Here is a 58,607-nt window from a genome sequence, read left to right as displayed (position 1 = left end):
TTACCCCTTTCATGTAGTCAAAATAAACCTCACATAATGAAAATCTAAGTAATTACATGTATGATTTGCTTACATGCATCAGTTTCATAATAAAGCTTTGCCGTTAAAAAAACCCCAAAACAACCAACAAATAAAAAACCAAGTGTAATCAAACCCTTCAATTTGCAATCATCAAAAGCAGAGCTGTGTTTAAACACGTTACTCAGAGTGTGAAAGTAAAGCTGATCAGCATTCAGGCACAACATTTCTGATCAGGAAGGAAAATAAATTAACACCAGCGATGTGCATGAGCAGGCTTTCAGCAGATCTGTAGTATTTCTCTGCAGCAGAGCAGCTGTGGGAGGATGATCCGTGTACGTGCACGCGGGTAACGCGCTCGTGTGAGGCATCAATCTGCAAGCAGCTGCACATTTACCAGATTTCAAGAGGTATTTTATCAGGTCTCTAGTTTTTGTCACATTTGCGTAGCTTGAAGCTAAATTAATTTTTGAGAGTGCATAATGGACTTTGGATTTATTTGGCTTTTGGATGAAGTTGTTTAAAAAACACAAAAGAACTTCTCTATGCTTCACTAATCCGCTTAAACACCGAGGCTGATGTTTGAGACGTTAGTTTACGAAGAGAAAGCTGACTGTGAGAAAGTTACTGCACCGAAACATCTAAATATTTTAGTTGACGCCTGCTAGCCGCTGACCTGCTACCGGGCCGAGGAGCAGAGATCACAGAGTTGGTCGGCTGTGAAGCATCAACAGATCGCCTAGTGAATCTGTGAGTGTACCAGCTACTGTGACCTGCCTGTAGAAACACTTTAGCCACATCTTGAGTGTTTCTGTGTGTGTGTGTGTGTGTCGGGGGGCTGCAGATGATGCTGAAATGTGACAGAAAGAAGAGGAAGATGAAAGCAGCAGCACATGCTGGTTAATGACAGATATCTCACATCTGATCAGAACTGTACAACAACCCAAAAACAAAATCTGTACAAATGTACAACACTTAGGATGACAATAACAAGAACACTCATTGTAAAACATCCAGGGTCACAGTGGATCTCTAACGTGCTCTTCCAACCTGGATCAGAGACCTTAATAAGTGCAATAATCCACAGCAAACGTGAGGCCGTGAAGTCGTCTCCTCCGCCAGCACCGCAGCCACAGTGAAGATAAAGGGCAGCTAGTTAGTGATCATTAATATGTTCATTTCTCTAATCACTTGCCTTTATTATAGCAACATGAACATGAAACAACTTGAACTTTAAACATCAAAAGACAAAGAAAATCCCTTTCCCCCCTGTTGTGCTGCCTTGAGCTGCAGTTCAGATGAGGCATTGCGTCATGCCAAGATTGAAGAGGAACAAAAAAGAATATAATTTTAGACAATGCCGTTTAAAATAAAAATCATCTGGAGAAGTTTATGAAAATGTTTTTACTAAAAAGCAGCTAAAAGCTTAATTTTATTGTATTTTTTCATCTCGGAGGTGCAAAAAATGCAGTGTTTTTTCAGCATCCGGTTCCAGTCATGACTCTAAAATAAGCTTACAGAAATCCTAATTGTCTGTTTAAACCATAAATGAACCTCTGAGGAGTTTAATTCCCCAAACCTGCAGAACTGCAGACAAAACACTGGAGAACAAAAGGCTTTACAGGTCCACAACCTCTCTTTTAAACACCCATTAAAGATCTGCAGGAATCTACCCATGGTACACTGCAGAAACACAACGGACAGTCAGACCTGGTTCATGTTTGTTACCGCGACATAATCGGGTGTGACAGCTCGTCTGCAGTTACCTCCAAGTGTCTGATTATCAATGACTTGGGTAGAACTCTATATTGATTTCAAAGGCTCAAATTATACTCAGTTGCATATTCATAAGTCCACACTGCCTCCGAGCTAAAATGTTAATTACAAGAGTGAAGCTCACGTGTAATTCAAAGGACTTCGGCAAGAGGTTTTCCAGCACTGTGATGCAACACACCCTTTGTTTTAGCCCCCTTTCCTGCACATCTATGATTACAGGGTGAACATCTTGCTAATTTAAGGTGTAAAATCTGTTTTTTGCTCACACCGAGTCTTCAGTTAAACCTCAAACCGCTCACTGTTCATCAATTTATAACAACAGTTAAATACTGTAAAGAAAAGACATTTATCCTGATGATTTAAAGGCAGGGTAAGTGATTTCCCGATGGTTTAACATCTGTTGACATTTGGAAGTAAACATCAGAACAACACGGAGTGCTCAGGACAGAAAACACCCCTCATTGTGAATGCGTTGGGGCATTTCCTCCTCCCCCCGACATCAAGTGCACAAGAACAGAGCGTTCCCCCGTCGGCGGCTGGAGCAGCGTTTGTTTAGGTCTTGTGAGGTCAGACTATCCCTACACTGTTCCCAGAGCCAGAGCGTGTGTGAGGATCTGTTCTATTTTATGTTATTTATTTTTAAAGGGCATATTCACTGAATGAGACAAAACGTGATCTGGGTAAGAAGAATCACTTAGCCTGCCTTTAAGTCTGAACGTTTGAATGATGCAGTTACTCAGGATAAATCTAAGACTTAGGCTCAAGAAACTTAAAGAATGGTGAGAAATAGACTTTTTTTCTTATTAAGAGTGAAACCTCTAACTTCTAATCCTTTAGACATGATAAAGGGTAGTCAGAAAAACTAAAAAAAATTAAATAATGTGCCGTTTTGTTTAAAGGGTTTGCCACTAAAATTGTGCTTTCTAAAGTTCAGAACTTCCAGCAGTTTTCTGAGCAATCATGTTTTCTTTACCTGCTGCTCATTGGGAAACTATCTATAGTAAAAGGAATGAAACTGGCTGTAGAGAAGCTGCAGCTGAACCAGACGACATGTACTCTGTGAGCGTTACCGAACCCTAAATCTCTGCAGCCCTTTTTCAGTTCCTGATTCGGTGACAGATCACATGACTGTCACCACTCGCGGCGTCATGTGATCACCAGACTATGCAGATCATAGGAAGGAAAGTTCTGGTGGCGCGAGAAAGGAAGGAAGGAAAGTAGGAAGGAAGGAAGGACGGCAGCGTTAGCTCGCAGAGGGGCAGAGTTCAGAGGAGGTGCGTTTGCTTTATGACTCAGTGCGGTCATCTGACCTCAGAGCAGCACAGGGAGGAGTAACCGCCAGGAAGACGACATGCAGATTTCCTGACTTTCAGTCCAGGAAACCTCCGGAGCTGCTGAACATGAAGAAGCTGCACAGACTGCAAACACAGACTGAGCTCTGATGCTTTTTGATTATTGCATTTCATTAAAATTAGTCATTCACTTAAAGTAAACTCTACACAAACAGAACATCTCTCTACTCTCTACGTGTCATTTATCTCATGTTCACAATTAGTTTTTTCAAACCAACAAGAAATTAGAAAGTTAAACAGTTCAGTCTGTCACACACTTCTCAGGTCACAGTCTGCATGGACTCTCTACGAAGGAAAAAAAAACAAAAAACAAAGAGTTCATCTGGAAGAAAACTCTAAACCTTGGCCTTATTTGACATGTTGCCGTCAACGATGTCCCGACTCACAATCCATCTTGTTGCCACTTTTTTTTCCCCTTTTGTTTCCACTGAGCTCCACCCATGAGGTGATACTGGATCCCGGTTCCAGGAATCCTCAGGAGGGTGTAAAGCAGGAACTTGGTTGCAACACAGACACAGATGTGTTCAGACAAGCACTGCGAGAAACGAGTCCCACGTTCAGGTGATACTCACACCGAGGAGAAATGGTTTGCTGCTTCGTTACTTACTTGTTTGAGTAACCTGAGATTCGATTGCAAGATACCTGTTAATCTACATTTCTCAGTAAAAGTAAAATATTTTTCAAGTAATAAGCTTTTTCTTTTTTTTTTATATTTAGTCAGTGAAACTGCATGGATAATCACCTTGGCAGGAGAAAGGCAAACATTGCGCTTTATTTTTGTCCTCGCGTGTGCTGCCTCAGCTCCTGTCTGACCAAAACTCCCTTCTATTCTTGTTCTGGTTTGTAAAAGGCAGAAACTCAAACCAAATCCAAACCAGATTCTTGGATTTAGCAGCTAAATCTGCCTCCTTGACAATCCCTGGCTGGTCAGAGTGTTTTCAAATCCTCTTTTCCAAACCTAAACCTAACTTTCCCTTTGTGCCATCGGATTAGTATTTTCCCTTCATCTTCCGTTTGCTGCTGACACACAAATCACATGACAACAGTTGGTGTTATGTGCTTCAGGGTCAACCTGTCATGAAGTCTGGTTATTTATTTATTTCTGCAGCCTGGTTTCATGAACTGACGACCTCTTCCTCTGTGAAGGCTGCTCAGTTTTCTAGAAGGCACTACGTGACATACAGGCAGCGGGCAGAGTTAATTTTTTGTGATAGCGGATGAGGACACTCACAAAAGTGTGTTAAAGAGAGTCAGCTTTAGTTGATTTGTCAGAAGCAACTATATTAAGTAATCTAGAAAATAATCTCTGGGTTTAGCATAATATCTACATTGTTATGACTAACAAAAAGGTTTTTGCATATTAATGAGGACACGTTTACAAAAATAGGGCAGAAAAATGCCCACATCTGTAACAAAAAAAAGCCCTGTTTGGTATTTGAAGGATTGAGGTGGATCTTTTTCCCTGCACACTGCCAACAATCACTTTGTTTTAGTTCATAGACCAGGAAAAAAAAAAAAAAAACGGGGGGAAAAAATTAAAAAAATTAACCTTGAGTGCAGACAGGAAATGTAGCACCTTTGTTTGCTGTAGTGACTAAATGCATCTTAACTAGGAGGCATTATCGAAGGAGGGGGCGAGATAAAGAGTCAGACTTAATCCCAGACTCCTCGTGATCACCCCGCTAAATCCACATTTTACTGATTAACAACTGCGTTCAGTAAAGTATTTGACTCTCCTGGATTGGGACAAAGGGAACTATACATTGAGGTTTAAGAAAAAGTCTTGAATTCTGAAGCAAATTAATGAATTAATCCTCGGAAGCGTTAACTCTTCTCACGGTGGATCATGATTAGATCAGGGGGGAAATAGAAGCGAATAAGAGAACATAGTGTAATAAGAGCGCGAGAGTAGAGTAAGATGTGGCTGGTTGTCAGGAGTGCGTTCCTCAGTCACTGCTGTCGTCTTCGTCCTCATCGTCTGACAGGTTGCTGTTAAACTTTGACCCCAGCCGGGTGATGGAGTCTGAGCGCGGCGCCAGGCTTCCCGACGTCAGCTGCACGTAGCAGTACTCGCAGACCCGCACGGGTTTGGACGACTGGCTGGGCAGGAGGTACTTCTTATCCGAGCACGGCCCGCAGACCACGTAGCCGCACTTCCTGCAGTGGTGGCGGCGGCTGACCGGCGTGAACTTTACCTTCTGGCAGCGCATGCAAACGGACGCCTCAGAGTCCGGTACCCAGACCGCCGCGTGCTCGCCCGTCGGAGACTTGCCGCTTTTCTGCAGCAGGTCTCTGACGCACTTCCCGATGTGGTTCATCCACTCGGACTTCTCCGTGGCAGTGGCGGCGTAGACGGCGAAGGACTTGGTGGGCGTCTTGATGAGCCAGCCGTTGCGCAGCTCGCCCTCGTCCGGCACCGTGTCGATGGTGACGCTCTCCAGGGGGATGATGTGCTGCTTGTTGTACTTCTTCTTCTGGATGACGATGTTGCCGTAGACCAGAATGTCGTTGAAGAGGAAAAACTGCCGTGCTTTGGGCTTCTTGCGACAGAGCTTGGTGAGGACCCCCTCTCCGATCAGAACGCGGCCTGGTATGACGAGCGGCTGGCCCGCAGCTCCGAAGCAGCTTTCCACCATAGCGATCCGCTTGGAGTTGGCCTCGCTGTTAGCAAGCCGGTCCACCATCTTCACCTCACCTGTTTAAGGATGAAAAGAGAAGAACAAACTTTTACCAACAGGTTTACTGACTCGGTGACTGATTTTTAGCAATGACTAGACGTCCAACCAACTACAACCAATTTATGTACTAGTGATGCACCGATTGTTCGGTAACCGAAATTGTTCGGCCGAAAATGGCAAAAAAACACTTTCGGTGTTCGGTGGAATAAGTGGGAAAAAAAACGAACAATTAATAACGGCGTTGTAATATAAATAGGCTGGCCGCTCCGTAACTGTTGCGCACCACATAAATCGTTGGCCAACCAAAAACTAACCACATAACACTCCCGTAATGGTTGCGCACCATCAAATTTATTTGATTTATGCAATGGTGAAAAAATTGGCAAAATAAATGAAAAACTGCGAAGAACCATGTTCGGTATTGTTCGGTATTCGGCCAAGTGTTTATTATTATTTTCGGTTTCGGTTTCGGCCACAAATTTTCATTTCGGTGCATCACTATTATGTACTTTATGCACTGATGTAAAAATACTGCAATTCAAGCTCATACAGATCCTTTTTTTCTTTGTCAACCACCTGTGCATTCATACTGCAGATGCAATTGTGTTTTCAAAATAAGTTATACCACTTCCACTTCCACAAATATCCAAAAATTGTTTTTTAACAGAGATGGGGATTATAATTTGAGGGGGAGAACAATTTAAAACATCTTTGTGTCTGCACAACACTCAAAAAATTTACCATTTCCATATGTGGAGTGAAGTTGTGGAACAGTTTGGTTGCGGAGCTCAAGCAATGTCCAAGCATGAGCCAGTTCAAACAGCGGTACAAAAATATGGTTTTCACAGGGTACAGGGAGGATGAAGGGCTTTGACAATCACCAGGTGTTTCCACACATCATTTACTCACTTGTTTACTTACATTATTTATTTTCTTTGTTTGTAAATGTGTACATATGTAATGTAAATATGTAATATGATACTGAAATCAACTGAGGATAGTCATTTCAGAGAAGGGGTAGGATTAAATAAGCATATGCTTCTTTCTACTCCTTTTCGGACATGGTAACATTGTTTTGTTTATTTATCTATATTTTTTTGTTGTTTTGACTATTTTGACTTATGTGTTATTTTATGTTTTCCCATGTTCGGAATAAAGCTTTCATTCATTCATTCACTGTTGGCACCACTGCTCTTTATGTCTTTCACTCACAGTCATTTGTATCACCTGTAAAGATTCTACACCTAGCAAGAATGAAGACCATTGACATTCATCCAATTCTTTTTTTCTAAATACCCCCCCCCCCCCAAAAAAGAAAAAACAAAACAGCAATGGTTTCAATTGGTAAAAGTGGATAAATTAATTGATAAATCCATTAAGACCTCCAGTATAAACCTCACTTGACTGATTATTGATGGAAGAACTAATGGGACTAATTTTAACCATTTTCTTATATAATCAGCAGAGTACACTAAGACGACTATCTGGCAGGTCTATCTGTAGGCAGTGGTGTTGATGTTGTGGAAACGTGTGATCCTGCTCCTTGTGTTGATTAAATTGCCCAGCTACAACAGAGGATGTTGACAAAAAGGCAAAAGTTAGTAATAACAGCTATGAACTTCTAAGAAGGGGTTTCATCTCCTTATCTTTCCAACTGGTAACTTATGGATGTCTACATTCAGATAGGAAAATCCAAAACAAAAAAAACAAAACAAAACAACAAAACCCTGTGTCTACTTTAGGGTTGTATTGACAGAGCTTGTAGCTTACTTAGCATCAGACAGTAGTATTGATAAGCTCCAACCTTATCAATTCTGCTCTGGGTGTTGGAGAATCTTTCTTCCTAAGAAGAAGTGTGCTGGATAAGTTCATGTTCACAAACACAAACAGATCTAGCTGATCCAAGTAGCGACTTATGAAGAAGAAAAAAAAAACAAAACTAAATGCAAACTGGTTGCAACAATTGCAGAGAAGGAAACAAGAAATTTCACTGGAACATTGGGCAAAATACCCACAGATGTGGGTTAATGCACTTAGCTACAAAAGTGTTTACAGTCACTCAGCCCAAGTCAAAGTGCCTATTACATCTTCACAGTAGAGATGCACCGATTGATTGACCACTGATCGGGATCGGGCCGATAATGCCCCTCGGCAGGGCTCCAGACTAACTTTTTCACAGGTAGCACTGGTGCCATCTAGCTTTTCATTTAGTAGCACCAAACCAAATTAGGTAGCACCATATTTTTCACTGCTAACATTAGTTACATTATTAAGCATTAATTAACTGTTTACAGATTAACAATCATTATGTATAGGAAACACATATAGCCTACAGTTAGGCTAATTCATGTGATGAGTTAGTTAATAAATTAAAAGTTGGATAATATAATTTATATACATGCTTAGTAATGTTAATGTACTAACTAGTGTTAGGCTAATTAAGGTGACTTTATGGTAAAGTGCATTTTTGCAGCAATATCGCTGCAGAACCAAGAAAATGCTACATTTAGTCTGGGCTACCTCACCCATCAGACAATCTAGCAACAAAAATAAATATAACCATTAATATATAGGACTGTCTCAGAAAATTAGAATATTGTGATAAAGTTCTTTATTTTCTGTAATGCAAAAATGTCATACATTCTGGATTCATTAAAAATCAACTGAAATATTGCAAGCCTTTTATTATTTTAATATTGCTGATCATGCTTACAGCTTAAGAAAACTCAAATATCCTATCTCAAAAAAATTTGAATATTCTGGGAATCTTAATCTTAAACTGTACACCATAATCAGCAATATTAAAATAATAAAAGGCTTGCAATATTTCAGTTGATTTGTAATGAATCCAGAATGTATGACATTTTTGTTTTTTTAATTGCATTACAGAAAATAAAAGAACTTTATCACAATATTCTAATTTTCTGAGACAGTCCTGTAAACTTGCTGGCGTGGTTGTGCTTGAATCATTTCTGAATATCCATGGTTACTTTGTGTTAACGGAGCAGCAGAGAGCAGCGTCTTGCTGCTGCAGGAAACTGCGCGCTGGAAGCAAATGAGTGACGGACACTGGCTGATTTATGGTACCGCGTTACACCAACGCAGATCTTACGGCGTAGGAGCGTGGGGGACGGTGCGGGGACGGTGCGTACCTTGCGCGTCGCCGCGTACCCAACGCCGTAGATTTAACGCGGAACCATAAATGAGGCTTAACGCGGGCGCATTTATCCGTTTTCTTTTCGTCTTTTCAACTGAGCAAACACATAAACTGAGGGTGCAATGCTGATGCACCCTCGTAGAACCGGGCCTGGGCCTGTCCCTCGTATCTTAACCACGGGAACCGTGCCATTGTTGTTGAAAGCTGTACTTTTTTTTCTTCTCCCCACTCTCCCCCGGGTCTTTCGCCAACCTGTCACTCTCTTCCTCAGAAGAAGAAGAATCCGATTCTTGTCGTTCCCTCTGCTAACCATTCTCCTCCTCCTCCACCAGCCTCTGGCACATCTTTCCTCTTAAAATAATCGACTATAGACCGCTTCATACTGCGCTTTGTTTACCTTTTTGAGCGCGCTGCGTGTACGCAGACCGTACCAGGTGCAGTCAGACAGAGAGAAAGGAGAAATAGGACTCGCAGGAATGAGCCAGAAAGTAAGATTGTATTATCAACCACTCCATTAATGCACTAACACAGCCGAGTGAGAAAAAAAAAAAAAAATATATATATATATTTTTTTTTTTTTTTTTTTTTCCACTAGTCCTCTTGCAAGTAGCACCGGAGCGACCTCATTAAATTTTAACTCGCACCTTAATAAATTAGGTCGCATATGCGACCTAATAGGTCGCACTCTGGAGCCCTGCCCCTCGGTTTTGATCGGAGATCGGAAAATAATAGTTCAGAGCGGGCCGATCTGATGACGTTTACAACAACAAACGCCGCCCCCCCGCGCGTACGTTCCCACATCTCAGACCGAGATGTCCTAAGGGGGCGTGACCGTCTCAACAAAACATCAACACTCGCTTCGCCGGTATGGTAGTTTTACAATGTCCGAAAAGGACAACAAATTTACAGTTTCCAAAGTGTGTCCAAAGGAGATACCACGAGGAGGAATGTTACAAAAGAATTTCAACACAACGAAGCTGATAAGACATTTGAAAGTTTTTCACACGAAAGAGTATATTGAGTTTCCAAAGTTGGCTGCAGCTAAGGCCGAGAAAGAAAAGGAGGTGCAGCCACACCGCTAACTCCGCTGAACGTAACAGAGACTTATAAACGACAGCAAGAAAAATAAAGAACTACATCGAAAAAGGTAATGAATTCATGTGTTTTGCTCATCAGCCGTTTCTGTTGTAGAAGACATCAGGTTTAGAACATGTCGTTAGCAGATTGGATCCACGGTACGCGCTGCCGCGTTGTAAATATTTCACTGATGAAATCCCGTCTGAGTTTTACCAGACTATTTACAGTTCAAAGCCTCATGTAGAACGACAGTCGTGTCAGTTGCTTCACGAGTGACGTGGAGTTCTAGTGTGAAGAATAATGCTTCACTCACAAGAGTTTCCTCACACGCGGCGGATGCTATCGCCAAAGCTTTCACAAAGCTTAATAATTCTTAATACATTTTTATTATAAGATTTAATTCCTCTTTCCACGGGAAAACTAAGGTTTATAGTTTACAACTTGTATCAACTTTTAGAGAGTGACATGTCTGCTGTGTGTGTTGGTGAACATGTTGTACATAATTATTGCCACAGGAAAGCTGAAGCTACTAAGCTAAACTTACTCTTTGTAAACCAAGTCTGAGTCGTCTCTAAGAGTCTCTAGAGGGTGAAATATTGCTCATATCCTCAGCCTGCAATGAAACAGTCAATTCATGATACTTTCTCATTTCCTAATTTTTATACCTAATAATACAATGTCAGTGTTGTGTACATGAGACAACAATATTGACGAATTTATGGATTTCTCGCTGTGATCGGCAAAATCGGGATTAGCAGATACTGGATTTTGAGATCGGTGATCGGCCCTCAAAATCCTGATCGGGGCATCTCTACTTCACAGGTTGCCTGTGTAGATGTTAGCATTGCTAATATGAGCAAATAAAGATGTTGTTAAAAAAAAATGTAAACACTAGTCTTTTTAGCTGGTAACTGTTTGTCAACTAAAGAAAAACATGTTTCAGGCGATGCTTCACATACTAGTGACTGGATTCTGGTGATCTTTGACCATCAATGGCTGGCTAGCAGCACATTAGTTTAAGAGAGATGCTGTTTGTTTTGTTTCTCCATCTCTTGTAAATGTGTCACACACAGGAGACAGCAACACATTTGCACACACACAACAAATGTGGAAGTTTCTCCACTGTGGATGACAACTTCTTTAAAACATATATTCTGTAATAACCACAAGGCTCTCTACAGAGGAGAGGATTTTAAGCAGAACTGAAGCCCAACTCGCCTCATCACAACTGGAGGTCAACCAGTTATTTGGTTGGCTGATTACAGCAAATTGAACATAACACAACATGAACTAAATTGAATATAGAAATAGAATGCCTAATTAGCCATAGTGTGTGTGTGTGTGTGTGTGTGTGTGTGTGTGTGTGTGTGTGTGTGGAACAAACAGAAAAAAATGCTACACATGCTATTTCTTCTTCTTCCTGGGACTAAACTACTAAAGCTAAAAATATTTTTTTAGAAACTGTTCTTCAAAACTTTAAAAACCTCTCCCACAATGTCCGCCATCAATGCATATGCATAATAATACATAAACCTCATGTGTTTAAATGATAACATAATAAATAAACCGCTTTGCAGCAATCCCTTCCTAGTTGAGCATTTAAACACACTCAATTGTTTAGTCATTAAACAAGCACTTATCACTTAGTTGACAGATTGGGCTGTTCAGCTGACACGTTGACACATTAGCTAATTTCGTCTCTGCCACAGAGCTGCAAACACGTGTCGACACAAGTGTTGACTTCACCTCTGCCGTTTTCAAATCATTAAATGTGACCCATGAACATAGTAAATGGTAGTTCTTTCTTCACAATGTGGATCGATATAATTGATTTGTCATTTTAGTCTATTCTTAGGAAAAACTGTCCACTACCTGCCTTTTAAATGCTGCAGGTCCTCATTACATCCGTTCTTGCATTGCTTATACGCCTTGCTGCTGTTGCAAATATCGTTTCATGTTGAAAGTTGGTTGCAAAATAGTAGTTTTTTGTTGTTGTTTCGAGCAGATTTTAAGTCACATGGCAGTACATGAAATACATTCTTCCTTTGCAAAACCATCTCCAAAAAAAGCAAAAAAAAACAAAAAAAAAACCAGCAGTTGAAAGTATCAGGCAAAGGAAGAGTGACAGTAAGCTGCTCACTGAGGGGACGAAAGCAGACGACAAAACACACAGTTTTAATCGTTCGCTCTGGGAATTCCCATATCTCTCCCTCGCTAAAGATATGCACGCACGCACACACAATTCCTTCTCCCTTATTTCAAAAGATTAAATAAACCAACCAATTGGCCAGATTAAAATAAAAAAAGTCACACTATCTCCAAAAAAATTTCAGAATCAGCTGAACAGTCTAAAAGCAGTATTAAATATTGGAATAGAAACTGTTAACTTAGTTTTATGCCGCTATTAAACAGCAGCACTAGAAGATGAAAAAAGGAAACCTCTTTGAGGCGACAAAACGCCAACAAGCACTGTACCATGTCAGTCCAGAGGTGACATCTTAAAACAACTGCACTACTGGATGAAAAATAACATATTATAGCCCTTTTACAAAAGTTGACAACTGAACCGTGTCCTTACACCTCTGTTCAGAGGAAATGGTTTTTGGTTGTCAGATGAATCACCTGACTACCCCACCGTCTTCCAGTTTATTCTCCATTTGAAATCAGCGCTACAGCAACAGATGACAGAAACAGACTTCTGAGGTTCAGGAAATGCAGTATGATATGAACTTAAGAGGAGATAGATGGTACGGTTGGATAATTCTACTCTGATCTCAAATCTAAGCAGATATGTTTTTCCAAATACTAGGCTTTCTGAACTTCCTAATTTCAAAGCAAGAAAGTAAGTTTGTTTACAAGCAAAATCATCAGTCAGTTCTCTGACTTGTGCTTCTTTGCAACTACATATAAATACGTTTTTGGACTACATGAAAAAAAAAAAAAAAACGTTTTTCATAAACATACAGGAAACTCAGTGTAGATTCAGTGATTATATGCTTGGTTTCCTGCCCTAAAAAAAAAAAGGGGGGTGGGAGCAAAAACAAAAAACACAGCTCTAGAAACTATGCTAATTAGCCTGCAAATGCCAGCACAGCCTGGGTTGACTCCCCAGTGATCTGCACACCAATAACCCAGAGCGAGTGAGTGAGCGGCCTGGAAAGCCCTGGGGAGGACAGTGAGGTTGCTGACGTTGTCAAGCCTCATAGCGAGGGTTGTTGCCAACTGGTGGGCAACCGCTTCTTATCATCAGAGAGCTGAGGGCAAAAAGAGGATGAAGCTCCCGAGAGAAAGAGCAGCATAAACACAGGCTGGAGTTTCCGGACCCAGTAATCAAATGAGAGATGAAAGAGACCAATACTATAATCCTTTACACAAGTGTAAAAAAAAGAAACCGAGGAGACAAATAGAAATCTAAGATCTATCTATTTTCTACCTAAATAGAAATCTAAGAGCACAGACAGCAGTTGTACTTTACTGGTAGCCTGTACATAAATATATACCCTTTAATAACGTCTACTATCTCACACATTGGTTAACATTTAAACTACGCACCATTCATAGACAGACCTTTTGAAAGTGGAAAGAACACTGAGATATGCAAATAAAGGCTAAAAAGTATTTAATCAGAGCTATAAATGTCAATCATTTTCTCTGCAAACGATTTAGCCATTAATTTCTGCCAAGTCTGCCAGAAAAAAATTAAAAGCAATATACCAGTCCCAAAAAAGCATGTACAGTCCAATCACTCATCATGGGGTTGTTTTTTTCTTTTACACTTATTTTGTCTACCCAAGGACTTAAAGGGAAAGTTCGTTTTTTTACAACCTGGACCTTTTTTCTGGCATTTTTTATGGTCGTATACTCACCCAGGCAAGTTTGGTGTCATTTGGAGTCCTTCGGAATATATTAGGAGTTTTTTGCGAGCCGCTTCTCCATATAATGGTAGCGCATGGGGGCACAGCGGGACACAGACAATGCAGCGTCTAAATAACACATGATTGCCGCGAAACTCATTAATTTCTTTTATGAATCACTAGATCTGCTTCCAGGACCTGTTGTCTACATCCGGGGCTGTGTGTGTAACAAATAAATCAGTTTGTAAACAAGACCTCTGAACTCATGACGTCATCTCTGTGCGCGCACTCTGTCCTCCGTTCAGTGAGCTCTTCAGCCGTATACTCTGGCTCAAAACGGTAAGGACGTCCATCTTATTCAAAGTCGTCGTCCACAACCTCAGAATTTGACAAATATTCAGACATGTTTCAAATAACTAACAGTAAACTAACAGTAGCGAACTCCAGCTGTACACAGAGCTGTGTCTGGGATGCGCGCAAAGAGATGACGTCATGCAGGTCAGAGGTCTTGTTTACAAACTGATTTATTTGTTACACACACAGCCCCGGATGTAGACAACAGGTCCTGGAAGCAGATCTAGTGATTCATAAAAGAAATGAACGAGTTTCGCGGCAATCATGTGTTATTTAGACGCTGCATCGTCTGTGTCCCGCTGTGCGCCGTTCACTACCGTTATATGGAGAAGCGGCTCGCAAAAAACTCCTAATATCTTCCGAAGGACTCCAAATGACACCAAACTTGCCTGGGTGAGTATACGACCATAAAAAATGCCAGAAATAAGGTCCAGGTTGTAAAAAAACGAACTTTCCCTTTAAAGCCCTATCCTGTTACAGTACATGCAATCGTAGCATTATGCCCTACTGAACAGATTCAGAGTATAACATTTTTTGGGGGCTGGCCAGTCAGTCGTCCAGTAAAAAAATCAAGCCGTCCATTTTCTTAAGAGTGCGTGAGTTTATAGTCTTTGTTTTGTGCACTGAGGCAAAGCCACGTTGGAATAGAAAAAGAAAACCTTTTCCAAACTGTAGCCATACATTTGGAAAAATAGCATTGTCCAAATGTCTTGTAATGTTGAAACCTTACGACTGCCCTTCGTGGGAGATAAGGGGCCTGACCCAAAGCCTGAAGAAAATAAAAAACTAAACAAACAGATGACACATGGCAGTCAGGCAGGCCAGTTCCTCCAGCACCCACCCTACACACTCATCCATCTGACTGTCACTCCACAGAACATGTTTCCAATGCTCCACAGTCCAGTATGGGTGAGCTTTACATGACTTCATCTGACACTTGGACATGGTGATGTGAGCCTTACAGTTTCTCTGGTTACATTCATCTGGACACTTAAAACTCTTCAACGGCAGAGCAGGACATTGGTGACTTTTATGCATCTTGTGCCTTAGCAGTGCTTTGACAGTGTTCTGTGATTAAATCTCTGCTTTGCAGTTAAGTTGCTTTTTGTTCCTAAATTGGTGTTTTTCCAATCCTGGTTATCAGGCCAACTGCCCTGCATGTTTTAGAACAGGGGTGTCAGCCTTCATTTCATCTATGGCCACATTGGCATTTAAGTTTGATGCCGAAGGGCTGGTTGTACAGCAACTGGCTACTTAAATGCATCTATGTTTTGTTTTTTTAATTCATATTTCATAATTGCCTTGCATTTAACTATATATAACATATATAAATGTCATTATTATTGTAGAGGTGTTGCATTTCACACCCAGCAGAGGTAATTTACTCAAGATGCATCATTGGACATGGGACTATAGTCCCTGTTACAGAGTTGTATTGTAAATACATAGTTATCTGTCCATGTTCTCACAGGGCAGATAAAATGGGGTCAAACTCAGCTTGCATTTGATATGTCTGTTTTAGATATTTCCCTGCTCTAACACGCCTAGGACAAATTAGGGAGTCATTGACAGACCAGTGCAGAACTTGGTGACAAGCTGATGGAGATCCAATCATTTTAATCAAGAACACAGAATGCAATTTATTTATCACAGCTTCAAAAACTCTCCAGACTCCCCCAACCTGATGCAAGTGCAGACAGCTCTTTAACCATTCTGATAAGGATGCAGTTGCTCAGCAGTTACTTGTCAATGTGGTTGGAATAGGGGATAAACTTCAGAACCAGAAGTAATTATTCATTCATTCATTCATTCATTCATTCATTCATTCATTCATTCATTCATTCATGCACTATTCATACACTAACACTTGGTGTCAGTTTCCCACTGTTGGGGTGGACCAGATATCATAATGTAACTTGAAAGATGCATTCTGGATCTAAAATGTACCAGCTGCTGTGTCATCTGAAAATATGAAAACCCAATAATTGCCCATTTGGGCCTTTTCAAAACGGACATATTTAATTTAAACTGAGCCAGAGGCAAAGGCAAAGTAACACTGACATCCAAATAAACTTAATTTTTAATCACAAACTTTAAAAGTATGTGATTTCCTTTGCATTTGTGAAATGTTTCCTTAAATGTTTCCTAAAATCATCTGATAAAGTATTGTTTAAAGTTTAAACCGCAGGCACCAAGTTAATTTTTTTCTCTAGGAATTGCTGTAAGGGCTTGTAATGATTTTTAAGCTCCAAGTCCCATGTATTGTCATTCTCTGCGTATTCAGCTTTGTTAATGTTAAATAACCAACAAAAATTAAAACTAAAAAAGAACAAAAATTCAAAGCAGTTTGGATAATGCTCAGCTGGAGTTTGTTGTTTTGCATGTCCATCCAACTGGTTACAGGAACAGCAGTGGCTTTAGATAAGGACAATTAGTAAATAAGAGGATGTTCCTCTCTCTCAGTTTACACAGGACATAATTTTTTGCCAGAATGAAAACTGATTAAACCTCTCAGAGGTTCCAAACTTTCTACACTCACAATAATTACATGCAGCACCAGGTTGTTTCATCCTGACCTTAATGATCAGGAGAATAATGTTTAGAACTATACAAGCATGAAAATGGAAAAGAAAAGCATGAAAATGGGAGAAAAAAAAAAAAAAAAAAGGAGACAGACATACATAATTGTACGGAAAATGAAAAGACTCCTCTCCCCCAGAATTTAACCGTTCCAACCGACTTTCATCATTGTGAGAGATATCTTAGCAGAAGCAAAAGCTTATGTAGTCTAAAAAGGAAACCAATTATACTGAAACTTGTTCCTGTTAACTTTTAATGATTTGGAAATTCTGTTGTTTTTCTCAAAATCATTACTACACCATAAAATAGTCATTTCCCATTATCTCATACAGCTTATGAATAAAACCCATCAAAGTAAATCAAATCTTAATCAAGCATCTATGAACCTAGGAGGCCAAATGTCAACCGACACGTCAGTAACAAGCCCACTCGGGTAAGACACTTTCAATGTCATTGCATCTTCATGCAATGAAACTCAAGTTTTAAAGTTACTGCTGTGAATCTTTTTTGTTTCTTATTTATTTGGTACAAAAGGTATTTTGAGAGACGAGTTGTTGTATCAGGTAGAACTAATCTAAACATTCATGTACAAACTACAGATAAAGCACATTGTTTTTACTTGAAAGATAAATAGTCTATTTATGCCGTTATGATGTGGCTAAGACTGGGCGATAAATTGGTTAAGTTTTTTTATCAACCCGGTACGTTGTGGTCGTGAGCGCACGTTCAACACAGACATTAACTTGGCTGTGTTGAACGTGCGCTCTCTTTTAAACAAAACCTTTATTTTAAATGATCTTATTGTACATCATAAACTTGATGGTATTCTTTTAACAGAGACATGGCTTGGCACGGACGCTGCATTTTCCCTCATCCAGGCTTCTCCACCAAATTTTAATTTTTTATTTACCACACGGGGTGTTAGAAAGGGAGGCGGCACAGCTTCAATTTTTAAAAACATATTAGCTACAAAGGAGGTCTCTTTTAACAACCACTCCTCATTTGAACACCTTGCCTTTGTTTTTAGCAGTCCTCCTATTCTTTGTTTAACTGTTTATAGACCACCCCATCACTCCACTGTTTTTATCAGTGAATTTTCAGAGCTTTTATCAGTCATACATACCACTTACAACAGAATTTTAATAACTGGTGATTTTAATCTACACATTGACAATACCTCCGACCCACTGTCGAGAGATTTTTTAAACCTTTTAAACTGCATGGATTTTACCCAACATGTCACACAGCCGACTCACAACAGAGGACACACCCTGGACCTGGTCATAACCTATGGCCTGTCCACCGGTGTGTCCTCTGTTGTCGACCTGGCTGTGTCTGACCATTACTGCGTGTTTTTTAACATCACCAGTCTTAATCATCAGGAAGCCTCGATGAGAACGGTGAGGAAACGCTACCTAACTTCTGAAGTGGCTGCAAATTTTATTGAGATTTTAGAGAGCACTCCTGCTGATGTTTTACCTGCATCATGTGATTTTATTGTTGATAATTTTAACAGGAAACTGGAATCTACGCTGAACTCAGTTGCTCCACTTTTAACAAAAACCATAAAAACTAAGCCTACACCCCCATGGAGAACTGAGGAAGTCAAAAAATCAAAAAGAAAATGCAGGAGTGCTGAGAGAAGGTGGAGAAAAAGTAAACTTACAATACATTATCAAATATTTCGTGAACAACTCAAATCCTACAATAAAACCGTCAAACAGGCAAGGATAGCTCATTTCTCAAAACTCATTACAGACAATAAAAACAATCCTCGATTTCTTTTCTCCACCTTCGATCTTTTAACAAATGTACATTTTAAGAATTCCTCACAACCACCAACAGACAATCTTTGTGAGGATTTTGCAGACCACTTTGGAAGTAAAATTGACAACATTAGGTCCAGTCTTTTACCACATCAAAATGTCATTTTTAACACATCTGGACAGTTGCTTTTATCCGAGGAAACACTGGAGAGCTTTGCCCTGGTTGATGCGAGGACCCTTGGTCGAGTTTTCTCCCAGGTAAACCCAACAACCTGCCTTTTAGATCCTATTCCCACATCACTTTTAAAGACATTTTATGAATTCTTTGAGGAACATATTTTAAATATAGTAAATTACTCTCTTCAGACGGGTGTCTTCCCTGCCGCCTTTAAAATGGCGGTGGTGAAGCCCCTTCTGAAGAAGAGCAATTTAGATCACAGCATTTTTAATAACTACAGACCTGTATCCAACTTACCCTTTTTAAGTAAGATTTTAGAAAAGCTGGTTTTTAACCAAGTAAATTATTTTTTAATAAGAAACAATATTTCAGAGAAATTTCAGTCTGGCTTTAGGATGAACCACAGCACCGAGACAGCCCTTTTAAAGATTTTAAATGACATCAGGTGCAATTTAGATAACCGCAAACTGACAGTCTTGGTTCTACTGGATCTTAGTGCCGCCTTCGATACAGTAGACCATCACATTTTATTAAACAGACTGAAGCACCTGGTGGGCCTCTCTGGTACTGTTTTTAGCTGGTTCCGCTCCTATCTCACAGATCGATCTTTCTTTGTAAGTTTGGATACATGTTCCTCCAGAATGCATAAAATTAAGTGTGGGGTCCCCCAAGGGTCAATTTTAGGTCCGCTTCTTTTTAACCTTTACATGCTTCCCTTGGGGGACGTCATCAGGAGACACGGCATCAGCTTCCACAGCTACGCTGACGACACACAGCTGTACATCGCTGTGTCTCCTGATGACACAGGGCCACTTGATGCCCTTTTTAACTGTATTTTAGATATTAAGTCATGGATGGCAGATAATTTCCTACAGCTCAACCAGGACAAAACAGAAGTTTTAGTTATTGGTCCTGAAGGCCAGAGAGAGAAACTTTTACCAAAACTACAAGATTTTAAACCTTCGAAATGTGTAAAGAACCTGGGTGTTATTTTTGACTCTGAGCTCACTTTTATTCCACACATAAAGAATATTACGAAGATAGGTTTTTACCATCTTAAGAATATAGCCAGAGTCCGCCCGTTTCTCTCTCAGGCCAGCACGGAGGTGCTGATGCATGCTTTTATCTCATGTCGTTTAGATTATTGTAATGCCCTGCTCTCTGGTCTTCCTAAAAAGAGTATTAAGAACCTACAACTATTACAGAATTCAGCCGCTCGCGTGCTGACGAGGACCAGAGGGCGGGAGCACATTACACCTGTTTTAAAATCGCTGCATTGGCTCCCCGTCCGCTTCAGGATTGATTTTAAGGTTCTTTTACTGGTTTTTAAATGTCTTAACGGTCTTGGGCCATCTTATTTATCTGATCTGCTTTTACTGTATCAACCCTCACGGACCCTGAGGTCCTCTGGCACCGGCCTCTTAACCATTCCCCGAACCGCGACCAAAACCCACGGTGAGGCTGCATTCAGCCATTATGGCCCTTATTTATGGAACAGCCTGCCAGAGAACCTCAGGACCGCAGAGAACGTTGATACTTTTAAAAGGAGGCTCAAGACACACCTTTTTAGCTTGGCTTTTATCTGACCTTTAATCCATTTGAGTGACTTTGTATTTTATGTTATTTATTATTCATCTTAAGTTTTGTATAGATTTTTCTAAAATTTTATACTTTTTAGGCATTTTTTACTTTCTCTTAATCTTTTAGTTTTTAGCTCCAGTGTTTCCTCAGGGGGGTCGTCCACACTGGGAGGTGTGCCTGCTCCGCCCATGGGGGTGTCGTCATGGGGGTCCCTCAGGCCTGGGTAGCTGGGGGAGGGACTCCACCTTCTGTGTGGGGTCTGTCCTGGTCTGTCCGGGTTGGGGGGGTCTCTGTGGCGATGCTCCTTGTGGTCGTGGCCGGTGGAGCCTCTCGGTGTGGACGGCCACCCATAGGTAGTGTTTTCCTCACCTGGATCGTTAGTGCTAAGCCATGTCACCAGTCCACTTATTGTGTGTGTGTGTGTGTGTGTGTGTGTGGGCGTGTGAGTGTATGCACATGTGTATGAGTGGGAGTGAGGGTGTGTGTATGCGTGGGGGGTGGGGTCGTATGGGATGTTTTAAACTGTACTTTTGATTGTTATTTTATCTCTGTATGTAAAGCACCATGAGTTGCACTTACACTGCATGAGTTGGTGCTATATAAATAAATAAAGTTTAAAGTTTAAAGTTTAATAATTTTCAGTGATGTTTTTGAAGAATGAAAAATGATTTTCACATTAATCTTAGCCACCAATGCCTCCACGTGTTTCCTTAGTTTCATAACTGGAAGTTCTACAAATACATTGCTTTCCGTATTACCACAAATTTAAGCATGGGCATAGATTAGAAGCTGCAATCGTGTGCAATCAATCTGATATCAACAATGCCCTTTTTACACAAACATCCTCATATCAAAGTTGTGGAAACCCGGGCTGACTCAATAAGATGATAACCAGCGCTGGAGTTTATCTATGCGGGCAACTGGTTTCCCTCACACTTCTCTTATTCTTGACATTAGCCTGGGTTATAAACAACTGAAGCATTTTAAACCATCAAGTCTTTTGTTATGTAATGTGATTAAAAATACAAAAATGCATACAAAATTAAACTCTTGCTACTAACATCCATTAAGATTTTCCTTTAGGGTATCTTTCAGATACCCTATTTCTGAATTGTAAAGGTAATAAATAAATATGCCAACTGGGTGGAAAATCCCCTTGTCCTGATTGTTGAACAAATGCCAGAAATCCCTTTTAAAACACAGAAAAAAATCCTGTTGTGTTAAATATGAGAAGGGCACCTCAATCAACATCTCCATCAGAAAATGCAGCGTTACCAATTACATGCAAGACATTTAGTAAATAAGTGGTGTAAAACAGTGACTTATAGGTTATATAAAAAGGTAAACAAAGGGCTAGGGCTGAAACGATTCCTCGAATAATTCGAGTAATTTCGATTACAACAAATGATCGAGGAATTTTCTCTGCCTCGAGGAATGTTTAATTTTGCAGCTCAAAGCAGGTATTTTGCCCGGACTACATTTAATGCGGCACAACGCGCTGATGCCGCGCACGTAAAGGTAGAAGAAAGAGGCGGCGGATATGTTTGGTTTTTGTAACATGCCATGCTCAGGCATAGATATATATATTATATATATATTATATATCTATGTGCTCAGGCAGTCTGCAATGGCCCAGACGGGAGACACGTGTAGTTCAGTGCTTAACTTTTATTTTCAATCCACGCTATATTCTTCTGGTCCGTTCCCCTATATGTTCCCCCTCTAACCCGGTACATACATAGGTTCCTCTAAACATCTGTTCCTGCTACAGTTTTAACTAAAAGAAAAGGCAGAAAATGTCAGAAAAATAAAAACGTAATAAAGCTAACTGGGTAGTTTTCAATTTTAGCTCTGTAGTCATTCAAGGATAAAACATCAAGCAGCACTGCTGCCTAATGTGCTCCAATACAGCAGGTCTTATATTATAAGAATTAGGGCTGTTCGATTAATCGATTTTAAATCGTAATCGCGATTATGTAATTAGAACGATGTTAAAACGTGAAACTCGTAAAATCGATTTTTCAATTTTTTTTTTTACCTTGTCTGCACACATATTAATGATTGATACCATATTAATGATTGATGGAAATACCTCTCAATACCTGTGACAAGTGCCCCATCGGAGAGGCTCTTTAGTGTAGGAGGGGCGTTGTAACATGCCACTGGGCATCCCTCAAGCCAGATGCCGTAGACCGGCTCGTGTTCCTTGCAAAAAACTTGCAAATGTGAATAGCAAATGTAATGACTGACATTACACACCTCTACCTCCTTCATGGGTTGCATTATTATTTAGGATGCAAAGACCCAGTTTAGTTTAATTAGAAAATGTCTTGTTTTATTTAATTGGAAATATAACTTACTGTATGTTTGCAAGTGCTGATTTGCTGATTTTTTTTTTCCAGAGATAAAACTTTATATTTTATTATATTTTTTAAAACTTTTTTTCAACTTATTTTACAGAGTTTTGCACTTTATTCATTCATTTTTGGTTTAATAAGAGCAAAGTTTGCACTTAAAGCCCAATGGGGCAAATGTTCAATAAAAAAACAGCATATTTGAAATCATTTCTTTTCCTTTTGTGAATTCACAAAATAATTGTAATCGAAAATCGGATTTTGAGAGAAAAAAATCGAGATTTTATTTTTGGGCAAAATCGAACAGCCCTAATAGGAATATAGGAATTATATTTTGAACACTGCCAAAACTCAAAATCTTATACTTTAACTTAAAACATAACTAGAACTTAAAATGTGCTTGACACAAATGAAAGTTCAATTGAAACACGTGGGGAAAACACCTAACCTTTTAAGTTATGTGTGTTATCAGGTGTAATGGCATGTTTAGGTTAGAAATAAGAACATTTCTTGGTAAGATCCTTAGTTTTTTGAGTGAAGGCAGTGAATTTGGTCGACTGGTGTAAGTTCAGGGTTTTTAAATGCACATCCATGAACCTACTGTATTATATAATTTAGTCTTAGTGATGTCAATTAACATCTAACATCTTATGTATATTTATAATTGCTCTTTAACTAAACAAAAATATGTTTTATCCGATTACTCAATTAATCAATGGAATTTTCAGTAGAATACTCGATTACTAAAATATTCGATAGCTGCAGCCCTACAAAGGGCTGTGAACTCATCTTCATGACCTGCAGTTAAATCTCCAGCAATACCACACTGAGAGGCCTAGGAAGGAAGGAAGGAAGGAAGGAAGAAAGGGAAGAAGAAAGGGAAAAATGAGTCAGATGCTAAAGGGAGAGTGATGATGACAAAGACAGTGATGAGTGAAAGAGATTCTTTAGGCTGTAAACCATAACTACAGAAATAGGGACAATAATTTATCCTGAGGGTGTAATGTGAACATAAATACTGCCATATATGAGGTAGTGTCACTGCTTACGCCTTTTCTGCTGAACATCTCCATGTTAAAGTTGTCGATAATGTGTCATAATGTTATACAGTAGCATCATACCCTGCAAATATGTGATAAAAACCTTTCTGGTACTCATCAGCACAAAACTTCTTTGAAAGGACAAAGGATAAGAAATTCAACAAATTAATCAACATTTGAAAAGTTTTACAGAGCCCACATCTACTTAAAGTTTATGCAGAAAGTGATAATTAAGAAATGTCAATTACATTTATCATAAGAAACTGATACATATCTTAGTTGATTCATTATTTTTAGATCTTACAACAGAATGATGAATATTTATTCTTTTCACACAAAAACAGAGGGTGTTAATCTGCAGGAGACTCAACAGATAAATACTTTTAAATGTAGGTCACTATTTAAATTCACTAGACACTTTTTGTAGCCACTTTTTAAGCCTATGGGATTGTGTGATGAATAACAATAATTTTGGAAGGACATCTCCTTCAAAAAGGACGTGAACAAGGACATCTCCTTAAAAAAGAGGTGATGCCATGAAAAAGTTGAAAAGTGAGATACTATATTGTTACGAGAAGCAATCTACCCATTATCACATAATATAAATTACTGCACTTGATGGAGCAGGTCAAGGGTTCAAACTAGAGTATCATTAAACAAAATTATAGGCAAATGACATTTAGCTGAAGTTTTCAAAGGCAAACAGAACAATTATTAATCATATAACCACATTCAGGAAGCTGGTGTGCATTTTAGGCCCATAGAAGATTAAAAAAAGCAACTGATTTACAGTTATTTACAGCAGGTGCGCCACCTTTGACCTTAGCTGTCTGCTGTCTGTTAACTGTTCACACACTAAATGATCGAAGGCCTTATTATTATATTTGAATACACATGCCAACATCAACAAAAACTATACTTCCAGTAAAAATAGCAAATAAGGTCAACATGGTACAATCCATACATTTGTTTTTCCAAGAAAGGGATATTTCAAAACTACAGTGAGACTATTTCAATGATCAAGCATGTTCAGACATTACACATGACTCATTCACATTTTCACTTTTTAATTGCCTTTTAAAAAGATAATAGACTGAGGGGAAATTCACATGACTGGATCTACCAAAAGATCAATTACGAGAGTTATACCCAGTCCATTAATGTCCTTAGTTATCTTTCAATAATACTAGGTACTAGGTGTTAAAGAGAAATGGATTTAGCAATTACAGGAGGCGTTGTGACCTTTGCTCAGTGGCTGTAAATGTTTCTAGAGACTGGGATCACGGTCATGAAACAATATCTCATAAACCTATGTTGAATGCATACATGTTTCTTTACAGTTCAAATTAGTGCATTGTTTGCATTATTCCTTAGGTTTTGCTTCTTTTTTTTCAAACCATAGTGAACCACATTGAATGAATCGATATTTATTATTAAAAAAATAAACCACACAAGGAAATTCCCATTTAAGAAGTCAAACTAACTGCATTCAATGACAATGATGGTTCTCGTTTTTGTTTCTTTTTAGAAAACCCTCTTGCTGACTTGGATTTTCAGCACTGTTCATGTGCCAAAACAAATACCTTTTGAAACTTTTATCATTAGACAAACATTAGTGCTGACTGAGAAATATGCACTTACAAACCCTGTGAGAGCAGTTTGATGCTGTAGTTATCTCCTCATAAATTTGTTCTGTTTTGCAGAGATTTCCATGTTATTTGGCAAAGCTGAAAACGAAGTTAATTTCTACCACCTTGCATTCACCTCACTTGCACCTTCTGGTGTACGGTATGTCCTCACCGTTAGCAGCAGGGCTAGTTTAATCAGTCACCCATACAGGTTGAAACAGATTTACTGCAGGGTTATAGGCAATTTAGCAACCAGACCAGTAATGTTGGCCTGACATGTTTCAAAAGATCCCTGCTGAAAGCTTTATAATGTTAAGACTTGCTGCTAATTGTGAAAACAATAACCATTTAGTTCAATTTTGTGACCAACATCTGAGACAAATTGGGTAAACTCTAAAAAATAGGAGCACTCGTGAAACTTGGCAACATGCACCTGCCACATTATTTTCTTAACTGTCATGCATATGGTAAAACACTGAAAAATTGTGAGGAAGGGCATTTGTATGAGCATGTCTGTCATCTGTCAGTGAGTGAGAAGGAGGGCAATTACAAGGCACTTATAATCCTGAAACATTATCAAAAAAGCCACAAGACATGCATCTCTTCTGGCAGCAGTATCTCAAATTTGGCATTTTCATACTCAGTATGAACAAAGAGGCTGAAGAGACTCTTGAATTGAACTGATCATAGACTTAAATATTGTTTGACAGATGATCAGCAACATCACACCATTGGTTTTCTGAAGAGCAGTTTTCACATCTATTTTTTCTTGTAATGCTTGAAAGTGAAAGTTGTCGGTCCAGTGAATGAGGCCCAAATGGCTTTTCTCAGCAATTTGTAGGAAAGATTAAAAAAGAGATTAATTAGATTAATTAATTACAGATCTTAATTAATTCATCTATTTTTTTTTAATCGCTTGACAGCACTAAATAAACAGTGGTCATTGGAAGTGAATTAAAAACACACGTTATGAAAGAATTCTGAACAATATCAGTTCTTGTCTTTTGATAACTGATTAAATATTTTGACCCACTTCATTTATTGACTTTATATCGCTAAAATCATGTAGAGGGATGGGCTTCAGGTTCAGTGACACTGAAGATAAGCTACAGTTCACTCTGGCCAGAGTTATTGATCAAAAGCAAGTTATGTGGTCAAAATGTATAGCCTATTGTTATAGCCAATTAAAGCGCACACGCACACGCACACGCACTAAATCATAAAAACCATGATCCAAGAAAATGAAAATTGTGGCGCTTCGACCATGAAACAAATTTGATAATTAAAGTGTTTCCAAAAAAATTAAATAAAAATCAGCAATCAAAAATTGCAATCGGTCCATATCTGCTTATGAAACTGTGAAGGAAGACATTACCCTTTAGACTTATAAACGATTAGCAGTTACCCACTCCAGTACATGAACATACTCCCGACTTGAAAGATCACCATGTTCCCAACTTTAAAAAAATCCCAGAAGACCTCTTTCCATTTCTCTATCATATATTGCCAAGAACAGTCCTTTTCCTCAAAGATTTGTTTCCAGTGAGCTGACACTGCTATGTTTATAGCAACTATGCACAACTCTGCTTACTTTCTTCCCCTAGAACCAGGTAATGAAAATGAAACTGATCTGCATATTACTATGGCACAACATTTCAAATGCTGGCTTCAATGGCACAATAAAAAGGTCAGCAGAAATGACAGCCAGCACTTATGTTTGGAGGAGACATTCCTGCTGAAGTCAGATGCTGTTAAGGGCCAATGTGAACGCAAACTTTGGTAACCGAGTAGCACGCAGTGGCTAATGGAAAGAAATATTTTTATCAGCCAAGGTAGTAACTGGCGATAATTTAAAAATTACAAATCTTCATTCTTGTCACCTCATTGAAAATATTTAAAAGTACATTTTTGAGTTCATGAAAAATCAAATCCTATTTTGGCATCACTGAAATAATTGGATAGCTTTTATGAGATATTCAGCTCCATGTCATGAGGATTGGTCACATATTAGCTTTCCCACAACTCTCTACATAGATATAACCCATATATTTCATATACACAGTGTGAATTACACTCATAAGTGTGTCTATAAAGTTTAGTGTAGTTTACTTTGAGTAGAAATGGAGGCAACAGCATTCTCTCATAATTGCCATAATAGGAAGTGGAAACACACATGTGAAAAAAAAAAAGGTGTGAGGATAATGGTTAGACGTTTATAGATTTTCACCATGTCTAATAGTTTAAAGGGACAAAAAGGTCTAATTACAGGACTTGCTGATCCCCAGAAAAACTGCTTCCAATCATTTTCTTATTTCAACAGTTTTTACTGACACTTCCTTGAAAAAAAGACAGAAAAAGAAAATAACACGCAGAAGAGTCATCAAAGTACCTAACCGTTGACAAATGTATACATATACATATGCATCCATCACAACTGAATTAGTAGCCTTCAGTTGTTTTTTTCATCTGCTCTGGAGATTGACTGACAGAAAATGATTTAGAAGAAAATGATGTAGAAACATTAGTCTTCAGTGCATTCAAAAACATAATGCACTCGCCACAAATGGAGAGAAAAATAACTAAAATGATCAAAATATATCTTCCTAGTACCTGACTTTTCCCCTTTTTTCTTGAAAGAAAAGAGATTTGTTTTTTTTTAAAGGAAAGACTCAGACGTGCTGCTGCACACAGGTTCAGTTCACCAGATGAGGGGAACAGATGGAGGCCTGTTGACTGGTGAGAACACATTCCTCACAAGCTTCATTCTTCCCATCTCATTTTTAAGCATTTGCAGACTTTATGCTCTGTGGTAAATACATTTTGACTTCTGGGTCATCTGTCACGAGACTTAAGAACAGTCAAACAATTCAAATTACTCCCTGTCTTCTGCACAAGAGCAGCATAACATTTTCCTGACATTTGACCCTTTCACTCGTACCTGTGTTTGGTATTTTACTTAGTCAATTACAGATTTTTAAAACCTCCAGCTTGTCATTTTGTTGTTGGCACGCAGTGATATGCCAATTTGTAACCATCTGCTAAACCATATGCTAAACAAAATCAAGTGCTATCATTATTTCTCCTGCCAGTGTGAAGGAAAAAAAAAAAGTCCTCTGAAAGCGTCAATCTGCAAATAAATACAGAGCATAAATCTACCGTGCTCTCAAATAGTGATCAAGTGGGCACATAAGTAATCACTGCAAAGTTGTGTCACACAGTTCAAAGAGTTCACACGAACTGAGCTTTTTATCCTTTATTCTTTCAGTGCCTATGGCTGCCTGTGTCTCTTGATTTCATTAGTATTCCTCACACCACAGTGCATCCTCACCAAGCTACGAGCTGTGCCTCATGTGCGCTTTGGCTGGCACAAAGGAAAACAGTCAATGCATGGCAAAGTCATTGAAATTATTGGATATCAGTTTGCAATTGTGTCATCAGTTTCAGTCTCAAAGGGACTGATAATGTAAAACTTATATTTTTAAAGTTCTTTCTTAACATATACAGAGAGATCAGGAAGTTCTGTAGGTATTAGATGAGTATTTATGTACCTAACCTGGATCCCCAAAGAAATGTCTCTCTTCACAAGTTATTATCCTGCTATCATCTATAGCTACCATTTAAATACTTTATGTGTATAAACAAATCTGCAAAAACTGACACTTTAAGCACCTTGCAACCCAAACGAAACTATGTACTTACTCTATTTTTGTATCTATTTACATATACCATTTAACATATTTTAAGCATTGATACATTTAAAAAAATTGACACTAAAACAAAAAAAAGATTAGTATATAACGTCATTTACTTACTTAACACTACTCAAAAGACATGATTTAACTGAAGACGGCTGTTCTTCTGATATGAGCTCATAAGACAGTTATTGTCAGTATATCTTAACCACCATTTCCCCAGAAGCACAGGAAATGGCAATTATGCCCTGATCTAATCTCTTTAAAAACAAATACAGATAAATAACAGGCAAATTAAATATTTTTATGCCCACTGAACTGGGTCAGCTAAAAGTTTCAGTGGAACATTCATGATAATCTTCCCCCTCAAGCAAATAAACTCATGAGATTCAAAGGTAGGCTGTTTTTTACTTATTTCTTTTATTTACCTGTGAACTCCTTAATGGGTCATAGAGGAAGTAACATGCAGTGTTTATGCATGTAATCTGCATCCATTTATAAACCAAGACACGCTGGATTATGTGCTTGGTTCTGGATTACACGGGAAGCCAGACTTCCTGTGCCTGCAGTGTGGATAGGGTGAGGTATGCGTGTCGCTAGCCTGTCAGGTGGCTTACTTAAGTGGACTTCACCCTTGTGAGAGCTGGTGGAACTTGTTTTTCAAACTATGAAAAACACGGAAAAAAGATACCTTGGTAGCTTAACGCCTAATCCAAAAACTACAGCAATTTATTACCTGCTGAGGGGATTGTGTTATATTTAAACAAATGCACTTTATCAAGGACTGGAAAAGTAAATGGAGAGTCCCTTTTAATTTAGAGTCAGCGGCCACTTGTTCTTTTACATATGTAATGGCATTTCCAAGTCAGTGTCATACTTTTAGTCATCTACACCCTCAGTCCCACATCAGGCGGAAGAGCCACATTCCGACTTTGGGTTTTTTTGCTCCGTCGCCAGCACAACTTCAAGTCACGTTTTCAGAGGCAGAGCGCTTTCGCATACTGCCTGTTTGAACTGGATTCATGAGATAACAACTTTGCCTACAAGTTTTGAGATCACATGAGAATCTTGCTCATATTCTGCTGGTCATTTTGGGCCATCTCTTGTTCTTTGTGCTTTAATCCTTATAAAAAAGAATGGGTGGCGCTTAATAGGGATGGGCGGTATGGACTAAAAAATGTATCACGATAATTTCTGGCATTTATCCCGATAACGATAAAAATGACAATAAAAAAAATACCAATTCAACTCCACCTTTTTAACTATAAATCTATCACCACATTTAGTCTTTGGAGCCCCCAAAACACTGCTCTAAAAGAATACTAAATACTACTAAACTACACCAATTAAATTGAATTAATAAAAACCAATTAAATTAGTACACCTGTACTGCAAAACTGTAATGACTCAAATGAAACAAGTTTGAAATGTAAGAACAGATTCAACATTTATTCAAACTGTATGGCTTAAACAGTGGGATAACAGTGCAAACAGCAAAAGTACCATTGTCCTTCAAGTTTTCTTAGCTTATAAAATCACAAAGTAGAAAAAAATACAACCTGATAAATAAAGAAACAGTATTGCCATTCTTTGCACTCACTGTTTTATTGCAGAATCTGCATAAAATAGATGATGTTTGCTCCTCGTCACTCTTTTTAAATCCAAACCAGTTCCAGAGCTGGAGCCTCGTTTAACAACGAGCTCCTCGCTCTCAGATCCGCCTTCCGCCATGTTTGTTACACAAAAACGTCATCAACGGGAATTTATCGTTTTTACCGCGTGATGACAAATTCTTACCGTGGGGAATTTTTTTGACGGTATATCGTGAACGGTAAAATATCACCCATTCCTAGCGCTAAATAACTTGAACTTTTTGACTTCTAAAATGAACCTCTTCTTGTACATGGCTGACATGTATTTTGAAACACAGCTTGCAGACAGACTCTCCAGGCTGACATGTATGAGTCAGAGCTAGGGAGAGCCCACTTGGGTTTTACTTTGACAACTGACCACATTTTCTATGTATGTCGTGCACATGACTTACTGCTAGCTCAGCCCTGTGTAAATTGACGAGACTTTGCCGCTGCTGAAGAGTAACACAGATTCAGCACGTATCTTCTGCGGTGCAAAGCAGGTGGTTGCATCTAAGCCCCACACTCTCATTGTGGTGGTGTTTAGATTGAATGGTGTTTTGCAAATGAGTGTAATTCTTATGAAATGTGGTTCCCTGAGAATTCCCTTATGAATGTAACTCTCCTATAATGTCATCCTGTTAAACTTCTCTTCAAAGCAAAAGGAGAAGATGGATGGACAAGTAATTCATCAGTTACAAAGGCAAATCCGTTGTAAATGTGTGCACAACATGTGAGAGTTTGCACTTTCCTACTTTCTATTCTATAGGCGTTTCCTTTTTTTAAAGATTTTGTGTCACTGGCAGCCTTTACTATTCAGAGTAGACAGACATTTGAGCGTATTGAGTTGGATAAAGATATGATGAAGATATGTTTTTAGACGAAACAATAAATGTAAAAGAAAAGCTTAAAAATGTTATGGCTTAAAATCAATAGTGGTATAAAAACAGTTGTGAATTAAAAAAAAAATAAAAATATGCATGAACACAGATTTGACTCTTTCGCAGCATAATAAAGATGTGTGACATTTTCACCTCATTTGCTAGAAAGGTCACGTACCTTTCAGCTCGATACTCGGAGCTTCAACACTAATGGCTGTAACTACAGCGCTCAACAGAAACCGTAATGAAGTGAAGCAGAAGTATCGCAAAACATCATGTTAGAGAGAACACGTGATGCATCCATAAATCTCTAATACTTCATAAATATTTCAACAATACAAAGATTAGATCTTTGCATTGTGTGAAATATGTTTTCCTGCAACCTTTTCTGTCAAACTAAAGTATTCAGTCTACAAACACAACAGACTTTCCATATTCATTATCAATTCTACTTTCCATCGTCGTTCACATCTTAATAACATCTAATAGATTTATCAAACCAACGTTCTGTCACCATCAATTACATTGTAAAATCTGAAGCTCACTATCTAAATGTCTCCATTGTCTTAACATGAACTCGTTTCCTGCTGTCAATCATCACCATTTGAGTGAAATTCTTATTATTATTTTTTCAAGTTTTTGTGTGAGAACATTTTCAAAGTATGCACTAGACTCAAAATGCTATTTAAAAAGGAAAAGGGAATGCCTCCAAACAGCTCATCTTGCATGATCAACTAAAAATGTGTAAATGTGAAGTTAACAAAGAGCACATTTGTCTGTGAACACTGCAACCCATGTGAACAATTATTGGTTTAACGATACAATATTTCTTCTTGAATTAATTTCTAAAGTTGAAAATAGAACCAGCAGAAGCATTATTCTTTTAAAGGAGAGGAATCACTTACTCTCTGGTCCAAGCATGCCATAATTTATCAGTTTTCTGGGTTGAACACTTGAAACCTAAAACTGTTGTTTTTTTTTTTTTGTTTGATTAACTGGTAGATAATGAAGGGTATTCTCCCTATTTTTTGGCTTTGAATAATAATACATTCTGCATTTACTGTACATAAAGAATACTGTCCTGTATTCTGTTGATTGTAAAAAATGTGTTAAAGTGACAACATATTATCCACACCCTGTGAAGGATTAAGAATTCCCTTCTTTAACTTAAAAAAAAGGCGTGTTGTTAATGGATAATCAGCTTAATGACTCAAGGGTAGTCTGAGTCATAAACACAAATATGGAGTAAGTCAAAGTCAACTATGAATAACAGAGGGTTTAGTGCAAAGTAACCCCCTGTGCGACAAAAACCTGACTCAAAGAAAGGAAAGACATGTCTAACAAGTTCCCTTTTTTGTGGTAGAAAAGTTTCACTAGCAGCCTGCATCGCACATTCACCCCCACAAGGGAGTAAGAACTAAAGCTGGCCGTTCACCTGGTTGAGGGTAAACCTGGTTCACCTGGCTGTAGGTCACCTGTGCAGGTGACACACGCTCAAAGGAACTTTATTAACCACTACATGAATGAAAGCGAGGTTAAGAGACACACTTTTGATAAACTGCTTCCATTCTGTGTTGAAGTGTGAATAAAACTTGCCAATTTATAGCGATCAAGCGAAGAAAATAACATTATTATTATTGTTATTTTGACTTTGAACCACAAAAGTTAACAGGCTGGTGTCAGCTGGTGTGCGTCAAGGCTGATTTATGGTTCCGCGGCGTTGCGCAACGTACGCGCACCGTACGTTGAGCGTCGCCGCGTATCCTACGCCGTATTACGCGTCGATTTAACGCAGAGCCATAATTCAGGCTTCAGCCACCTAGCTCTAAAGTTAGCTCCCGAAAACCCCCTAACAAATCGCTTTCTCTCACCAAAAAGCGACCTCTGTTATTCTTATTTCAACAACAGCATAGTTTATTCTGCAACTTGTTAAATAAAAAGTTGTTGGGGGGGTTTAACAGCTTGCAAAAAGACAAGGGAGAAAAAGTATGAGGAACCCCCTGCAGTAAGAAAGCTTTGGCCGGTCAGCAAAGTGGAAAGAAGTTTGAAACGAAGTAAAACTACATACCCGACGGGAGCGCTGGTTGTCCTGTGACTTTTTGCAGAGTGTTGCGGCTCGGTTGTAGTCCAGATATAAACGGGAAAGCGGCGTTTAGTCCCTCAGAAACGCGGTGTTGTGGTCGCAGACAGCGCCAGCGGCTGGAAACTGACCCGAGCCTGGAACAACAACATGGCAGCGCCGCGCTGCGTTCACGGCCCGCCCGGACACCGCAGCGCCGCGTGCCAGGCGCGTTTAGGACAATCAGCAAAATGCGCAGGAAGGAACCACATTTATATTATCGTTTTAATGAAAATCAGAGGTGTCAAAAGTATTCACATTCATTACTCAGGTAGAAGTATAGATAGATAGAGTTTAAAAATACTCCTGTAGAAGTTGAAGTTGAGAAGTTTCAACTTAAGTTTTTTACTCAAGTAAAAGTATAAAAGTACTGGTTAGTGGTTTCAAAACTACTTAAAGTATAAAAGTAAAAGTAATGTAAGGGGGAAAAAGCCATTAAGGACAAAAGCCATTGAAAATGAATGCATCTTAGTATAATGCGAATATATTAAAGAACCATATATGTGTACTATTGAGCATTAACATGTGTTTCAGAGAGCAGAAGATATGATGACTAGTTGCCTATAAGTATTGTAATGGTGCAAAAAGTCAAACTTCAGAGGCATGTTATCATTTATCCTAATGTTTATTGGAATGTACATCCAAGTTTATTTGCAGGAATCTGAGGGCGACGGATGTAAGAACAAAACTGGACAAGAACATCTGAAACAACCACAACCAAATTCACTCTATCCGGATGGAGCAATTTAACTGGATAGTTTTATTTAAAGGCCAAAATGAAATAGAGTAACGAGGCTGTTTTTAAAATGTAAGGAGTAAAAAGTACAGATCATTGCGTGAAAATGTAAGGAGTAAAAGTAAAAAGGGATCTGGAAAATAATTACTCCAGTGAAGTATAGATAACCAAAATTTCTACTTAAGTAAGATAACGAAGTATTTGTACTTCGTTACTTGACACCTCTGATGAGAATGTACGTTTGAGTATATTTGACATGAAAAAAAAACTTTATTTTGGGAAAAAAAAAACTTTTTGTAACGTTGCACAACAGTGAAGATATTTGCGTAGGCTATTTTATCTGTTTTGTCCCTGATCACCCTACAACCTCTGAGATTTATCTTCTTCACTGCAAAAACTCAAAATCTTACCAGGAATATTTGTCTTTTTTCTAGTTAAAATGTCTAATTTTTAGTCATAAAAATCTCATTACACTTAAAACAAGAGTCATTACCAGAAAAATAGCTTGTTAGTTGACCATTTTCACCTGTTTCAAGTAGATTTTCACTTGAAATAAGTAGAAAAATCTGCCAGAGGGACAAGATTTATCTTCTCATTACACGCAAAAAAATCTTGTTTCACTGGCAGATTTTTCTACTTATTTTAAGTGAAAATCTACTTGAAACAGGTGAAAATTGTTGTTTTTTTCCAGTGATGAGTCTTGTTTTAAGTGTAATGAGATTTTCTTTGACTAAAAATGAGACATTTTAACTAGAAATAAGACAAATATTCTTGTTAAGATTTTGAGTTTTTGCATTGGAAACTTGTCCAGGTAACAGCCAATTATATAAAGGAATTAACAAGAAGTCCTGCATTAAACAGTAAAAAAAAAAAAGGAGAAGAAGAATCCATCAGATCTGTATTTTTTTATTTTGATTGTTTGTTTTGTTTTTGTTTTGCTTACACTTACTTACATAACTCTCTTATTTCCTTCAAGTATTTGCCATCCTAGGATTCAGTTGTCTGTCAAAAAGGATCTTGTATTAATCATACCAAGCAAAACTCTTTTTTTTTTTTTTAATGTAAATGCTCTGTCAGTCCTAAGTGCCATGAAGGCAGCACGGTCAGTGCCAGATTTAAGCTCATAAGAAAAAGAAAAGCCTCTGGTTCAGAGCAGTAAACAGGATAGGACATGTCAAGGCAAGAATGTGCCGTCACCCAATCTATAATCAAACATGTTCCCAAGGTTTCTGCAAAAAGTTTTCACATTTAGTTCAAACCTTTCAGTCCAACCTTTATGTAAATATATTTTTTCTATCACAAAAACTTCTGTGGGTATAAAAATCCTGCTGCCCAAAATCAAAACAAATTTTGATTTGAAATCTCCCCTGCACAGAGAAACAATCACAAAAAAACAAACAGAAAGAAAAAAGCGGAAGTCACATTTAAAATACTGCCAGCCAATCCCAGTTATGATTCCCTTTTTGTCTGGGGCTTTGAACTATAACGCATGATCTTCATCAGCAGATATAATTTGCAAAAAACACTTTCTCAATTTCATTTTCTGACATGGTTCTGACCAATTTTAAAATTGGTGATGAAATTGTGGTGCAAATAGCCACTGCAAAGCAAACGCTAGCCGATAAACAAAAATCAAACAGAAAAGGATATTTTATATTCTCTTTTTAGAGACAAAACTGTTCTTGAGTTTATATAAATATTTCAGGTGATAAAAAGTACAATGTGTATCAAAGTGTGTTTTTATTGAAGTATAAACCAAACAGCATATATACACACTTGGGAAGAAGTTGAGGGTTGAAACAGCCAGCGCAAACTTGACTTTAGTCTCCCATTTTTCTTAAAAGAAAAATTGGGGCCTCCTTTTCTTCAATCCTAGAACAAAATATAAATTTAGCACAAAAGAAGATTAGATGACAAAATTATTTAAGACTACTATGAAGGAACAGAAAAATAATGTGATGTCATAAAACTTAATTGGAAGAAGATTGCAATATCAATTCTCAATACTCCCAGTTAACAACAATGACAACAGGGAGAAATCCACTTTTGCAAAAGAAAGAAAAAATCATTGGCTTTTGGTGTAAAAAATTGAATTCAGCTTCTCTGTGTTTAGATCTGTGTCTGACAAAAGACTGTATTGTGTAGGAGACAGTTATATAGTGAGTTTAGCTGGAGAGAACTTTTCTCTGACGGCTTTAAAAGGTTAAGAGGATCATTGATCACACTTGCTTCATCAGTCCATTCATAGATCTCAAGAGAGTCAAAGTGATTATTCGCCTGCATCGCTGAACATTGTAAAGCTGTACTGAGACACCGGAAGAGACCAAATTAGGTCACAATGCTTATAGCGAGCCTAATCAGCCTTCTGAGAAACCTCGCAGGGGTGGTTGCTGGAGTTCTGCTTTTAATTTTACACTTTGAGAGCAGAGAATGCACCTAACGGACTCAGCAAGACATTATAGACAGTTAAATTCTGCAAGAACACTCTTCCTAAAAGATGTTTTATAGACTCTGTCATTCAGAACATGATTTAGAAGCAGCGGAGGCAGCTGATCAACTCAGCCCCACTACTTTATCAGAATGAGAATGGAAAATACTTTATTAATCCCTGTGGAAATTCAGTTTAACTCAAGCTTCCCCTGAGTGTGAATTTAATACGTTTTCACTTCATTTTTCTTTAATTTCACATCCATTTTTGTCACTTTTCCATTGATCACTTATTGCAACGTATGAGCAAATGAATATCTTCATAAAATCTTAATAAAACCTTAATATCTGTCATCTTCATGAAAATAGTTTGTTGAAAAATACATTTGTGTCATCTTTAGTACTTCAAGCTTGTTTCTCTCTCTGTCTCTGTCTCTGTCTCTCTCTCTCTTAATCAGCAGGTGTCTCCACTTCAGATTAGCATTAAGCCTTTTATCAGCTCTTTAGGACATCATGTAGAGAATCTGCATCATTCATGAACCCCTACTGCACTAAACGTGAGATCCCTGGATAACAGTTAAACTATTGCCTACTGAATGATCCAAATCCCCTGGTGCTTGAGACGGTCTACATTACAACGGGGTCTGATGTGAGTGGGCACTGGAAGGACCCGCTGCACTTAAGAGTGGGCTCCAAAAGTGAATTTCCACCGCTCTTGTGCATGTATTCTCCCTCTAGAAGGCTATATAAAAAACATTTTCAACAGCAGACGCCCCCATTCAGCGTGCTGCTTTACTTGTGATCCTGGCTCTCATGTATTCATATTCAGGCTAAACAGCACTCATCACGGGGCAGGGAGGGGACGAGCAAATGCAAACGTTCTCTAGCATCACGGACTTGATCTCCAAAGGTAACAGTAGCAATGGTTGCTGCTTCAATTCCCTTCACTCTACAAAGGCATTGAAGATTTTACACTACAGCAGGGACTGCACCAGGGGCAAAAATCCAGTTTCATAGTTGGGGGGGACAATAAACAGTAACATTTTAGAGAATAAATCCAGGGGGGGAAGAGGAATAAAAGTTTTAGCCTTCCTTTAATACAGCATTTTGACATTTTCAACTCTATCTCGCAAACAGGCAGAAGACCTTTCTTAGAGTAATACAAAACAATGGTATTAGGTGGAAGGTGGCAATAATACAGCACATCTGACATAATACACTGCAAAAACCCAAAATCTTAACAAGAATATTTGTCTTATTTCTAGTTAAAATGTCTCATTTTTAGTTAAAAAAAATCTCATTACACTTAAAACAAGACTCATCACTGGAAAAAAAAAACAATTTTCACTTGTTTTAAGTAGATTTTCACTTAAAATAAGTAGAAAAATCTGCCAGTGGAACAAGATTGTTTTGCTTATAAGATAAATCTTGTTCCACTGGCAGATTTACTGTGGAAATCTGCCAGTGGAAATTTACTTGAAACAGGTGAAAATTGTCAAATAAGTTATTTTTCTGGTGATGACTCTTGTTTTAAGTGTAATGAGATTTTACTGTTTATTATTATTTTCGATTTCGGTTTCGGCCACAAATTTTCATTTTGGTGCATCACTACTAAATACTACTGCATTGTTCCAAAATTATTAATTCTGTCTCAAATTATTCTAGGGGGGGACAGATTTACTAATGGGGGGGACTTGTCCCCCCTGTCCCCCCCAGGATTTTCGCCCTTGGACTGCACCATCACATGCTTACCTTAACCCATCCCAGAGCCGATTTAATTTATTTAAACAATGTCCCTTCTTTCTGTCATCTGTCACCACCAACACGAGGGCTGACAAAAATAAGAGACTACACAAATCCATATGAATACTCTACTCTACCACAGTGACACTGTTTATGTCTAAATCTGCCTAAAATGGCCTAAAATGTTTCTATTCTAGTGAAAATTTGTCTAAAACAAGAAAAAAAAACTTACAAAAGTCACAATTTTAACAACATTTTGTTACTAATATCAACTCAACAGCGGAATGCTTCATAACTCAAGAGAGTTCTGCGACATGTTCAGAAGGGATCCACCGTGTTGTTTAGACCAAGGATGAAAACTATCATACAAACCTGCAACTGATTCGAAAAAATGGAAAAGCTAAGTTAGACTTTAGTTTGATTTTTAGCAGGATTATAAGAAAAAAAAAAGTCGGTAAAACTCCCAGAAATTGGGACAAAGATAGATTAATCCTGTCTTAAAAAGGTGTTAAACAGGCCTTTGTCCAACAGGGATTTTAATAAAAACTGAATGGTAGACGTGGCTAGCAAGCTGCCTGGTTGTCAAGTCAGTTATCTGCTGTGTGGCCTCACTTGAATATTGCCGATGTCGCCTTCTATAACAGAATATTGCCCTTCTTATCATGATTAAGGAACATGTAAAGCAAATACAATTCAATTAATAAATACCACTTAGGCCCTGGATTTTGTTTTGTCGATCCTCATCAGAAAGCTCCTTCTTTGAAGTTGTCTCTCTCAGTTAGGGAGGCAGTCGTGGCTCTCAGAAGTCAGAACTGAGACCTCGCATGGACGTCACACTCAAGCTGAGTGTTGCAGTTGCAAAGTCAGAAAAAGAATATTTCCATATATTGGAATAGCTGAACTAAAATGTTGTAGCAGCTTGAAGTCACAACAACTTTCCAATGGGATGTCTCAAATTCAGCTCTCAAACGCTTAAATGAGCCCATTTGGACTTATTGGTGTTTGGATTTGGAAGATTTAGACTCTAGATTCTAGAGTCAAATGCAAAATCGCTGACTCTGCTGTCACTGCTGTCACTGCTGTGGGTTGTTAATCTTTTGTCCACTGTAAATTGTTTACCTGGTTTTAGTCACATGAATCAAGTTTCTAATATTTGGGAAACCACTTAGGAAGGAAACTCAAAGCTACATTGTAAGTGTTTGATGAACGAGGCCTTTGTTTTAAGTTGGTCATTTTTATGTAAAGTAAACATAATCGCACTGCATACTTGACTAAAAAACACTGTTCAGTGTCTGTTTGGGTGTTTTGTCTCTCAGGGGAACCATTTTTTGTCTGAGAATGATATTAGATTTTGTGCAGATCCTTCCGACTGTCTCAGTTCAATGTTGAATGACAACATTTTTGGATGTGTTTTTCTTTTCCTTCTTTTGATGCTGTAGTATCCACCCCCACAGCTGAAATCATTGATGCAGCTGCTGCATCAGGAACTCTGTACCTAAATTAGAGATGATTCAGCCTTTGACGTATCGGCAGAGTTCAATATCCTGAGAATGAGAGCGGGCGGCGCAGTGTTAGAATAATTGGAGAGTCTTCGCAAGACAGCGATGAGACACTTGCCAGGATGGAGATTATCAGTGTTGTGGAAACTAAAGTACATAGTCTTAAAGCACAAAACTTCATTCTTCTATCCTGATAAACTATTTTAAAATCTCCCAATGACAACATTGTGGCATTTTGGCAACACATAAAGCCATCAAAGCATAAACATGGTGAAGTCTTAAAACAATGTGCACCACGAGAAGGTTAACTACAGTATCTGCAATATTGTAATGGATGCTGAAGTTAATAATATAAAGACAGACCAAAGTCCACTTTCAGAGGCAATTACTGGTGTAATTCAGTGCTTAGGGAAGTTTAAGGACTACTTGGATATTCTGGATAAAAGAAATCATGACTTGAGCAGCCTGACAAGATTTTGAAAGACAACATATTATTTTTTTCTGGTAGCAAGGATGAAATATGTCAAATGAAGCGGACTTACCCCGCCGGCAGAAAAGCCCAGAACTGCTAATGTGATTTAAAGGAGCACATATGGCAATGCTTTTCCATTTCTCCTTGTCATTTCCCTCTGAATTCCCTTAGCCTTTTATAGGTTTGAGGGGATTTCTGACACCATTACACAGTTTTGTTTTTTTTTATGGTAAAATGATGATGTAACCCATTTTTTCGGAAACACAAACCCCACCGTTATTTCGTCAAGACTTACAAGGATGTGTTAGCTATCTGTGGAGGGTGATTTACTGTAATTGGGGGCAGGGTGGCCCGGCGATGAGAAAAGTGCTGTAATGGAAAGGTCGCGGGTTCAGTCTCAACATCAGCACGTGTATCCGCGAGCAGCTCGGTGTCACTAGAGGAGCGCTAACCTTAATCCTGCTCGCTCTCATGCAAATGTCAAGTCGTCTAAATGCCAATTAAGTTCCAGTGAAGTGAGAATGAAGACATAATGTGTTTTTTTTCAAATTAAGTGTATCACCACAGTAATATTGTGGGGTGCAGAGAAAATTGCAACACAGCACATTATCCGAGATCTCTGGTGACGCTAAGTGAGTTCTTGTTTGCTGCAGACCTGCTCATAGTGAAAGTGTTAAAATAGATCATGCAGTTAGCTCAGTTACTATTTGTTTTATTTGCATTTTAGGGTTATACTATCCAATGCAAAGGCCACCCATATCTTTTGTGTTCTGGCATGCTCGATGTTAAACAATGATTCCTGTCATCCAGCTTCTCTCAAGGTTTTAATTATCACTGAGATTATAATGTAGTTAAATACAGTTCACTGTTCTAGTTGTGCTCTAAATTGGTTTTATCTCTGAGTCCCGGTTTCATTATTACTTGTAGAAAAGAAGAATTAGATGGTGGCTTTGGCTTTAGCTCCCAGTACCAACCCCTCTCATGATGAACTGTCAAACATATAATGGCTGAATTATGGTTCTGCGTCAAAACGACGCCGTGCCTACGGCGTGTGGTTTTTGTACACGCAGAGGACACGCCGTCACATGCGCCGTCACTGACGTACACCTCCCGAAAATTGTAACTACGCGTCGAGGAGACGCCGACCACACGCAGACCGAGAGGGCTGTGATTGGTTCGTTTGAAAGCGAAGCATTTCCGGTTTCCGGTTTGAATCAGTAGTGAACTTCCAGGGCTTTTTTCTTCGTTTATATGTGATTTTTTTTGTTTTTGTTTTTTGCACAATAGTTGTCCTTATTTCTTTGATTTACTGTGACCGGAAAAAGTCGGATAAACCATTCAGAAAAAGATCGCTAACTAGTGGCCGCGGGGGGTACTGCACCGCGACCAAATGGAGAGACGGAGAACTCTGAACGATTCGTGACGGCGTCACGGGTGCGCCGTGTGCTCTGCGTGTGTGTGACGCAGAACCATACCCGCACCTTAATTCTTAGGCCGCGTTCAGACTGCAGGCAAATCAGATATATATCTGATTCCTTCTCATATCCGATTTTCAGGGCTGACTGTCCACACTGTTTTTAGCAAGTGTCCATATCGGATATGGCTCTGTTCAGACTGGGCCACATCATTGACTGATCTGACGGGTTGCCGTAGCAACGACGTCGGAGCGGAGGCGTCACCCAGCGCGTGTATTGTGTGAAGTCATGTATTTCTTTTATATATATAAAAAAATCCCAAAATATCTGTACCGTTTTTGATTGGGTCGGCACTGCGCATCATTTTTAGACATAATAATGAACGCATACCGCAAAAGTTGTGTCTCGGCGGAGGGACCCGACGTCCCAGCAAAATGAGAAACAGAGAAAGGTGTTCAGAACAAAACCACCAGCAAACTAACAAACCAACCAACAAAGCTCAGAGTTAACAAAACGAACCAGCAATTAATAACTGGCAGCCCCGCTCCATAACCTCTCCTCCTAGGAGGAGAGGGGCTGACGGGCTGCAGGTTCAGGCTCGCAGCGCGACTGAAGGCTGATTTATGGTTCCGCGTTAAGCCGGAAATATACTCTACGCACGTAACCTGCGTAGCCTGCGTAGCCTGCTTTGTGTCTGTTCATGCTCCACTGCGTACGTCGCGTACCACCCGAGTAGAGCCTGTCATACCGATGGTGACCGATAGGGGGCAGTAAGCAGAGCAACAGTTGGAAAAGCTACTTATATTAAGTAGCAGAAGTAGTAGCAGCAGCAGCGGTAGCAGATTAGAAAAACGAACACTTTTACAGGACAATATTGGATGATGTAGGAGATTATAACATCGTGTGAATGTGTATGAGTGTGTATGAATGTTTGTGGTGGTCGGAGGGGCCGTTTGGCGCGATATGGCAGCCACGCTCCCGTCAGTCTGTCGGGCAGCTGCGGCTACAGACGGAGCTACCACCGGGGAGAATGTGTGTGAATGAATAATGATCTCTGTAAAGCTCTGGGTGCCTAGAAGGAAGCTAAAGAAAACCATAACATTATTATTATTATTATTACTCTTTTTTTAATGTGTATTACTTATTTATATTACTGTTTTACCCCCTTCCATGTGTGTGTGTGTACTTCTGCTACGTGAGTTTCCCCGTTGAGGGAGTAATAAAGGACTTATCTTATTATTATTGCTTATTATCAAAAGTGGATAGTCTTTCCAGACTAATTTATCCAGCATTCTCCTCACCCATCTCAACAAGAATGACGAAACAATAAATCCAGTTAATTTTAGGTTCATATGGAGAAGTAGATGTCAATATAAGAAAGATTAACATGGTAAAAAAATGTATTGTTCCTAATATGATTCCAAGTCATTCATTTGCAAGTCATTCAATAGTATTTTTATTGAAAAACAGAGTATTTAAAATAAAATAAGTCCCGTCAATTGACTCCCGGCTCCCGGCTCCGCTTCCTCCCGGCTCCGGGAGGCACCGAGGCTCGGCGCGTACCTCCGCCGGGGCTCCGCCGCCGGGGCTCCGCGGCCGGGGCTAGGCGGCCGGGGCTCGGCCACCGGGGCTCGGCCACCGGGGCTCGGCCACCGGGGCTCGGCCACCGGGGCTCGGCCACCGGGGCTCGGCGGCCGGGGCTCGGCCACCGGGGCTCGGCCGCCGGGGGTTGTCCGGGGCTCGGCAGCCGGGGCTCGCCATCCGCGGTACTCCCGGGGACTCTAGTCCCGCAGCACCAGTGAGTATTTTGACCGGAGAGATTATAAAATACCGGACGTCGGCATATTTTACCGGACAACGGAAACCCTGGGGGGAAGTTAAATATTGCATAAATATATGCACGGGGAACTTTCTCCAGGGGAGAGCAGCATAGTCGTGCCAGCTGGGATCAGACCGGGAACAGCGATACTAGCGGCCAGAGCGAGAACTGCAGGTCGCGTACGCGTTCAGTGTCTTTTTGAGAACGTGCACGTCGACGCGTCAAATGTACGCAGGATACGCAGGATACGCGAGACGTGACGTCACGCGTATCCTGCGTCTCGCGTACGCGTTCTGAACTGCAAGTATAAACGCGGCTTTACACCGACGCAGAGCCTACGGCGTAGGGTACGCGGCGACCCGCACCTACGTGGAAATGCTGTCTTTTTTTCTGCTATTAAAACATGATTTGTAATGTGAATTTGCAACACTCAAACTACAAATAATAGTTTTTGACGTGACATCAGAGATTGTACATGCTCTCTGTGAAAGGATGAGTAGCTCCACAACTGGAAATGGGCGGGTGGTTTGGAGCGTCTGGGACAGTCATATCCGATCTGAGTGTTTGGAGCTGTTCAGACTGAGACGCATCTGCCCAAATGAGATATGGATCGGATATGAAACTACCTCCTGGAGGTGGTTTCGATCTGGTTTGCAAAAATCGGATATCATGCGGTTTGGGACTGTTCAGACTTCAAAAGAGTCATCCAGTTTCAATCTGGATGGGCTAAAAATCGGATATTTGCCTGCAGTCTGAACGCGGCCTTATTATTCTTATTCCAATGGAAGCAGATTGTGCACCAGCCACAGCTTTCCAAAATAAAGCACTTCAGTATTTTATTTCTGTTGTTACAGCGCTGCAGGAATTTATCACTTAGTCCAAAAAGGAGATTCAGACATGAAAGGGTTTATTTTAAAATCAAGCTCTTGTATGTTTTTAACCTCAAGTTTCATGCTAAAGTGCAACCGAGACGTTTAGGTGTCTTGATATAGAAAACCAGGGAGTGAAAGTAAAAAAGTTAACAGCAACCATGAAAAATAAAATAAAATACATTTAACAAAAGTAAGGTAAGAAGCCTTACATTTTTCTGGTTAAAAACAGCTCACTGGAGCTGAGTACTTCTGCATCTGCATATGTACTTGTTTAAATCCAGTATTTGAAGGGCTTGGATCTTAATCTTGATTGGAGGTAATTTATGTAGGAATTTGCATAATTTTACATCATGAATATTTGAACAGATCTGAATTGTACACTAATCAAATTAGACCTTTCCAGACTTGGTGGGGTATAAATGAGCAGTCAGCAAACTAAAGGATTTGGGATTAAAATGCATGGGATATTATTTTTTATGTTTTCTTTCCCCCTTCCCTCAGCATTTGTCTTCTGCTTTGCTTAAACTCAAAAAAAATCCTAACCCTAGGTCTATTATTGATGAAAGAAAGAAAAAAAAGAAAAAAAGGACTGTAAACTTTTGTTAATGTCCAAACTGACATGAAATGCTGGAAAATGGCACTTAATGTCAGCACTTAGGGCAATGGAGCAAAGTCAACACAAATTGCCATTTTAAGCATCTGACAAGACTTGAAAAGGCGACTTTCCTTCATTGCTAGTGTAGATAGAATCCTGGGAAACAAACCAAGGTAATTTCAACTTTGTATGTGCACATAACAGTTGATTAAAAGGCTGTTTGTATCAGGTGCATACAAGTCGACTACCAATGTTAGGTAAACTCTGGGATGTTCCTTTGATGTTAACACAGTATTTAAGTAGATGTCAGCAAACAACCATTTCTCAGAAAAACAGACTGAAATACAAAGTCCCTTAAAGGCCAAACACAAAGAACTAGACTATAAGATGATCTAATGAAACCTGTCTGGCCAAATAGGAGTGTGAGTGTCATAAGCGTTACAGTCCGCAGGGCTTTCAGTCTGAGAGGAGAACCTCGTGTCATGTGAAGATCCAAAACTGACTCAAGCTGTCAGGATATAACTGTTTCCATTTACTTTGTTGGAAACAAGTTTCTGCTTGCTGCATTTTGAATTTGTCCTATTACTTTTTTCTTTGACAGATTGTCTGCATGTGTAGCAAGGAAGTCCAAAACCTTTCAATCTAATCTTTTTTTAATCTTTTGAATTTGTTTGTCCAGTTATTCCTCCTGACATCACTTCCACAGAAATACAACATCCTTTAGTGGCCTATAAATAATAATGAACACACTTTGAGACACAAGCTGCAGGGCCTGTAAAATATGCCTGAGGGCCAGAAAAGACACCTGATTGGACTTTGGACGCATCTGAAATGCATCTCATGTAACCAACTCAACATTTATGAACAACAATAGCTTTCATAAAGTAAACGCTAAGACTTTATATACTTACAACATTTTTTCCCATTGTAACGTCTCCATTACGTTTTAAACAATCAGTTTAAAACCTGGGTGTGACCTGTGAGTGTGTGTCTGAGGTGCGAGTGTATTTTAAAGTCCCAGCGAGACTCCTGCTGAGGATCGTTCCGCGCGGCGCAGCAGCTCCTGGCAGGAGGTGTCAGTCCCGATGAAGCCTCTGCTTCCTCTGTCATTACAGAAAGTGAATGCTCTGTGATTACAGCGACACTCAGTCTGTCCCACTGACAGCCTGAGCATCAAAGGCTGTAGGTGATGCTGTTACTCATGCACCTCGAGTGCTTTCATACTAAGAAAGTTCCCTCTGAAGGGATAAGATTAAAGCCTGGCCATTTCTACGCTTTCCTTAATGTCAAAACATTCTATTAAAAACAAAGGTTTTAGATTTTAACTGAATTTATAATTTTTATGCCACTAACTACATTTCAAGAAGCAGCCTTCAAGCTTTGTACGGAAAGAAACTTTGCAGCCCCGATTTAATTTAAATCAAAAGAAAACAGTGCGACTTGTGAATCTTATGATGTTGGAGGCGCTAGGAAACCTTTAAGACATCAGACAGACTTTATTTGTCATTTCGGATTTGCATCAGAAATGAAATTTTGAAGCAATGACAAAATGGCACAGGAGTGAACTTTAGACGGTTAACTCAGTTGACCCTGTTAAGGACAAGTGAAAAAAGGTTTCACTGCAGCACTTTAAAGCATATAACTACGGTGGCCGACAAGGGCCAAACGCACTGCAACGGCCTAATGCGTCTCAGTTAAGGAAAACGGCTTCAAGTACAGAAACGATTCAAATTCACAAACTGAAAACGAGGTACAAAAAGAGGAACTTGGTGCAAATGAAAAAACGTGCTGCAAAAAACAAAGACAAAAGCAGCAGCATCAAACGCGCTGTAAATAGAGAAACGATGCAAAGCACAAAACGATATAAAACAAGAAACCATCTTCAAAAGAAAAACGCTTCATAACCGGTCACTACAAGTGCTCCAAACCTGCAGGGGGCGCTCTCAGCGTAACAGCTCAATGGACAGACGCACAGGATGTAGAGAGAGACCGAACAGCTGACTGAACCACAGTGTTTACATCCATGGTTTAAACATACAGTAATGTGAACGGTAATGTGATTTTTATCAGACTATATTTATATACAATGTTTATTTCACTGTACAACGCTGTACATTACGAGACGTTTATTTATTATATTCTAACGTTACAGTCAGCTGTTCGCACGTTTTTTCATTTGCACCACGTTCCTCTTTTTGTACCTTGTTTTGAGTTTGTGAATTTGAATCGTTTCTGTACTTGAAGCTGTTTTCCTTAACTGAGCATTAGGCCGTTGCAGTGCGTTTGGCCCTTGCCGACCGCCGTATATAACAGCACTGAACGACTATTTGGTGCAAAAGAGAGTGAAATTGCAGTGATCGTGTGTGTCTCATATTGAATCTCAAATACACTATCAGAACATCTGCAGTTCAAGGGTGGCATCATCAAAGGTCATGTCATGGACAACTTGCAGGTTAGAACTGAGAGATAAAGTGTATTGGAGAAGTGAAAGGCCTCAGAAATCGTCTGTGTTTGGCTTTGAAACACCTCCACATACATGATATGAAGAGATCAGATAAAACATCACATAGTTGCCCGAGTTACAAGCCAGTGTTTCACAGTGCTGTACCCAGGCCAGGAAAATTGGCCAGCTACGTGTCAGGAGGGGTGTCCCACATAAAACCCATGTCAAATCAATATGTGGAACATGATGTTCTGCAGCAGGGAAAAGCTGAAAGAGGTTACTTTTATCAAGTGTATTTTCATGATTCTATTACAAATCCTGTCATCGGGTCCACCTATGCAAAATCTATTCCTAAAACCCTCCACGGTTACATAACTTTGAAGTGGAGCGTGCAAACAGCTGTTGAGGCCCAGCTGCCCCTGCTGTAATGATCTTACGGCCGCAGCTGACACAGCCCAGTTCTCTACTACACCAACTCACTGAGAACACGCAAATCTAAGCAAGTGATGTCATCTTTGCTCAAACGTGACTCAGAGCGGCCGGCTGAGCCAGGGGCCCGAGAGGCTCAGCTGCCTGCAAACTCTTCTATCTGTCGCCTGAAATCCACAGCATCAGCCCCCAGCGGCGCTCCATCAGCGCTCCAGAGATTGAGCCAGCAGGAGTGTGGAGTTAGGGGTCTGCTGGGAGTACGGCAGGGAGTTACAGAGCGGAGAGGGGAGTTGAGTTGGGGGCTTGGGTTCAGGGTACGAAACTGGGAGGAAGGGGAGGGAGTTGTAGCACTTATCTTTCCAGACAAGCAGGCACATCTCAGTCAAAGTGAATTAATCCAACATCCAGCAGTGGCGTGCCGGCTGGAGCCGTGGGATTGGTTGCCCTTGCCTCACGATCTGCTGTGTCATCCTCCCCCACCACTGCTCCACATACTCCACAGAGATGATCTCCATCTCTCTGGACTGTGTAATTCCCCCCCCTGGCTTCCTGTCCTCTCGTATTGCTCCTCTACTGTGTCTCTGTGCATTTGTTTGAAGTCTTGTGTTGGCAGATATGCAGATCCTGAATGTGACCTCATGTTTCTTCTGATATGGATTGGTCTTGATTCTTGCCTCCTTTGAGGCTGGAACCTTGTCCTTGGAAAGAAAAAATAAAAGGGGGCACTTATGGCATAAAGTTAAGTTAAATCAAAGGTATTTTTTTTCAGCAACTTCGACACCAAAGAAGTATAAGAACAGAACCCAACGGACATTGAACATAAAGAAAACTATGAGGAAATCTGCTGCAGTTGAAAAACAAAGCAGGAAATGATAGTCGATCAGTGAAATGATTACATTTTTCGCAGTCATTAGCAACGTAACGAATTTCCTTATAAAATGCAATGTTGAACATAAGAGCCTGCATTAAAAGACTATATGTTTTTCATGCAGGATGCAGTCTTTATAAAAGTGACAACGTTGAATATTTATAAATCAGGTTGTCTATTGAAGATAGAAATGCTGATTATCAGCTCTTCAGATGCATTTCTGTTGATATATTGGTATCTAATGCGGCTTAAAAACTGAAAATAACACATCTGAGTAGTAAAACCAATCTGACTGTGTTTCTGTATGACTTATACGCTTCCTCCATCTGTTATTCCTGCTACTATAGTTGTGAAACTGGGCTCAGTAAAAGCTGTTATGACACTGTGCAGATATGGTGAGCGGAAAAAAATGCACTCCAAGAAAATAAAACAGAGCTCCGGGTAATGCTAAATATTAAAAACTGATTTTTCTGGTTTCCAACAAGGCACAGTTTAACTGCAGACTTCATCTGAACCCTGATCACCGTGACTGACTTCCTGGTAGATTCACCTCCCTCCTCTTGCTGGTACGACCGGCCAGTCCTATACTGAGCTCAGCTTTAGTTTCAGTTCTTTTGGAAATGAAACCAAACCACTTCAGAAATGAGGTTCATCCTCCACCATCGCTTACAGATACAAAAGGAATTTAATACAAGTCACCGACTGAAATGTGACAGTGAAAACATCGGCCATATGTTTCACTGAGTGAGCTTAGATCATGTGTGACACAGTCATCTTCGTTGCTGAAATCCTTTGCAGAGCTGTGAAGAAATTCCTTCACTGTAATACCTGAAGACTAAAGGCATTTCAAGGGAATGGAAAGTGATGTTTTTAGTGCATGGCTGAGATCTGATCCACAACTGATGTAATACATTTTGTGAAGAAAAAGGGAAGAGGTGACTCACTGTTGCTTATAACGGATAGTAGGAGTATATGTACCACTGTTACATAAAGTTAAAATACATTTTTTTTAATTTTCCCATAAATTAAATGTAAATGAAAGAGGAATTAAAAAAAAGGAAGTATGTGTCTGAAAACAAAATTCCTCCAACCTCATAGGCGACAGTGTACAAAAGAGATTACTTGATGAGGCATTTTTGAAACAAAACAATTAAAATTTTAAACCAAATTTTCCAGACAACAACAAACAAAATATTCATCTTTAATTTCATAATTTTGATCCTGTCCATATAAATTTTGTGTATTCATTTGCTTACACTCAACAGGTCTTTTTTTTTTTACAGAAGTGAAAAATGTAAAACTGAATTTGTGACATTTGATGGATGTCATTCACATGAGTCACATGACTTTTCCGGTACTGAACTCTTGTTGAAATGCACCTGTCACAAACATGTGCATAACGTCTTTGCTGATGGACCTGATCTCTTCTTAACCTGGCTGTCAAGTGTTTACACTTGAATAAATAAATAAATGTGTAAGTCAACCTTTTTTGCCTTTTATGACAGTATGACAGAAAAGGGATGTGGAGAAAGAGAGAAAGACACACAGCAAAAGAGCAAAGGCCAGGACTTAAACCTGCTCTGGATACACAAGGACTGTCATTTCTTCATCATCGGTTCTACATTAATTGCCCATAATATCTTTTATCTTTTTATTTGTCTTACTTTTCCAGTTTAGACTTTGCTTTCCCCCCATCTTTTAACTCTGATGAAGTCAGACAGACAACACCGTCACTAGTTCGGCTGAGGTTAGGGTTAGACCCCGTGTTAAACCACAGTGTGATAGAAAACAGTCACGTGACTTCTCAAACCCCGCCACACTGTTTGGCCTGTGGTTTAACCTGCAGCTGAGGTTTAGTTGCAGTGAAAGAAATGTCACGATAACCCTTAACCGTGTGTTTGGTTAAACCTCTTTGTGTTTACATTGAGATTGATTTCGTCCCATGCACTAAACCTGTCTCTAAATTGAAGACCAACATAAAAAGTTTATCATATTTATAGTTCATTATTGATTCAAGGGGATCATTACACAGTGTAGAAATGTGAGCAGACTCGGGCGCACAAAGAAAATCAATAACTTCAATGATAATGCCTGACTGGATTTGGAGGACTTAGGAGGACTGTCACTGTCCTCTTAAGGGTCTTCTATGCAGTCAGAAGTTTAGGCAGGAACAGTGACATTTCCCAGCCTCCCATGGGTCCAGGTCCTGTGCAGTGTGCATTTGGTCTTTGAACATTTATGGCACCAGTCTTCATGTACTTTGATCTGGCTTTGATGGGTCTGAGCTCAGGGAATGTGCTTTTAATTTGGCCCCTCGGGATGAACCTCTGTTACGCTTCATCATGGCTGCGACTTTGTTAACCCGTATGTACTGTTGCTATCTTCAGCGATCTGTTGCCAAGCTCACATGCTGTGCAGGCATCAGTCACTTAGTTAGGTTAAGGTTGCACTTGCTCCTGTAGCCTGCAGCTACAAGTGATTAGAGTCGATCCATATGACTATTTTAAGTCCTATCTGAACAATTCCTGACTGTTCAGAGACAGATCTGAGCAAATTCAGTTGGGATTTGAAACCACCTCTTTTTGTGGTTTGAATCTGAATTAGAAAGAAAATAAATCACATTTTATGTTGTGTTTTGGTTGTTCAGACTATCAAAAAATGTCTCTCGATACAATCTGGACACGCTAGAAATCGGATTTTGGTTGGAGGCATGAAAAAAGGCATAATCATGTCAGTTGGTAGATTGTTTGATATTACCATGTCATGATACCATATGTAGCGTTTGAACTTTTAGTGATTTTATACTGATTATAGTCTCATGTTTCTTCTTATAACATAAATCATAATTCCAGCCTAATCTAGTCTGAGTTCTTATTGAAATAGTTGAGATAAAATAATCAACATCGGCTCCTTTGAAATATTAAGTCGCAACAGGATTTGTTTATTATAGTGACTAAATATAATTTTTGATGGATGCAAAATATATCGGGTTTGGGTTTTTGTTGTTTGACAACTTCCTGACTTCCTGCTGGGCATGTGGTATTGGCTGCTGCAGTGATTGCTAACTCACTGGTGTTGGACTCCTGGACACGGTGTATTTAAAGGGGACCTATTATGAAAAACAAGTTTTTTCTTGTTTTAACATATATAAAGTGGTCTCCCCTCACCCTGCCAACACAGAAAAGATGATACCCCATGAAAATCTGCAAGGTCTGCTCCCCCCCGCCTTACAGAGTCCCCCAGAGTGTCATGTGGTTTCTGTGAGCCGTTTGGATTTGTGCATTTTCTTTACGTCACCAAAATGCAAACCACGCCCTCGGTCTCCTCCGCTGCTGAAACCACGCCCACAACCAGCTCAGCCGGCCGCTCGAGCTTCCGCCATTGTTCAGCAGCGGTGGCTGTTTCCACAGCGAGGGAGAGTAGAAATTAGGTTTTGCATCGACATTTACCCTCATAAAAGGATCAGATCCCACAGCACGGACCCGGTAACTGCGGAGCCCCCGGCGCCGCATACGGAGCTGCGGGAGCTCCGAGCCCGGAGATCCGAACCCGCCGGCTCCAGGGGAACCGGCTCCGGCGGGCCAGCTCCCCCGGGCTCAGGGCTCTATTAGTACCGTAATACATTTTTCTTCTGTGGTTTCAGATCTTTCAAGCACCTGGAGCTGTTCACATTCAGAAGACGCGCGGCCCTTCCTTGAGCCAGCAATAGTGCATACATTTTATTTATATATTTTAACAATAAAGTTGCCATTTGTGAAAATTCAGTGTTGTGATTTCTCTACAGTTACATGATTCATTTGTCTTGTAACATAAGAAGTGAAATGATGAGGAATTGGAGTAAATAACTGTGGTGTAACTGTTTAGAATTAAATTCAATCTTCCTGTGTGAATTAGTGTGAAGACGAGGTGACTAAAGGCTGATTTATGGTTCCGCGTTACACCAACGCAGAGCCTATGGCGTAGGGTACGCGTTGATTTAACGCAGAACCGCGGACACGCTTGCTACGATGCCGCTGCTATTCTCCCCGGAGCGACGCTTTGTTCCCTCCCCTCCTACACGTCATTCAAGCAGCCAATCAGCACAGAGCCTCATTATCATAGCCCCCCCCTTCCCTTAGAATGGAGGACAGAAAAAGGGGTTAGAAGCGGTAAAACTATAGACACGGCCGACAGGCTGAATTTCTGATTTATGTAGAAAAAACAAGCTTTAGATTGTTTTTAAGACATTCAAGGCCTGTTTAAAATATACATTAAATGCCATAATATGTCCCCTTTAAGCTCCTGTCTTCTACCACCTCGTTGCCAGATCATTGGTTTTCCTGTGTGGTACAACTCAGCTGAATCATAGTTTATCATGTCAAGTTTTCTACGGCTCTTAAGTTTTAAAGAATCTCAAGTGTTTCTGTATCTCTTCATAAACCCCTACCGGTGGCTGGAGCTGCCTCTGTCTGCCTCTGCCGAGGACATTCACACAACCCACCACCAGTGGTGCCACATTTATGCTCCTCGCCTTCCTCGTGTTTGGACCCAGATTTTTGGACTCGCATCAAGGACATCAATCCCTTTAGTTCATATATAGTGATAATTATCGTAAATAAACCGTTTACCTGTACCTGTTCCCCTCAGCACGTTTTCTCTTTTTTTCTTTTTTTTTAACTGCCCGCATTTATATCAATGGTCGCTTCTTAATGGCAAATCCTTTTTACCAATATATATATGCAGTTTAATCTTGCTTGACTCTTATGCGTCCTAAATTAAAACCTATCCCCAAAAAAACACTTTTGTGGATAAAATGGATTTAGATGAGCTAGGCTTTCAGTTAAATTCAGTAAATGCTGCGGTTAAGGTAGTACCTGTTGAACCTGTGCAATTATGTCCATCAGCTTTGGTGAATAGTTTGTTTACACCCTTTAGTGCATTGAGCCAAATCCTGCAGAGATAGTGACATTTTTGCAAAACTAATTGCTGTTTGAGTGACTTTTGAGTTGAATTTATATTTAAAAGCCAGGTAAGGTTCCACATCCATTTTAACGTATTACAGCACAAATAATACCTCAGTTTCAGTCATGACTGACCCTGGAGACAAAAGAGACAATAGCTAATTAAAATGTTTGTGCAAAAATTCAAGGGATCAGAAAAGGCCATTTGATTCCACTATCTGCAAGATTAGAATGTGTTTACAACATTTTTTTGAGCAACCAAGAACAAGGCTATCGATATATTTCTTTCTGGACTCAGGTGGCGGCCAAGCCCACCAACAGACTGACAGACATCCCTCGGGCGATGCCGTTAGTTTGGCCAAAAAACAAGCTATTTCTGTTCCTCAAAATGGATGAGTTTGTCATGTTCTCTCTGTGATTCTAAACCTGTCAGTCGGGTTTCACACTTCGTCTTTGAGGACCGTGGTTTCCGGCAGCGAACATGCCATCAGCTTCCGGCAGGCGTCTCCTAGCCTTGTAGGATTTAAAGAACCAACTTCTCAGGGAACGATGAGTGCCTTTTTCCTTTCAGAAACTAATTTAGTGGAATCAATATGTGGATAAAAGGATTGAGAATGTGAAAAAACATCTATTTGGAGCTCAGCTTTGCAGAGACAAGCATAAGGAAGGAAATCCACTCCTTCCAGTGAAAGGGGGGCTACGCTGACGCAGAGCTAAAAACAAGACAACAGGATTTGCTCAAGCAAGAGCATAATGTCTTTGTTGGTGTGATCCTTTTTCCTTTCCCATTCAGCCATATGGACTGTAATCGGTGGATACACAGATTCTATCAGACATTTCTTCTTCTTTTTCATCAAATCTACATCTCTAAATCTGGAAAAGGTCCAATGAAACTGTATTGTCCAATGAAAGCAGTGTGACCCAAGAAACTGTAGCTGTTTTATTCTGGAAATATTTTGTTGCTCGTATGTTTTCAGTGAGAAAAGCTAAGATGTTAAAGATTACGTCAGGGTCGGGTTGATCAAAGCAATTTAGCACCACTTCTCCCTTCCTGTTTTTGTGAATCCTCTCCTCTGTGCTGCTCCCTGAATGCATTTGATGCACATCTGTGCATCTGAGTACATTTGGCAGAATTGATGTAAAGGTTTTCCCAGGGAAAAGTGTGATTGTATGCAGAACTGATGAGGAAAAAATGTGTAGAGTAAATACACCCCCCTTCCTCCCCCAGTGACAGCGTGGAAAGGTGCCAGTCCCCTCGCGACCCTGAGCAAAAAAATGATTGATGGAGTTTGCTCTTAGTCATCAAAACTGGTTAGATAAGGATTACGCAACACATCCTATCTTTGGTTTGTACAGGTTGTTGACTTCCTCCTATCCTTTTGTGAGGTCTGTCCATTTACACCACACAATCCTGCAATGTCGACAAGTAATGAAATCATGAAGAAAAGAACATAAAAGTACATCTGGCCCTGAATTCTAAGGTTTAATACACCAAGGCATGATAAAAGATGTTCTGCTTCTTACCAGGTCTTAAAGGGCACATCTTGTAAAAAGTAAAAGAAAAGAAAAACTGAAGCTGTGTTGAGGTGCATCTATTTAGGTGTCTGCAATTACTTACAAATCAAAACTGACTTTTTGCTTAGTTTGAAACTATCTCAGCATGAAAATATGTTGTTCAGTGAACCGTTCAGATCTCTGAAGTCCTGCGGGTTGTTTTATTTTGGTTTTCTCACTTGTAGAATTCTGATTTAGATGGCAGCAATGTCATTGAGTCAACCATGAACTAATGGCTGAATCCGTGTCTCCAATGTACCCAGGTTCTGTGGCCTCAAAACAATCCCAAATTATCCCCCCTCCACCTCCATGCTTGACAGTTTTACGGCATTTTGGTCCTGTAGCCTGACCAAGTCAATGCAATGGTAGGGAGGAAGGCTAGATTATATGAAGAAAATAAACCTTCTTTGATACAGCTGAACAAAATTCTTTATTTATATTACTATATATATATATATATATATATATATATATATATATATATATATATATATATATATATATATATATATATATTTCAGCTTTTATTTTTTATATAAAAGCTGAAATATATATATATATATATATATATTTCAGCTTTTATTTTTTATTATGTCGGTTTTGGTCCTCCATATTTTACAGCATTGTGCTTTGTGAATATATTTGCCAAACCAAATATTGCCAAAGTTTTTTACCTGATATCTCTGTGCATGTGGTTTCTGTATATATTTCAATATCATATTTTGATAGTTTTCTTTCACATACATATCAGAGTGGGAGTCCAGCAAAAGTCTGAAATTGAGGTTCTCAGGTAACCAATTATTCTGTTTCTCAGTTTGAGAAATAAAAAGGAAACCCGTGAGGAGAAAAAAAACTTCAGAAACCTAAAATTCAGGTGGGAGTGAGGAGCAACAGAAAATATTGTTTAATCTTTATTTAATCGTGTCCGGGAGTTGAGACCATTCACTACTCAAAAAACATTTTGACAGAAATATGTTTCGGGCACTGGATTTTACTCCAGCTCCATGAGTACACACACATTAGCAGCAAAGGGGTCCAGTTACTCTGCAGGACAACATGCAGAAAGGGTTTGTTTCTCTGATATAAATTGTGAAATTACTTCACTGTTGCTCACTTTCTCCGTATTTCTTTTAGGTACTTCTATAACAACTAACGAGCCTGGCTGTTGGGTGAAACACATCCACCTGCGTGACCACAAACTTGTTATTTTTGCTTAAGAAAATCTTGTGCTAATCTAGTCAAGTTTCTTATAATTTAAACCTGGATGAATCACCTCATTTAAATGACTAACTATCCAGCAGCAAAAATTCTTACAGCCTGGAACAAAAACAGAAAAAAGGCATATTTATGCATGATTATGTGTGTGTGTGTGTGTGTTTGAGTGACAGCTAAATTGCAGTCTATGGTGTCAAATAGAGTCAATTCGCTCTTACCAGTCAATACTTAGCACTTTCTGTGAAATTGACCCCTGAAGTATGAATAAAGACCTGACAGAGCAAAATCCTTTTTATTCTGAAGATAATATGGCTTGTCTTGCTGTCAATTGCCCTAACAGACCGCTGTACTGGCTCTTAATTGGCCGGGGACAGTCGAGGCACAAATTTGAGCAAAGCACTCGGCCACAGCAACATTTCCCCCGGCTGGAGGCTTCTAGCCACAGCTGAAAAGAGGATGACCAGCTGGACGGCCTCTACGTCATGGGGCACAAGCTCTGACAGCAGCTGGCTCCCCCACTTGATCCACCTTGGCTTGTTGCAAAGGGTTGACTAACTGCACCGCTAGCAAGTGGTTGGCTGACCGCTAAAGCAGACTACGGGTCCAAAAAGATCTTAGCTGGAAGTCAATGTCTTGACCGGAGCCCTTCACTGCTCCAACCCCAGGCCTTCACAGGAGGTTTGTTTTTCTTAAGGAGACTTGAACAAGGAGCCAGAGTTATTCTGTAATTTATACTTGCAAAAGAGAACTGACTGCTATTATTTTAATGTTGTGATTAATTTCACTTTATTCACCAAACTATTTTATTTTCTCTGTGAATCATTTGGGAACCATTACAGCCATCATTACTGTGGCACCATCAAAAGGTCTACATTTCATCTTGCTCACCAATTTTGCTTAATGTTTGTTTGTTTTTATTTTTTCTAACCCATTAGCAAATGCTAATTTGGCAAGTATTTAATGGTCCTTCCATCAGCTAACCTTATCTTAAATCAAGATGTTAAATATATATATATATATATATATATATATATATATATATATATATATATATATATATATATATATATATATATATATATATATATATTAGGGATGGGCGGTATGGACTAAAAAATGTATCACGATCATTTCTGGCATTTATCCCGATAACGATAAAAATGACGATAAAAAAAAATACCAATTCAACTCCACCTTTTTAACTATAAATCTATCTCGCTGTCAGATCCACCATGTTTGTTACACAAAAACGTCATCAACGGGAATTTATCCTTCTTTCTTTCTTTCTTTCTTTCTTTCTTTCTTTCTTTCTTTCTTTCTTTCTTTCTTTCTTTCTTTCTTTCTTTCTTTCTTTCTTTCTTTCTTTCTTTCTTTCTTTCTTTCTTTCTTTCTTTCTTTCTTTCTTGCTTTCAGGCTCATTTCCTTCCTTCCTTCCTTCCTTCCTTCCTTCCTTCCTTCCTTCCTTCCTTCCTTCCTTCCTTCCTTCCTTCCTTCCTTCCTTCCTTCCTTCCTTCCTTCCTTCCTTCCTTCCTTCCTTCCTTCCTTCCTTCCTTCCTTCCTTCCTTTTTCCCTTCCTTCCTTCTTTCGTCCTGCTCTCTCCTTCCTTCCTTCCTTCCTTCCTTCCTTCCTTCCTTCCTTCCTTCCTTCCTTCCTTCCTTCCTTCCTTCCTTCCTTCCTTCCTTCCTTCCTTCCTTCCTTCCTTCCTTCCTTCCTTCCTTCCTTCCTTCCTTCCTTCCTTCCTTCCTTCCTTCCTTCCTTCCTTCCTTCTTTTGTCCTGCTCTCTCCTTCCTTCTTCCCTTCCTCTTTTCTCCCTCCTTTCCTTCCTTCCTTCCTTCCTTCCTTCCTTCCTTCCTTCCTTCCTTCC

The 58,607-nt window shown here is 39.5% G+C and overlaps 1 protein-coding gene across 1 annotated transcript; it reads right to left on the bottom strand.

Annotated features, from left to right (window-relative positions):
- Positions 1-1,457: 1,457 nt before the first annotated feature.
- plekhf2 (pleckstrin homology domain containing, family F (with FYVE domain) member 2) lies at positions 1,458-33,851 on the bottom strand. The gene is made up of 2 exons (XM_061717357.1): positions 33,666-33,851; positions 1,458-5,841 (listed from the first exon to the last, which is right to left on the bottom strand). The coding sequence occupies exon 2, from the start codon at positions 5,828-5,830 to the stop codon at positions 5,093-5,095; it is 738 nt and encodes a 245-aa protein (XP_061573341.1). The 5' UTR covers positions 5,831-5,841; positions 33,666-33,851; the 3' UTR covers positions 1,458-5,092.
- Between the last annotated feature and the right edge of the window lie 24,756 nt (positions 33,852-58,607).

The sequence above is a fragment of the Cololabis saira genome, chromosome 3 (genome assembly GCF_033807715.1).
Source record: "Cololabis saira isolate AMF1-May2022 chromosome 3, fColSai1.1, whole genome shotgun sequence".
Classification (NCBI taxonomy): domain Eukaryota; kingdom Metazoa; phylum Chordata; class Actinopteri; order Beloniformes; family Belonidae; genus Cololabis; species Cololabis saira.
This window is presented reverse-complemented; position numbering and strand designations above follow the sequence as displayed.

Excerpts from the sequence above, each read along its gene's own strand:
- plekhf2 (XM_061717357.1), bottom strand. The coding sequence starts at position 5,830 with ATGGTGGACCGGCTTGCTAACAGCGAGGCCAACTCCAAGCGGATCGCT.